The sequence below is a fragment of the Pecten maximus genome, chromosome 14 (assembly GCF_902652985.1).
Source record: "Pecten maximus chromosome 14, xPecMax1.1, whole genome shotgun sequence".
In the NCBI taxonomy this organism is placed as follows: domain Eukaryota; kingdom Metazoa; phylum Mollusca; class Bivalvia; order Pectinida; family Pectinidae; genus Pecten; species Pecten maximus.
The window spans coordinates 3485807-3557895 of NC_047028.1; the positions used below are offsets into that span (position 1 = coordinate 3485807).

At 37.0% G+C, this 72089-nt stretch overlaps 2 protein-coding genes across 2 annotated transcripts; both read right to left on the bottom strand.

Moving 5' to 3' along the window:
• Positions 1–5692: 5692 nt before the first annotated feature.
• LOC117342355 (LITAF domain-containing protein-like) lies at positions 5693–13695 on the bottom strand. Its single transcript, XM_033904498.1, has 3 exons — positions 13516–13695; positions 9600–9804; positions 5693–6231 (listed from the first exon to the last, which is right to left on the bottom strand). Exons 1-3 carry the CDS (start codon positions 13577–13579, stop codon positions 6123–6125), a joined length of 378 nt encoding a protein of 125 aa, XP_033760389.1. The 5' UTR covers positions 13580–13695; the 3' UTR covers positions 5693–6122.
• A 17128-nt stretch (positions 13696–30823) lies between these two features.
• LOC117342625 (sodium-coupled monocarboxylate transporter 2-like) lies at positions 30824–33453 on the bottom strand. Its single transcript, XM_033904823.1, has 4 exons — positions 33215–33453; positions 32775–32875; positions 32065–32183; positions 30824–30976 (listed from the first exon to the last, which is right to left on the bottom strand). The coding sequence occupies exons 1-4, from the start codon at positions 33247–33249 to the stop codon at positions 30824–30826; spliced, it is 408 nt and encodes a 135-aa protein (XP_033760714.1). The 5' UTR covers positions 33250–33453.
• Between the last annotated feature and the right edge of the window lie 38636 nt (positions 33454–72089).

Here is a 72089-nt window from a genome sequence, read left to right on the forward strand (position 1 = left end):
TTGGATCATCTACAATTCTATGGTGCTATAATAATGATTATTCTTAATACAATTGTATACTATGTACTTTACACTGTATGAAAATCTCTGAAAAAATAAAACAAATACAAAAAAAAAAAGTTTTAAATTGTCTTATGTGAATTTGAACAATAATTCATGTAAAGGAAGCTTAACCATGCATAATAAAACATGTTTTTATTTTTAAATACTGTATCTTTTTTCAACCTTTTATCAGGTAGCAGTGTACACCAGTTTGCCCAGTTTCTGAAAATTAAGTGGCAATTATCTCTTACTCTTATATATATTTGCTTTGTTAGCTTTGTTTATCACCCTTTGAATAGTCAGCTGAGTCAGTTTGAGGCAGGGTCTCCTTGTAGAAGTTAGTGACTACCTCTGAACAACATGCAGGAGACCTGTCTGTCCACAGGCCATCCAGGAAATGGTGCAATAATTTATGAAAATGAAGCTTACCAAGCAAAATAAATAATATTTTCTTTTCAAATAAATGATTTAAACTTCTTGTAAGGTAGCAGTGTAGACCAGCTTGTCCGGTTTCTGAAAAATAAGTAGCATCTTTAAGTCTGAGACTGGGTCTCCTTGTAGTAGTTGGTGATTACCTGACTGAACAACATATAAGAGGCCCATTGCATGCCATCCAGAGCAAAGACACAACCACGACAGCACATACTGGCCTGATTGTCAGCTTCCCTTTTCTTCTGCAGGATAACTGTTCAAACTTTTCTATACTTCTTCTATATATATAATACTAATAAACTTTGTGTATTTGGTTTAACGTCCTATTAACAGCCAAGTTCATTTGAGGACGTGCCAAGTTTAGAGGTGGAGGAAAGCCGGAGTACCAGGAGAAACACTACCGGCCTACAATCAGTACCAGTTAACTTCCCCACGTAGGTTTCGAACTAGCAACCCAGAGGTGGAGGGCTAGTGATAAAGTGTCATGACATATCTTAACCACTCGGCCATCGCGGCCCCTCAATAATAAATAATTAATAAACTATCTTACAGTAAAAATTGTGGAAAATTTGTTTCTTAATATCTAAATGGCTTGAAATTGAGAGAATAGTTCTACTAAATGAAATGAAAACCATATTTCATACAAAGTCTCAAAAACATTTTAATGAAGTTTTTTTTAAGTAGAACATAGAGGGTAATTGCTTGCGGTCTAAGGCTTGCAATTACAGTAACTGTTTAAAACTTTTTAATTCTTATTTGTCACAGTTGCTATTGTAAAAGATGTGATAATTAAAGAAAATGGTGTTATCCCAATATCAAAATATTTGATATTGAGAGAATAGTTCTACAATATGAAATAAAAATCAAATTTTATGTAAAGTTTCAAAATTCTGAATTTGTTTCTTCAGTAGAATATAGAGGGAAATTAAGTGCGGTCTTTGGCCAACAATTTAGAACACCCCTCCTAATGTAAATATATGCATATGATGGTGTTGCCCTAAAAAAAGAAACATTTAAACTATTTACATGTACACTAGTCCCTGTGTTACAGTATTTTACCTGTGTGGAGATGACATTATGAAGAAGACTATTTTGTAGAATGGTTATAAATTAAAATCCTGGTCATTGTTTGAATTTGTCGAATAATTTTCTATAATACCTTTATATAATTAAAGTTTAGATTCAAAAGATTTTACTAATTGCTACCTGTGTGCAGATGAAATTTGGGAGAAAAACTATTTTGTAAAATAGTGATAACAAAATATTGGTAATTCTTTAATTTTGACAAGTAGTTTTCTATAATACCTTTTGTAATAAGTTGAAACAGATTAAAAATTCAAAAGATAAAACAAAAATACAACATGGTCCCACACCCTAAATTTGTTAATTAAATTAATGTGATATAACAATTGACATAATTTTAGTAAAATTTTGTCAGAACAGGTTTCTCGCACATGGTTTTCTTTGGCACATGTACATGTAAGCAAAGAGTTGAAATATGTTGATATGGAATTGATAATAAAGCAACTTATAGATATTTGAAAATTGACTAATTCATGAAATTTCAAAGTCAACTATTTTGTAAAATTGTGATAGCTAAAACCTGGTAGCTCTTTGATTTTGTCAAATAATTTTCCATCTTATACTTTTTTTTGTAATAAGTTAAGAAATTAATTTAATTTTAAAAGATAAAAAAAAAAATGCATGACACCCAAAGCAACATAATTTTACTTAATGCAACATAATATTGACAATATTTTAGCTTATATTTGTCAGAACAGCTTTCTTGCATATTGTTTTCTTTGGTGCATAAAAGTGAAGGGTTTAAATATATTTGAAAACTTATTTCATATATTTATTAATGCAAAAGATGATATAATTTGACACTGTCCTAAGAACCATCTCAATAAAGGGCAGGTCAGAGACTTTAATTTCAAAATTTAAAGCATTAGAATATAAATATTTCATTAGAAATTTGAAAAAAAACTTCTATTACTGAAAAAGAATTGTTCAATATACCAGAGACATATATACATGTCTCTGAATATACTGCTAGTGTGTACTGAAGTACGTGTACAGTAGTTCCTTGAAAGTTCGTGTCATCGTAAGCTAATATGTATGAGATATGATTCTCGAAACGTCGTTGCTCCTCAACATAAACAAATATCAGCTGATCAAGACATCAAAGCATCAACTAACGACACAGTAATTTCATTAAACAAACAAACAATAAAAATTAAATATTACATATTTAAACGTCGCCTGTCTCTAAAACGTTAATGAACACGTAACATTTACACTAGGCCTACTGCCAGTACTGGAAGCCTACGACTCGGTAGGCTACGAGTTTAGATTTGTTATCGAAAAGAATTGAACGCTGGTCTGGGTTGACGATGAATACTGATCCTGGAAAGCAACAAATATGGTCATAGTAGAACAACTATAATCTCCAATGTCACTTTTAATATGACATAATATTAAAAAGTCCTGGTCCTGACGGGAAAATGTAATACAACTCACTTAGAATGCAGCTGAAGCCTGGGGTTAAACGAGTAAGCGGCGTGAAGTCCCCGGTGTTGTTCCATCCGGAACTCCTCGGAGAATCATTTCAGCGATAATACCCGATGAGTTCAGGATGGCGTTATCTATAGTTGTCCTTTATATATGCGGTCAAGCCGACCAAACCAAGTGTGTTAATAATTTCTATTAAATATAAACTTCATACGTCAATTTTAACGGACCTGTTGATGTTAATGCAGGCTTTAAAACACATCATCAAGATGACTCGCGCAAAACAAATATAAAACCAGTTGATTCGTAATGAATGTAATGCTGATAACTATGTATGCCGATCCGGTCCATCTGTTCTACCGTGCTAAACGGAAAGGAAACACCCGGTCTTGCGTCATCAAAACAGGCAGGAAAATACCCCAGTCGAATGGAAAAATACTGAGAAGGTCGAAAAAATAGGCCATTTTCAAAACAATCTTGTAACCGTTCTGCTAAAGATATCGAAAAACTAAACAGACTGTTTTCTTCAGGAAACATTTATCTCTTTGTATGTGCATTGTATATATCTCTGGATTTTTTTCTGAATTTTGAGGGCGATTTAAACAGAACCTCTTAGTCAAAGTGACGATTTTGGCATGTTTGACCCAAAATATCTCATAAATACGAATTTCCACAGGGATACCAGATACATCCAGACCTAGATCGAGCCGAGTTTTACAATGGTTCAACAGCCCATCAAAATTGTATGTGCCATTTTTTCCGCTCCCAAATCGCTACAATAGCCGGCAAAAATCGCGAATTAGCTCATACTATCATTACGTTCCGTAAGGAACGATAACTCTAATGAGTTATCGCCCCTCACTACACTTCATTCTTTATTAGTATGTCAACCGATTATTCTTTAAACATGAACGTCCTATCCGTGTGATATGGTTTGCTTCCGTTTTCAATCGTAAACTTTGTACCAATTTTCTTAATTTTTTTTTATTATTTCTGCAGAGAAAATAGCCTCTATTGTGACACAGAATGGAACACAGTTCATTACTGTCCAGCAGTTGGTATCTAACAAGGTGACTCGGAAATCCTTAAATATTTGGCAAATACAATTGCTTGTCCACTTTCTGAGTTCTAGATGGCAAAACGTCAGGGTACTGAGATTTGTAAACTTTGGGAAATCATTCATATAAAAACATAAATGGATATGGAATTATTTCATGTCCGAGGGACCATTCTATTTACTGTAGGCATTTACTGAATTTACTTCGGTACTGTATGACGCAGAATTGTCCAGCCGGAAGTCGGTACATTGTATCGAACAAGCTGACTTGGAAATCATTAACTGTATATGATCATATTAAATACTGTAACAGTCCATTGATCAAACATATTACGTTTTTGTTCAATACCATTATTAACTAAGTTCGAGTATATTCCAAAACCATGGAAGGATGGTACAATAATCACCCTGCATAAAGGTAATAGGAAACCAAAAGATGACCCAAACAGCTATAGGGCTATAGTTTTTCAAGATTTTTGAGACACTCTTGTCCAACCGTTTAAATCCAGTTCTTGAAACATACACATTTCCGAACAAGCATCAGTCTGCATACCGCAAAAAATATGCAGCTTATGTACATCTTTTAATCTACAGGAGGGCGTGAACTATAACCTAGACAATGGATCAGATTTGCTTGTCGCTTTTTAGATAGTAATAAAGCCTTCGATTCTGTATGGCAAGAAGGCATTTTCGATAAGCTTTAAAACATGGGAATTCAAGGAAAAATATGGAATATCATGAATTCTTCATTGTATACTGTATGTGTTTTATTTATATCAATTATCCTGTTTACGATTGTTTATGTAATCTTCTTTAAGGAGGAAATAAAGGGAATAATCAATCAATATATGAACTATATACAATTGTATTAATATTAGTAGAAAGATAGTTTCTACGTCTTTCCTGTTTGTTTGTGTTCACTACAATATTGTGACTATACCATATATAAAACGTGTAACGTGGGGATTTCATACCACTGTATTACTACAATGTATGTCGTATGATTTAATGCAATGGGTTCTACTCTATTTTGGATTTAAGTTATGTATCAGTACTACTATTTATAATGATACTGTATAATATATTGTGCGATGTGTGTAATACTGTTTATTACAATTCTGCACGATTACTTAGTAAAAAAAAAAGGATATTACTGTACATGTATATATTTTCTATGATGATATAGTATGATGAGTGCCAAGTAGTGTGATTTCTACAATGTATAACATTGCAAATATCACTATAAATAACCATTATAGTACCAATCATAACACTGTGTTGTGTAATTGTACTTTACAGTGTTCTACGCGTGCTATTTTCTATTACGTGTGTGTCTGTCCATGTGTGTGTCTGTCCATGTGTGTGTCACTATGTAATTATAAGGTGTGATCGTGAGCGTGAATACATTTTCTTTTCTTTCAATGTTATTTGTGAAGTACTTGTTGTGTTCTATATTTCTTAACTCTTCATATTTGGAGGAAATAAAGGAAATAATAAGGTATGATATTTAGTTAAAAAAATAAAAATGTCTAAACATGTAATATGATGTAGCGAAAGTACACGTCAGGAAGTGAAATCAGAGAAAGAAACATTTCCTAAGTAAGGAAATATACCGCCAATTCATTGTCACAAAAGATAACTTAACAAATGTTTAATCATATAACCGAGATACATTTATTCCAGTTGTTATATTATGCTTTAAAACAGTGTAAATCTGTAGTATATTTGTGTAAAGCGTATAAGACTAATAAATGTACAGCCTTTTTGATATGTAAATATAATTTAAAATATACTTTAAATATTAGACAGAGGAAAACTGTTTCGAAATTCAATTAAGAAACATGTAACAAAGTATCAAGATTCTGTTTGTTGTTATTTGTTTACCGGGGCATTCAGACCACAATGACGTCACAGGTTATCTGCCAGTAATTAGCAAATCCGGTTTGTTATTCTGCGAACAGTCACCGAAGAGTATTGCAAACGCCATGATGTCACCAGTAAACTTTAACGACTGTAAGTATGTTGTAAGAATAGAATATCACAGTTAGGTATCGGTAGAGGTAGCCAATGAAAGCCTTCGTTACATTTTGGTGTAGCGTCCCAGCTTTGTTCGGCAATTGGGACAATTGTGAATGACGTCCTTACAACTGTCCATGAAGAATGGGATGATGAAACAACCAAGCACGCCACTGAAAAAGTCAACAAGAAAACTATTAGATGTCAACCTCGTGCATATTCACGTCTACATTTATTAATACTAAGTCGTATGACCCTATCTGTTGGTGTCCCTCCCGGCCTCTGTCCCCATATGACCCTATCTGTTGGTGTCCCTCTCGACATTTGTCCCCATATGACCCTATATATTGGTGTCCCTCTCGACCTCTGTCCCCATATGACCATATCTATTGGTGTTCCTCTCGACCTCTGTCCCCATATGACCCTATCTATTGGTGTTCCTCTCGATCCCGACCCCAGGTGACCCTATCTATTGGTGTTCCTCTCGACCCCGACCCCAGGTGACCCTATCTATTGGTGTCCCTCTCGACCTCTGTCCCCATATGACCCTATATATTGGTGTCCCTCTCGACCTCTGTCCCCATATGACCCTATCTATGGTGTCCCTCTCGACCTCTGTCCCCATATGACCCTATCTATTGGTGTCCCTCTCGACCTCTGTCCCCATATGACCCTATATATTGGTGTCCCTCCCGGCCTCTGTCCCCATATGACCCTATCTATTGGTGTTCCTCTCGACCTCTGTCCCCATATGACCCTATCTATTGGTGTTCCTCTCGACCTCTGTCCCAATATGACCCTATCTATTGGTGTCCCTCTCGACCTCTGTCCCCATATGACCATATCTATTGGTGTCCCTGTCGACCTCTGTCCCCATATGACCCTATCTATTGGTGTCCCTCTCGACCTCTGTCCCCATATGACCCTATATATTGGTGTCCCTCTCGACCTCTGTCCCCATATGACCCTATCTATTGGTGTCCCTCCCGGCCTCTGTCCCCATATGATCATATCTATTGGTGTCCCTGTCGACCTCTGTCCCCATATGACCCTATCTATTGGTGTTCCTCTCGACCTCTGTCCCCATATGACCCTATCTATTGGTGTCCCTCTCGACCTCTGTCCCCATATGACCCTATCTATTGGTGTCCCTCTCGACCTCTGTCCCCATATGACCATATATATTGGTGTCCCTGTCGACCTCTGTCCCCAGATGACCATATCTATTGGTGTCCCTCTCGACCTCTGTCCCCATATGACCCTATATATTGGTGTCCCTCTCGACCTCTGTCCCCATATGACCCTATCTATGGTGTCCCTCTCGACCTCTGTCCCCATATGACCCTATCTATTGGTGTCCCTCTCGATCTGTCCCCATATGACCCTATATATTGGTGTCCCTCCCGGCCTCTATCCCCATATGACCCTATCTATTGGTGTCCCTCTCGACCTCTGTCCCCATATGACCCTATCTATTGGTGGTCCTCTCGACCTCTGTCCCAATATGACCCTATCTATTGGTGTCTCTCTCGACCTCTGTCCCCATATGACCCAATCTATTGGTGTCCCTCTCGACCTCTGTCCCCATATGACCCTATATATTGGTGTCCCTGTCGACCTCTGTCCCCATATGACCCTATCTATTGGTGTCCCTCCCCGCCTCTGTCCCCATATGACCCTATCTATTGGTGTCCCTCTCGACCTCTGTCCCCATATGACCCTATATATTGGTGTCCCTGTCGACCTCTGTCCCAATATGACCCTATCTATTGGTGTCCCTCCCCGCCTCTGTCCCCATATGACCATATCTATTGGTGTCCCTGTCGACCTCTGTCCTCATATGACCCTATCTATTGGTGTTCCTCTCGACCTCTGTCCCCATATGACCATATCTATTGGTGTCCCTGTCGACCTCTGTCCTCATATGACCCTATCTATTGGTGTTCCTCTCGACCTCTGTCCCCATATGACCCTATCTATCGGTGTCCCTCTCGACCTGTGTCCCCATATGACCCTATCTATTGGTGTCCCTCTCGACCTCTCTCCCCATATGACCATATCTATTGGTGTCCCTCTCGACCTCTGTCCCCATATGACCCTATCTATTGGTGTTCCTCTCGACCTTTGTCCCCATATGACCCTATCTATTGGTGTTCCTCTCGACTTCTGTCCCCATATGACCCTATCCATTGGTGTCCCTCTCGACCTTTGTCCCCATATGACCCTATCCATTGGTGTCCCTCTCGACCTCTGTCCCCATATGACCCTATCTATTGGTGTCACTCTCTCAACCTTTGTCCCCATGACCCTATATATTGGTGTCCCTCTCTACCTCTGTCCCCATATGACCCTATCTATGGTGTCCCTCTCGACCTCTGTCCCCATATGACCCTATCCATTGGTGTCCCTCTCGACCTTTGTCCCCATATGACCCTATCCATTGGTGTCCCTCTCGACCTCTGTCCCCATATGACCCTATCTATTGGTGTCACTCTCGACCTTTGTCCCCATATGACCCTATATATTGGTGTCCCTCTCTACCTCTGTTCCCATATGACCCTATCTATGGTGTCCCTCTCGACCTCTGTCCCCATATGACCCTATCTGTTGGTGTCCCTCTCGACCCCGACCCCAGGTGACCCTATCTATTGGTGTCCCTCTCGACCTCTGTCCCCATATGACTCTATCTATTGGTGTCCCTCTCGACCTTTGTCCCCATATGACCCTATCTGTTGGTGTCCCTCTCGACCCCGACCCCAGGTGACCCTATCTATTGTTGTCCCTCTCGACCTCTGTCCCCATATGACCCTATCTATTGGTGTCCCTCTCGACCTTTGTCCCCATATGACCCTATCTATTGGTGTCCCTCTCGACCTCTGTCCCCATATGACCCTATCTATTGGTGTCCCTCTCGACCTCTGTTCCCATATGACCCTATCTATTGGTGTCCCTCTCGACCTTTGTCCCCATATGACCCTATCTATTGGTGTTCCTCTCGACTTCTGTCCCCATATGACCCTATCTGTTGGTGTCCCTCTCGACCCCGACCCCCAGGAGACCCTATTTGTTGGTGTCCCTTTCGACCCCCGACCCCTGTCCCCATATGACCCTATATGTTGGTGTCCCTCTCGACACCTGTCCTAACGTGCACACGACCATATCTATTGCAATTACGTTAAACAATGATTGCCACACAATTATATGAGTAATAAAAAGAATACTGTTGGTTAATCACATGTGAATTCTCGATACGTGATTACTTTTCCTATCGTATCAATGTTTTATGGTATATATTACACTCGTTAAATAAGGCTGAAGGCTCGGTATGTATCAGATTATTGAACAGTGAACTCGCATGCTTACTCCGAGGCGTATATGTGATCAGGGACATATGATATAAATATGTGTCCCTGATGTGATTTATACGTCTCTGGCTTACTTTACATTTCATAGACATTCGTGATGTCTTCCCCGAAACTTGAAAAGATGGAAAACAAGCTTAATTAGAACTCGTTCCTGCCTCAAATGTTTTCATTCTTACCCGAGGAGAGCGATGATGAGACAGCATACGATAGTGTTTACACCGGGTACAAAGGTCATGACAGTTACGATGTCCTGACTACAGTTGGGGCACTGCATTCTCTGTGGGGTGTCGCGGAAGGATTTCACGATAGGGAGTGACTGTTGGGGCGCGTTCGTTACTACCACCATACCCGGCTGACCAATCATCTGTTGTTGCTGCATACCTAAAAAAAAATGGTCGACATTAACAAATGTTTCTTCTTTGGTTATGTATTCTGTATTATTGGACTCGCAAGTGAGCTTAGATTTAGACGATTCAGTTATCCAGGTCAAACAGAATATAAAATAATGTTTTGTATAGGTCCTACATGAGATCTCATAATGTGATGTCATTGGCGAGTATATATATGCAGTAAGTATATAGCTACCTTGTACTTTTGGGCACAAACGGTTTTTATTTTTTCTCTCTCCGCTTCTTTTTGTCTTATTTTATTTTATCTATTTATTTATTCATGTTTTAATGGGTTTTTTTCTGATATCAAATCATCATTATGTTGGTTTATCATTACGCGCATATTAGAACATTTCCCCCCTTTTCTGTTTCGATCTTTAGTAAAGTCCTATTATTTCATATATATATATATATATTTTAATATTTCAACAAATATTCTTTAATACCAGTCTGTTTTTTCTGGTAACATTCAGCTTTTAATCAGTTGGTAATGTGGACAGATTTGCTTGATATGGTATGTCGTGGTCAACTGGTAATGTCACTTAGGAGAGTTGAGATCGATACTACAGGTACATGTGTAATTAATGGTGACACTTCAGTACAACACTCAATATTCTCACATCTCGAGTCATAGACCGAATAGCTTAATTTTATGAAATATTTACGTTTTTAAATCTGATGGGTAATAGTGTGTAAACACGACAGATGTCCACACATGGTGTTAAACACTTATGGTGAGTATTACCACCCGGATTTCTGGTGTTTTCTATGGGCCACGTCACTCCAAGCAGTTATTGTGTTCTGTGAAATTGATTCCCTATTACAAGTTCGGGTCTTAACTGACCACTGACCTAATAACTGTGTGTTATTCCAACCACTTAACACCTAAGTAAGCAGATTGTTTAAAACGTAATTCCATATTGACAGTTTATAAGTATTTCAGCCAGGCCGATTCTATTTCAAATGATATGTTGTTGCCGGTGGCAACCGCCATTGTTTGACGCGGAATTCGGCTGAACTTAATCGGGATTACATTTGCTGTGGTCTAATGGGTTTGACAATCGATAATACATTCAATAATAGTACGAAATCAATGGAACACTTTCGGACCTTGACAACAGACAATCCCGAATTCTCCGAAAAGGTAAACAGGAAATTCGACCCTTCGCTTATTTCATTTCCTATAATATCTGTGATACAAGTACAAATTCGAAATGGGAAACATTTTCTGACAAAAGAAAGAATATTAATTTCGAAATTTCTAGCTATTCTTATTATCGGATAATACCGTCGGATTAACGGGTTTGCAATACATGTACATATCTATGTATATGTACATATACATTTATTTTCCGGTTAAAAGGGTTATATTTTACGGGGGTAGGGTCCACTTTAAAGCTATCCAATGTCTAGGTCGGTTAAACTGTACACTAATCTCTGAATTAAACTGAATTCGAACTAAACCGGCACACATAATATCCGAACTGGTGCTTTCCGAACTGTACACTATATTCCATATTAGCTAACTATACACACAATATCCGGATTTGTGCAATCAAACCGTACACTAACTTCCAGATTAGCTAGCTATTCACACAATATCCGGATTTGTGTTATCAAACCGAACACTCACAATATCCGGATTTGTGCAATCAAACCGTACACTTATTTCCATATTAGCTAACTATACACAAAATATCCGGATTTGTGCAATCAAACCGTACACTTACTTCCAGATTAGCTAGCTATTCACACAATATCCGGATTTGGGAAATCAAACCGTACACTTATTTCCAGATTAGCTAACTATACACAAAATATCCGGATTTGTGCAATCAAACCGTACACTTACTTCCAGATTAGCTAGCTATTCACACAATATCCGGATTTGTGCAATCAAACCGTACGCTAACTTCCAGATTAGCTAGCTATTCACACAATATCCGGATTTGTGCAATCAAACCGTACACTCACAATATCCGGATTTGTGCTATCAAACTGTACACTTATTTCCAGATTAGCTAACTATACACAAAATATCCGGATTTGTGCAATCAAACTGTACACTTATTTCCAGATTAGCTAACTATTCACACAATATCCGGATTTGTGCTATCAAACCGTACACTCACAATTTCCGGATTTGTGCTATCAAACTGTACACTTATTTCCAGATTAGGAAACTATTCACACAATATCGGGATTTGTGCAATCAAACTGTACACTTATTTCCAGATAAGGAAACTATTCCCAAAATATCTGGATTTGTTCAATCAAACCGTACACTTATTTTCAGATTAAGAAACTATTCACAAAATATCCGGATTTGTTCAATCAAACTGTACACTTATTTTCAGATTAGGAAACTATTAAAAAAGTATCCGGATTTGTGCAATCAAACCGTACACTTATTTTCAGATTAGGAAACTACATGTATACACAAAATATCCGGTTTTGTTCAATCAAACTGTACACTTATTTTCAGATTAGGAAACTATACACAAAATATCCGGATTTGTGCTATCAAACCGTACACTCACAATATCTGGATTTGTGCTATCAAACTGTACACTTATTTCCAGATTAGCTAGCTATTCACACAATATCCGGATTTGTGTTATCAAACCGAACACTCACAATATCCGGATTTGTGCTATCAAACTGTACACTTATTTCCAGATTAGCTAACTATACACAAAATATCGGGATTTGTGCTATCAAACCGTACACTCACAATATCCGGATTTGTGCTATCAAACTGTACACTTATTTCCAGATTAGCTAGCTATTCACACAATATCCGGATTTGTGCTATCAAACCGTACACTCACAATATCCGGATTTGTGCTATCAAACTGTACACTTATTTCCAGATTAGCTAGCTATTCACACAATATCCGGATTTGTGCTATCAAACCGTACACTCACAAAATCCGGATTTGTGCTATCAAACTGTACACTTGTTTCCAGATTAGCGTACTACACACACAGTATCCGGATTTGTACAATCAAACTGTACACGTTTATGTCTAGATTGGTGTTGTAAACGGTACACTCACATCTGTACGGAGTTCCGGCCACATGTAGTGGCACACACATCACAAATAGTTGTTTTCAGTAGATTGTTTATCAATTCCATTTTTTAACCAACAGTTAATTGATTTTAATTGTTTGAATACATTTACAGAGTCTGGTAGAGAGGACTTTTTATATATTATACCAATTTGTATGTATTTTTGAGTCTGGTAGAGAGGATTTTATATATTATACCAATGTGTATGTATTTTTGAGTCTGGTAGAGAGGATTAATATAAATTCTGAACAGGAAAAAAACCTAATCTAATGTTATAACAATACAAACACAGAACTTTTCAGTTTCTCAAAACGTAACACTTTAACACCATCCTTATATATACATTGTAGTGTTGGCATGGGTAGCTTAAATCAAATAGTGCTCATTTGTCCATGGATTTTTTATTTGAATGGTTTAGTTCTTCTATGACCATTGTTTGATTTGAATATTTTACATATTACGTCTGCATGGCTATGATTTAAATTTCTTATTAGGTTTTTATGTAACTTATAAGTAAACATTTATTAAGTATATACATGTACATAAATGAACAGAAATACAATATTGTGATTGTGATGTTTCAATAAAACACAGCCGATTGAATAATACTAATTAACCTGCATGAATTACCTGGATTGTAGCCAACCTGTTGCTGCATGCCAGGGTAGGGTTGTTGTTGTTGTTGTTGAGCCATGCTAATGTGTTGATGTTCCGTCACTCCGTATACGTCCGACTTCAGCTGTCCTCTCGTCTAATATGAGTCTGATTTGTAATGGAGTTTTAGTTTTATTTCAGTAATATGTCTGGACTTGACCAGCGGCCGTTACATAAGCTCCTTTAAGCTGTGGTCAGTATTGGCCGTTCGGGGGCCCGTTGACTATTGTTCGATTGCCCATTGTGTCCACTAGCAGTACAAGGTCCTGACGGACAAATATTTACAGTGTTGTTAAGCAACTGTAAACAGTATACGGTACTAGTTTTTGGCCAGGGCTGACCGAAATACGTATTTAATTACTGTTGTTAGGAACATGTTTTATATGGTCTAATATTATAAAATTCCTCACGGAGTGTCAAGTACTTAATAATATTATGTCGATACACTAAAATCCGAGACCAACACAGATAATGTTATCAATGAATTACGTAATATTTGTAATACATATAATATATACTGTATACATGAAATCTGTTATAGCAATAGCAACAGCAGTAGTCGGTCTTCTAATAAGAATATTTACTTCTTGACCACCAACTGTTTGATTATCTATCAATTCCATATCTTAATGTTTACACATATATATGCCATAATCTGTGTACACTGTATGTATAGATTATATGATGTGATTCATAATTTTGTAATATGCATAGTACTGTATACAGTCAGGGATATTATATGTACTACATACTATATATAGATAGGGATATGTAAGTACGACATACTATATATAGATAGGGATATATAAGTACTATATACTATATATATATAGAGGTGTATAAGTACTACATACTATATATAGATAAGGGTGTATAAGTACTACATACTATATATAGATATGGATATATAAGTACTATATATAGATATGGATATATAAGTACTACATACTATATATAGATAGGGATTTATAAGTACTACATACTATATATAGATATGGATATATAAGTACTACATACTATATATAGATAGGGATATATAAGTACTACATACTATATATAGATAGGGATATATAAGTACTACATACTATATATAGATAGAGGTGTATAAGTACTACATACTATATATAGATAGGGATATATAAGTACTACATACTATATATAGAGAGAGATATATAAGTACTACATACTATATATAGATAGGGATATATAAGTACTACATACTATATATAGATAGAGGTGTATAAGTACTACGTACTATATATAGATAGGGATATATAAGTACTACATAATATATATAGATAGGGATATATAAGTGCTACATACTATATATAGATAGGGATATATAAGTACTACATACTATATATAGATAGAGGTGTATAAGTACTACATACTATATATAGATAGGGATATGTAAGTACTATATATAGATAGGGATTTATAAGTACTACATAGATAGGGATATATAAGTACTATATACTATATATAGATAGGGATATATAAGTACTACATACTATATATAGATAGGGATATATAAGTACTACATACTATATATAGATAGAGGTGTATAAGTACTACATACTATATATAGATAGGGATATATAAGTACTACATACTATATATAGATAGGGGTGTATAAGTACTACATACTATATATAGATAGGGATATATAAGTACTACATACTATATATAGATAGGGATATATAAGTACTATATATAGATATGGATATATAAGTACTACATACTATATATAGATAGGGATATATAAGTACTACATACTATATATAGATAGGGATATATAAGTACTACATACTATATATAGATAGAGGTGTATAAGTACTACATACTATATATAGATAGGGATATATAAGTACTACATACTATATATAGAGAGAGATATATAAGTACTACATACTATATATAGATAGGGATATATAAGTACTACATACTATATATAGATAGAGGTGTATAAGTACTACGTACTATATATAGATAGGGATATATAAGTACTACATAATATATATAGATAGGGATATATAAGTGCTACATACTATATATAGATAGGGATATATAAGTACTACATACTATATATAGATAGAGGTGTATAAGTACTACATACTATATATAGATAGGGATATGTAAGTACTATATATAGATAGGGATTTATAAGTACTACATAGATAGGGATATATAAGTACTATATACTATATATAGATAGGGATATATAAGTACTACATACTATATATAGATAGGGATATATAAGTACTACATACTATATATAGATAGAGGTGTATAAGTACTACATACTATATATAGATAGGGATATATAAGTACTACATACTATATATAGATAGGGGTGTATAAGTACTACATACTATATATAGATAGGGATATATAAGTACTACATACTATATATAGATAGAGGTGTATAAGTACTACATACTATATATAGATAGAGGTGTATAAGTACTACATACTATATATAGATAGGGATATATAAGTACTACATACTATATATAGATATGGATATATAAGTACTACATACTATATATAGATAGAGGTGTATAAGTACTACATACTATATATAGATAGAGGTGTATAAGTACTACGTACTATATATAGATAGGGATATATAAGTACTACATACTATATATAGATATGGATATATAAGTACTACATACTATATATAGATAGAGGTGTATAAGTACTACATACTATATATAGATAGAGGTGTATAAGTACTACATACTATATATAGATAGGGATATATAAGTACTACATACTATATATAGATAGGGATATATAAGTACTACATACTATATATAGATAGGGATATATAAGTACTACATACTATATATAGATAGGGATATATAAGTACTACATACTATATATAGATAGGGATATATAAGTACTACATACTATATATAGATTGGGGTGTATAAGTACTACATACTATATATAGATAGGGATATATAAGTACTATATATAGATAGGGATATATAAGTACTACATACTTTATATAGATAGGGATATATAAGTACTACATACTATATATAGATAGAGGTGTATAAGTACTACATACTATATATAGATAGGGATATATAAGTACTATATATAGATAGGGATATATAAGTACTATATACTATATATAGATAGGGATATATAAGTACTACATACTATATATAGATAGGGATATATAAGTACTACATACTATATATAGAGGTGTATAAGTATTACATACTATATATAGATAGGGATATATAAGTACTACATACTATATATAGATAGGGGTGTATAAGTACTACATACTATATATAGATAGAGGTGTATAAGTACTACATACTATATATAGATAGGGATATGTAAGTACTATATATAGATAGGGATTTATAAGTACTACATAGATAGGGATATATAAGTACTATATACTATATATAGATAGGGATATATAAGTACTACATACTATATATAGATAGGGATATATAAGTACTACATACTATATATAGATAGAGGTGTATAAGTACTACATACTATATATAGATAGGGATATATAAGTACTACATACTATATATAGATAGGGGTGTATAAGTACTACATACTATATATAGATAGGGATATATAAGTACTACATACTATATATAGATAGAGGTGTATAAGTACTACATACCATATATAGATAGAGGTGTATAAGTACTACATACTATATATAGATAGGGATATATAAGTACTACATACTATATATAGATATGGATATATAAGTACTACATACTATATATAGATAGAGGTGTATAAGTACTACATACTATATATAGATAGAGGTGTATAAGTACTACATACTATATATAGATAGGGATATATAAGTACTACATACTATATATAGATATGGATATATAAGTACTACATACTATATATAGATAGAGGTGTATAAGTACTACATACTATATATAGATAGAGGTGTATAAGTACTACATACTATATATAGATAGGGATATATAAGTACTACATACTATATATAGATAGGGATATATAAGTACTACATACTATATATAGATAGGGATATATAAGTACTACATACTATATATAGATAGGGATATATAAGTACTACATACTATATATAGATAGGGATATATAAGTACTACATACTATATATAGATTGGGGTGTATAAGTACTACATACTATATATAGATAGGGATATATAAGTACTATATATAGATAGGGATATATAAGTACTACATACTTTATATAGATAGGGATATATAAGTACTACATACTATATACTATATATAGATAGGGATATATAAGTACTACATACTATATATAGATAGGGATATATAAGTACTACATACTATATATAGAGGTGTATAAGTATTACATACTATATATAGATAGGGATATATAAGTACTACATACTATATATAGAGGTGTATAAGTATTACATACTATATATAGATAGGGATATATAAGTACTACATACTATATATAGATAGGGGTGTATAAGTACTACATACTATATATAGATAGGGATATATAAGTACTACATGCTATATATAGATAGGGGTGTATAAGTACTACATACTATATATAGATAGAGGTGTATAAGTACTACATACTATATATAGATAGGGATATATAAGTACTACATACTATATATAGATAGGGGTGTATAAGTACTACATACTATATATAGATAGGGATATATAAGTACTACATACTATATATAGATAGAGGTGTATAAGTACTACATACTATATATAGATAGAGGTGTATAAGTACTACATACTATATATAGATAGGGATATATAAGTACTACATACTATATATAGATATGGATATATAAGTACTACATACTATATATAGATAGAGGTGTATAAGTACTACATACTATATATAGATAGAGGTGTATAAGTACTACATACTATATATAGATAGGGATATATAAGTACTACATACTATATATAGATATGGATATATAAGTACTACATACTATATATAGATAGAGGTGTATAAGTACTACATACTATATATAGATAGAGGTGTATAAGTACTACATACTATATATAGATAGGGATATATAAGTACTACATACTATATATAGATAGGGATATATAAGTACTACATACTATATATAGATAGGGATATATAAGTACTACATACTATATATAGATAGGGATATATAAGTACTACATACTATATAGATAGGGATATATAAGTACTACATACTATATATAGATTGGGGTGTATAAGTACTACATACTATATATAGATAGGGATATATAAGTACTATATATAGATAGGGATATATAAGTACTACATACTTTATATAGATAGGGATATATAAGTACTACATACTATATATAGATAGAGGTGTATAAGTACTACATACTATATATAGATAGGGATATATAAGTACTATATATAGATAGGGATATATAAGTACTATATACTATATATAGATAGGGATATATAAGTACTACATACTATATATAGATAGGGATATATAAGTACTACATACTATATATAGAGGTGTATAAGTATTACATACTATATATAGATAGGGATATATAAGTACTACATACTATATATAGATAGGGGTGTATAAGTACTACATACTATATATAGATAGAGGTGTATAAGTACTACATACTATATATAGATAGGGATATGTAAGTACTATATATAGATAGGGATTTATAAGTACTACATAGATAGGGATATATAAGTACTATATACTATATATAGATAGGGATATATAAGTACTACATACTATATATAGATAGGGATATATAAGTACTACATACTATATATAGATAGAGGTGTATAAGTACTACATACTATATATAGATAGGGATATATAAGTACTACATACTATATATAGATAGGGGTGTATAAGTACTACATACTATATATAGATAGGGATATATAAGTACTACATACTATATATAGATAGAGGTGTATAAGTACTACATACCATATATAGATAGAGGTGTATAAGTACTACATACTATATATAGATAGGGATATATAAGTACTACATACTATATATAGATATGGATATATAAGTACTACATACTATATATAGATAGAGGTGTATAAGTACTACATACTATATATAGATAGAGGTGTATAAGTACTACATACTATATATAGATAGGGATATATAAGTACTACATACTATATATAGATATGGATATATAAGTACTACATACTATATATAGATAGAGGTGTATAAGTACTACATACTATATATAGATAGAGGTGTATAAGTACTACATACTATATATAGATAGGGATATATAAGTACTACATACTATATATAGATAGGGATATATAAGTACTACATACTATATATAGATAGGGATATATAAGTACTACATACTATATATAGATAGGGATATATAAGTACTACATACTATATATAGATAGGGATATATAAGTACTACATACTATATATAGATTGGGGTGTATAAGTACTACATACTATATATAGATAGGGATATATAAGTACTATATATAGATAGGGATATATAAGTACTACATACTTTATATAGATAGGGATATATAAGTACTACATACTATATACTATATATAGATAGGGATATATAAGTACTACATACTATATATAGATAGGGATATATAAGTACTACATACTATATATAGAGGTGTATAAGTATTACATACTATATATAGATAGGGATATATAAGTACTACATACTATATATAGAGGTGTATAAGTATTACATACTATATATAGATAGGGATATATAAGTACTACATACTATATATAGATAGGGGTGTATAAGTACTACATACTATATATAGATAGGGATATATAAGTACTACATGCTATATATAGATAGGGGTGTATAAGTACTACATACTATATATAGATAGGGGTGTATAAGTACTACATACTATATATAGATAGGGATATATAAGTACTACATGCTATATATAGATAGGGGTGTATAAGTACTACATACTATATATAGATTGGGGTGTATAAGTCCTATATACTATATATAGATAGGGATATATAAGTACTACATACTATATATAGATAGGGATATATAAGTACTACATACTGTATATAGATAGGGGTGTATAAGTACTACATACTATATATAGATAGGGATATATAAGTACTACATGCTATATATAGATAGGGGTGTATACGTACTACATACTATATATAGATTGGGGTGTATAAGTCCTATATACTATATATAGATAGGGATATATAAGTACTATATACTATATAGATAGGGATATATAAGTACTACATACTATATATAGATAGGGGTGTATAAGTACTACATACTATATATAGATAGGGATATATAAGTACGACATACTATATATAGATAGGGATATATAAGTACTACATACTATATATAGATAGGGGTGTATAAGTACTACATACTATATATAGATAGGGATATATAAGTACGACATACTATATATAGATAGGGATATATAAGTACGACATACTATATATAGATAGGGGTGTATAAGTACTACATACCGTATAACGTATAGCAGCTCTCTTATTCTGAAGGGTTTTTTTTTCAAATAAATCCACTTCCTTCATTTTCTTGTAAAAAGATATTTTATAAGTTGTCAATGAAATAACGAATCTTAGGCAATATTGTGTAAACAAATTACAAATGTATTTGTCAGAATGTCTGCCATGCAGTTGAATATCACTACGTCTACTGATTGGCCACTCAATAAATCTACGGCTCAGCTGAGACAAGATTTTCTATATAATATTATATACACTGTATACATATTATATTGTACTATATATTGTAATTATGTTATCTATTACAAATGTTCATATAACAATATATATATATCAATACAAATATCGACGCATAAACCGTATAAAGTATAGTGACATCAAATTATTTGGCTACATATTAAAACGTTTAAAATTTAATTTTAACATCTGTCTAACAAGTGTCAAAGGATTCACATTGATAGAACTTGAAACCATCGAAACAAACACAAACATTTGCGATTTTGTCTCTATACAGCCACGAAGCCCGCCATGTCGAAATTGGTCCCTGGACTCCACACTTTGTGTCAAAGCGCCTGTCAAGTTTATTTTTCAATACAGTGGCCATAGTGTACCTGGACAGTTTATCCTTAAATTATAATTACAGGTACAATTACAGGTGAATTATATATAATGTCAATGGAAAATCAGTGATTTTCATTAAGATGAAAGATATATCATCCAATATTCATCATCAGTAGTATATTGATCCATTAGGACAGACGCATTAACTACCAAGGAAACGTCCTACATTACGGCAATACGACATTGTAAAGGACGTAACCACTGGGACTGTTCCAGATACTGTCTATTTCCTCGACTGGATACGTATTGGGGATTACCTCGACTGGATAAGTATCGGGGATTACCTCGACTGGATACGTATCGGGGATTACCCCGACTGGATACGTATCGGGGATTACCTCGACTGGATACGTATCGGGGATTACCTCGACTGGATACGTATCGGGGATTACCTCGACTGGATACGTATCGGGGATTACCTCGAATGGATACGTATCGGGGATTACCTCGACTGGATACGTATCGGGGATTACCTCGACTGGATACGTATCGGGGATTACCTCGACTGGATACGTATCGGGATAACCTCGACTGGATACGTATAGGGGGTAACCTCGACTGGGTACGTATAGGGGGTAACCTCGACTGGATACGTATCGGGGATTACCTCGACTGGATACGTATAGGGATTACCTCGAATGGATACGTATAGGGGATTACCTCCACTGGATACGTATCGGGGACAACCTCACTAGATACGTATCGGGGACAACCTCACTGGATACGTATTGGCGACAACCTCACTAGATACGTATTGGAGACAACCTCGACTGGATACGTATTGGAGACAACCTCGACTGGATACGTATTGGAGACAACCTCGACTGGATACGTATTGGAGACAACCTCACTGGATACGTATTGGAGACAACCTCGACTGGATACGTATTGGAGACGACCACGACTGGATACGTATTGGAGACAACCTCGACTGGATACGTATTGGGGACAACCACGACTCGATACGTATTGGAGACAACCACGACTCGATACGTAGTGGAGACAAACACGACTGGATACGTATTGGAGACAACCTCGACTGGATACGTATTGGAGACAACCTCGACTGGATACGTATTGGAGACAACCTCGACTGGATACGTATTGGAGACAACCTCACTAGATACGTATTGGAGACAACCTCACTGGATACGTATTGGAGACAACCTCGACACGATACGTATTGGAGACAACCACGACTGGATACGTATTGGAGACAACCTCGACTGGATAAGTATTGGAGACAACCTCGACTGGATACGTATTGGAGACAACCTCACTGGATACGTATTGGAGACAACCTCGACTGGGAACGTATTGGAGACAACCGCGACTCGATACGTATTGGAGACAATCTCGACTGGGTACGTATTGGAGACAACCTACTGGGTACGTATTGGAGACAACCACGACTGGATACGTATTGGAGACAACCTCACTGGATACGTATTGGGGATTACCTCGACTAGATACGTATTGGAGACAACCTCGACTGGATACGTATTGGAGACAACTTCACTAGATACGTATTGGAGACAACCTCGACACGATACGTATTGGAGACAACCTCACTGGATACGTATTGGGGACAACCTCGACACGATACGTATTGGAGACAACCTCGACTGGATAAGTATTGGAGACAACCTCACTAGATACGTAATGGAGACAACCTCGACTGGATACGTATTGGAGACAACCACGACTGGATACGTATTGGAGACAACCTACTGGGTACGTATTGGAGACAACCACGACTAGATACGTATTGGAGACAACTTCACTAGATACGTATTGGAGACAACCTCGACTAGATACGTATTGGAGACAACTTCACTAGATACGTATTGGAGACAACCTCGACTAGATACGTATTGGAGACAACCTCGACTGGATACGTATTGGAGACAACCACGACTGGATACGTAATGGAGACAACCTCGACACGATACGTAATGGGGACAACCGCGACTCGATACGTATTGGAGACAACCACGACTGGATACGTATTGGAGACAACCTCGACTGGATACGTATTGGGGACAACCACGACTGGATACGTATTGGAGACAACCTCACTGGATACGTATTGGAGACATCTTCGACCCGATATGTATTGGAGACAAAATCGACTGGATACGTATTGGAGACAACCTCGACTGGATACGTATTGGAGACAACCACGACTGGATACGTATTGGAGACAACCTCGACTGGATACGTATTGGATACAACCACGACTGGATACGTATTGGAGACAACCACGACTGGATACGTATTGGAGACAACCTCACTGGATACGTATTGGAGACAACCTCACTGGATACGTATTGGAGACAACCTCGACTGGATACGTATTGGAGACATCTTCGACCCGATATGTATTGGAGACAAAATCGACTGGATACGTATTGGAGACAACCTCGACTGGATACGTATTGGAGACAACCTCACTGGATACGTATTGGAGACAACCTCACTGGATACGTATTGGAGACAACCTCGACTGGATACGTATTGGGGATTACCTCGACTGGATACGTATTGGAGACAACCTCGACTGGATACGTATTGGAGACAACCTCGACTGGATACGTATTGGGGACAACCACGACTGGATACGTATTGGATACAACCACGACTGGATACGTATTGGAGACAACCGCGACTGGATACGTAGTGGAGACAAACACGACTGGATACGTATTGGAGACAACCGCGACTGGATACGTATTGGAGACAACCGCGACTCGATACGTATTGGAGACAAACTCTACTGGATACGTATTGGAGACAACCACGACTGGATACGTATTGGAGGCAACCTCACTGGATACGTATTGGAGACAAGATCATTGGATACGTATTGGAGACAAACACTCAAACAAAAGCTCATAGCTATTAACACACGTATGACATATATTTGGTAGTAAGGGTATTACGGCTATTCGAGACAGAACTTCATACTAATATGTACACTCTATTATATGTACTTGCTATAAACAAAAAGAGATGAACTGTATTCTTGGACAGGTTGCGGTTAAACTATATACAATGATGTAAGTGCCAATCTGTTTAAAATAATCTCTTGAATGAAGATCTGCGTAGGCGTGTTGAAGACGTGTATTTCAGTCAGATTATGAGAGTTTGGTTTATTTTGTTTAACGTCCTATTAACAGCCAGGGTCATTTAAGACGTGCCTTGGTTTTGAAGGTGAAGTAAAGCCGGAGTATCCGGAGAAAACCATTATATATATAGCTAGTCGAACTCGCAACCTAGAGGTGGCGGGCTAGTGATCAAGTATCGGGACACCTTAACCACTCGGCCACCGCGCGTTCTACAAATCTATATAATTTTCATAATGCATAATTTAGTTCCGAAAGTGTCTACGTGCTGAAATAAACTATTCTATGTTATATTTTAAGAATTGTGTTGTCTTACATATTGTACATGGAAACTGTGAAAAAGTATATCACAGTAAAACTTTTTGACCTGATTGCAAGAGGCCTCGTGTAATATTACAGGTCAACTTCCAACACCTTGCCATTCGTACATATTCCAAGCACATTGTCACCACCACTTTAGGTATTATTACTTTCATTGAACAACTATTATTCCACATATGACACTGTTTAATAAAATATGTCATTACGCCACAATAGTGACGTGCTTATCACACCTCCGTATGTAAATACATAATTTCAACCTGTTGACGTTAGGAATTAGGATGTAATTATTTTCTCTTTGTTATGAGATACGCCAATAGGTGGCGCTTCCGGTATTTGCACGTGTAAATGGGCTTAGGTATAATTTACATGTGTCATTCAGGCGACACAGGTAATCGTGAGCACGCGTAATGTTTTTCTTCTATTAATGAGATGAAAATAGGTAAGGTGAGGAATTGGTATGATGTATGTGAAATGTGTATTTTTGTGTCATTGTTTTTGATAATTATGACGTTTTCTTAATAAACTCACCAGCCAGTGCCTATGTCGCTGTGAAATACAGTTGTTTATCCTATTGTATTATGTAGAAGAGAATATACACGGTATCGCAGTGTGCGTGTGTTTTTCAAATTGTGTTGCTACTGATTTCGTTTCTAAAATTCATTCAATTCAATGTAGTCGATATGTCGGTTTTCTGCCTTTATATCTTTGACTTTACCGCAGGAAAACATGAAAAAAACCTGTCTAATCACTTTAAAAAAAAAATCTCGAACGCATACGAAAAGCCAGACCTCACAGCGTGTTTTACTAGAGACCAACCAACCAATTGTTTTCCCATAGACTTTAGTGTTAACGTTTTGGAGTATTTCATTCAAATTCTTGAATTCAATATGACAATTATGGTTTATAACAAAAGTTTAGGGTCTGATATAACACCTAATCAAAAAAAAAAGTTGGGTCCTTCAGCTCAAATTTTCTCCAGGGTAGCCATTTTGAAAATAGGTGAATTTCGCAGTAAAAATTCTCAAAAATCTTAAATGTTTACCTGTTTACTATTATTACGTGAACCTTTGGAAAACAATCAATCAGACTTACGAAATTTATATCAACATTTCTTATTGATAGTTACCTATCAGGCTACATATCTTTTTTCTCACTTCATAACATACTGGCCAATCAGTGGCTGCCAGACATTTGATCCTTGGCTCAACGTTCTATACACAGAGGCTGTTTCAAAAATGTATTTTTTCAATTGGTTGGTTGTTCCCTACTACATGGTATAATATTACTCCGCTATCGTACCTTATCTCCAGCAACAAAGAAATATTCTTCATCAACTTCATATGACAATTGCCTAGTGGAGTGTATTTACATGTAAAACAGGTCAACCAACACAACATCATGTTAATTTTTTTTCTAACTTTATCAACGAGAAACAAAATATATCTATATAGTATACATTACACGTGAACATGGTATTATCTTGCCTACATGTACCAACAGTAAACCCGATTGCACAGTATCATCACATTTATCAAAATCCACCACTCAATTCAATTAATTTATTACCAAGCTTAACCTTACGGTTTATCAGTACAAATATACAGAACATACATGACAGATAATTACAGTAAATACACCCAGTAGTTAAGGAACGAGAAAAATGATGGTTTTTACGCCTGTAATGGGTTTGTGTGGTCAGTTGGCACAGTTGTAACACACTAGCTTATCACCTACAGACGGCCGGGGCTCGATTCCCTGATCAGACGTGAAAAGGTATGGGGTCACTGCCCGACCGCGAACGTGGGTTTTCCCAGGGTTCTTCATTTTCTTTCCACAGTAAGACCCTCGCGCGCTTCATCCAGCAAACAAGGGCGATTAATATCACTTTATGTTGATATAACTTTTTCGCAATCGTAGAATGGAAAGTTTAATGTAAGTGGATTGTAACAGCTTGCGCCATTGCATGATTTGCCCTACTTTTGGTACTTTGGATTCTGTCCCCTTACCGAGACATATCAGAGTCTATGAAAATGTTAGATGCTTCACCTGCTTAGCGCAAAAAAAAAACCACAACAATTGGGAATGGAACAACTGGTTCGTCAGTGTGACCAGTAGGGTGTCCTGTTAGCGGCCTACGTCAGTACGTCTGCGATTAAACACGATACCACAGTCCTCCGAAACACACGCACTAAAGACAATAAAACCATACAAATAAAAGTAACGTTTTCTACAGATATGCACTTAAAACAACTACGGAATTCTGGCATTCTATTCTACTCAAAGTTCAAAATAAATATTGATAACGACATCATCGACATGTTCAATTTTGAAACATATTTATTGAACAAATGAGAATAATATTCTCAAAACATTCTGGATAAGTTCTAGAGACTTTTTATGGTCAAAGTATTGGCGACTGTATGGATCACCATTTCATTTATCGATATTCATATGGCCGCAACAACATAACAGGGGTACATACTGGTTAATAATCGAAAATGTGAAAACAAAACCAAAGCAATCTTTCAACAGATTCCGGGTGTATAAAGCCTTCTGAGAAATGCAGGTAAATGTAAAAAAAAAAAAAAAAAACAAAGAAAAAAAGAAAAGAAAAAAAGAACATAGCGTTTTAATAAATGTCTTCAGTAATAACAGAACTACTTCATTAATTTGGTATCTGATGTCGTGAAAGAGTCTTAATAATCGCCACACTTGTGAAATATGTTCACGCTATTCAACTCTCCCTGTACTAATTATGGCTAATTTAAATAACAACACAATCATAACATATAAGGCTTACATTCCTGAATAACTGAAACAATGTTACATATGTACAAATATATCCTCTGAAACATTTCAATTACTTTATCAACAGAGTATATCGGATTCGTTGTCAATAATTTACTATTAGGATGAGGATATAAACATATACCGATATAACAAGTTAAAAAGAAATAAAACAGATTCATAGAGACTGGAATCGTTATACATGAGTTTATCCTGCAACTGCCACCGCATTGCCGGAATACACCCACCATATATATTTTTGCTGTATACGGCAGTGACGGAAAACAGTGTTATTTTGGAATCTTAGCACGTGCGTTAATTCGACTAGCCTACTTCCAAGTGAAACAACGTTAAAAGACGAACATATTTGGATTATTGTTGATACCGTTTCACTTCAAAAGATTATTTTGATGACTGTTGCAGGATAAATAGAATACATGGTCAGTGTCTTAAAATATACCGCTTATACTTTAAGACACTGACCATGTATTCTCTATACAATGTACAACTTTCCTAGATACCGTAACCTTCCTCACAGAAACACGCATAGAGACTGGAATCGTTATACATGAGTGTATCAACCTTTCCTAGGTATCAAAACCTTTCTCACTGAAACACACAGAGACTGGAATCGCTAAAAACGATTGTATATTTATCTTTCCTAGGTATCAAAACCTTCCTCATAGGAGTCTTCCCTGTGGGTAGTGCGCAAGAATTGTACCTGCTGCCCCCATTGCATGATCGTAAGAGGCGACTAAATTTGAGATATAATATGCTCTCTTTCTGAACAACTTTCTTCTTCCTAATGTCTCCCTTGACAATGCCTCACTTTTGGCCTTTAGTTGAGCGTTCGCCCGTGTGAGGAAGGCTTTGGGTTCTGTCCGCTAGCCGAGACATACCAGAGTCTTTAAAAATGGTAGTTGCTACTCCTGCTTAGCGCTCAGCATACAAGGAGTGGGACGACTGGTTCGCCCGTTCTCAGTATAATGTGACCGATTGAGGTGTCCTGCTGGGTGCCCTCGGCAGTATGCTTCAGTGAGGTAGCACAATAAATCGGCAAAAGTTTCGGCCTTTCACAAGGAGACATAACACAAACATACCGCAGCCTCCCAAACATATATACGCACTCACCACACGCATGCATGTCGCACGCACGGGAGGCCGTCCTTAAATGACCTTAGCTGTTGATAGGACGTTAAACAAATAAAACCAACCAACCAACCAATCATCACAGGAGTCGTGTAGTGTCAAAGGGAGATATTACAAATTATATGAGATCACAAATTTAGCCGCCTCCTACAATCACACAACTGCCATCTTGCGTCTTCATGTAGGGACATTTAGGATCGAACAAGATGATCAGTGAGTCGTACGATATACATTTTGTAAAAAATGAAGAATTATTCAAATGCACAAATGAAACAACAGTGAGGGCGCTGCTGACTGCGTGTGCTTTCACGGTGGTTGACCGGACTCTATATCAAACGTGCACAAGAAATAAAAATAAAAAAACCTTCAGGTCGTTATCAACTATGTTGCATTTCATTAGAAGCTACATGTTTTTGCCGCAAAAATTAATTTAAATAGGTCACCTATTTTAAAATGACAATTTAAAATGAAAATCAAGTCAAAAAGAGCAAGCAGGATCCGGTCAACGTCATATATATATATTATATCCGTTTATATAATGATACGATTTATAATGTATTACTACACAAATTGAAAATTCTTATTAGGCACATTTCCTGATCATCAAGAAAAGGTTTTAGGAATGTAACATAAGTCAATTAAAGAAAAATCTAAATAGATATCATAATATATATATATAAGTATATAATTATAAACAGATATTGTGTACAGGTTCATAGCATATGGGAACACATGATTACTCATAGGACCTTACAGTTACAGCAGACGAGGGGAAACCCCCATCTGGGGAATTCCCGCCTTTTTCCCCACTTGTAGTCCTACGCCATCCTATTTTTAGTAGGGATGTATATGTTTGTTCTTCAAACCTTATACCACTTATCTCTATTCTCGCTTATAGGAAGTACCCACTCCGTGTTTATTAATCAGACCAACCCCTACAGACCACATAAACACACTTTCCTTGGGGACTTAGTTCACATAAAACAGCAGTCGTCCTGATACATGCCACCCGGTTATCGTTACCCTAATAGGATCTGTCGACAACCATTCTGTTTGATTTTTAATGCTTAAATTATGCATTTCTACACAAATACATTTATATGATTTAAATATTTATTCAATTTCGTTAAAACGAACTAATTTTAGTCGGTAATATGGGATTTGCCACCCGATATTTTCACTGCTACCCGCTGTTTGGGCCGAGATTTGCGGGACGAAATGAACATACCGCGTAGAAAAACAAAAACATTCACTACATAGCACGCGCTGCCATCACATCGATTCAACTCGCGATGTTATTTTGTTAAACCTTTTAGTTATATTATATATTTACTTCTTCATTTACCATCTGCACACCACCTCAGATGTTTTTTAATTAATCATAATAGGCCCTCGGTGAATTAATTATCGGCCGAGGGGGATCGTTTTCACAACATAACGATATTTATTTTTCTTTATACCCACTATATTTGTGTAACTGTTCCATGTTCTATGTCTATATGTGATCTTATGTAATTTACCCGTGTCTTGATAAAGGGGCAGATTGCCTCGAAAATTCGACAATTTACTTGTCTGTACTGTCGTTATCACTACTTGACGATTATATATTATATAATTATATACTTCTGTAATGCCAATCAAATATCCATGTTTATTAATAAAATAATTCTATTGTATTGTTACAAGTTATTTCGTTTTTTTTTTATTTTGGTATGGCACATGTAGGATTCCTTGGTTTGTGTCATCGTTCACTGTTCGTCAGGTAGATACTGCTAACAGTGTATCCGATTTATCTGCGGTATTCTTTGAGTCGGTTGGTTCGGTTTCTTCGGAATGTAGTTGGGTACTGGTTATTTCTTCATTCAAGCGTTTTCCTTCCTCATCTAAATTTTCTCTGTCTGCGGTGATGTCCTGTCAAAATTAAGAATAGTCATTTCTTAAATCTGGCAGTATCCACATAGTAATAAAGGGGCTCGTTACGGCGTTCCAGCAGCAATGCCAACTATATCAATCGATACCTATGTTATTTCACACATTCAGCCTCTTGCATGACAGAATAGTCGTATATATATTACTTGCAACGTACTTCACCAATTATTCAATGTATACACTACTGTATATTCAAGAGATAATTAAATGCATTCAGATGTCATTTTCAATACTTCAAGTGTTTGAACAACCACTTTAAGTTCATAAGTACAAGATGCTTAAACTTGAATTTCGAAACTGGTAATTACTGCAGGTAGGGCGTAAGAATTGTACCTGCTGTCCCCATTGCATGATCGTAAGAGGCGACTAAATTTGGGATCTTATCTTTTCTCCTTTTTTTTCTGAACAACTTTCTTCTTCCTAATGTCTCCCTTGACGATGCCTCACTTTTGGTCTTTAGTTGAGCGTTCGCCCCTGTGAGGAAGGCTTTGGATTCTGTTCCCTAGCCGAGACATACCAGAGTCATTAAAAATGGTAGTTGCTACTCCTGCTAAGCGCTCAGCATTTTGGGAGTGGATGACTGGTTCGCCCGTTGTTAGTATAATATGACCGGGTGGAGTGTCCTGCTGGGTGTCTTCGGCAGTATGCTTCAGTGAGGTAGCACTATAAATCGGCAAAAAATCCGGCATATCACAAGGAGACTTAGCACGTACATACCGCAGCCTCCCAAAACACACATACCCACTCACTACACGCATGCATGTCGTAAACACGGGAGGCCGTCCTTAAATGACCTTAGCTGTGAATAGGACGCTGAAAAAATAAAACCAGACCAAACCACTGTCCTCTGCTGGACGTTCATTTCTAAAGGTATCCGTTCCGATGGCTTAAATCGTGGTCAATATAAAGGAAATGAAAGAGGTGGTATGTTGCCGTGTCTAGTTATGTCATTTCAGTGTGATGATATACTTTACAAAGTTTATCAGTGGCCCCCGTCAGTCCTCATAGAAAGGACTTAAGATATACAATAACATAATGTGCAATACAGTATCGGCTTCGGATATACTTACATAATTCCTGTTTTGACTTTCGATGCCACATCTGAACATGGATCTGACTTTTTCGGGTAAACAACAGCACAGCAAGTCACACAGAGGTATCACTAAGCTTGGATCCACGGGAACTGGAGCTGTACAACAGTGACGATGTGTTATATAACGTGAACATCGTAACATTTACATTTTTGTATGTCATTTTATGTCACTGTTTGGTACATGACACATCGCTGTCGAAGTTCTAGTAACGAGTAGCGAGTGTTTCAGATTCATAAGATCACTTTCTTAATTTGAATAAGCCAAATACCTGTAATAATATATATATAGATAAGTCGAACATTTATTAATCTATGACTGGTTGGTTGTTAGTATAGGCAAACCTCTTGTTTTCTGTTATTGATGGTGCCGCTTACAAACCCAGCACTTACAAAATTAAAAGAATTTCCCAAATCTTTCTGAGATTAGCTAAAACTCGGACCAGGAGAACATAACCTTAACTTGTTAATGGTATTTCACATATAATGTCTACAAAGGAGTTTCATTATTGCTACTTTTTATGGTTAATGGTATATTACATTTGTCTACCAAGGAATGTCAGTATTACTAAAAAGTTTTTTCTTGTTAATGGTGTATAAACATAAAATGTCTACCAAGGAAAGTCAATAATATTACTATCGTTTCTTGCAAATTTTATATTATATATAACATCTTAATAGCAGACTTACCACTGAGACGGCTGACGATGGAGCCCGTGATAATGACTATGAGGATACCGGTTGCTCCCAGCCATTTGTAGGACAAGGAATACAGGACATCAATACCTTGTCTGCAATAAACCATCTTATGTAGCAATCCTTAAGATTCTTACACTTCTTTATATCTGACAATTACGACTGATTACTTGATAAATATATTCAGGGTCATCACCGAATAACTCGAATTTCGCCGGAACTAACACGATACTGATCACAGATGTTTTAGAGCTTCATCGTATAGCGCGAAACAATAGACACGAGAGGAAGGAAGAGATCAGAAAGAAGGGATGGGATAAAAGGTCTAAATTGCTACATCGAGATAGACGGTCTAATATTGTCTCTACACTGTTACCAAGGTGATAGGATTTACCGTTTATAAAAAGGTTACATATATATTAGTAATTACTTACGGTCCAACCATATCCAAAGGCGTCACTGTCGTCATGGAGATGTTCGGATCAAACTGTACGGACGAGTTATAATAAGGTAAGGTCGTGTATAAGGTGGTATTTTCGGAAAATGTGGCGTTGCTTAGGAAACATCTGTCCGTGGCTGCTGGAGGTAGCTTGGTACTGACCCTCACACCAGAGGAAGCATACTTACCAAACGATATCCACCCAATAATGAGAACGCAAAGAGACCCGCCAGTCAAAGCTCCCTGTAGGAGGGGTGGAAGCAGCATGTGATTAGCCGCCCGATTTGTGACGATATTACATAAAAATTGTTTTTTGGCATACCACCACTCATTTGGCGAGTGATATATCAACTTATCTAATGTTTTATTCCATTATATTAACCTGATAAATTCCACAATACATTTGTACATTGACACGAGTGTAATAATCATAATAAATAACGTTTGTATATGAGAGATATATTTTCCTATCTTGTTGTATATGTAATTGCACTAAAGTTTTACCACACGTTCATGCTATAACTGACCAGCTATGTCGTCTAAACATGTAGGTTTTGTTCGTCTCTTGATTTAGGCGAGCTATACCTGAAAAAAATGTGGGGGTTGTGCGTCGTTTAATCTCGGCCTGTTATCTCTAAAAATGTGGGGTTTTTGCGTCGTTTAATCTCGGCCTGTTATCTCTCAAAAAATGTGTGCGTTTTGCGTCGTTTAATCTCGGCCTGCTATCTCTAAAAAATGCGGGATTGTGCGTCTTTTAATCACTTTTTATATAGTTTTGTTTTAGCTCAATTTTGTTCTGAACTTTCTTCAGGAGTTTTCAAACGTAAGAACCCTAGTACCAGTCGAATTCTGAGTTGACTAACATGTCTAGGTTTCACTGTAGAGTTTTGTACAGGTTGTTCGGCATATACTGTTTCTGATACTAAATTCACTTTTTAAGGTACGATTTACTTTAATTTAGAAATTCTTAAAATTTGTTTACCATTTTGTTCGCCCGAGGACAACACCAACCAAGTAAAAATATTCCAGTCACTGCTCCATTCAGACAAGAACCTGTCGTCGCAAGAATCTGTAAAAAGTACCACACGAAATAAGTTCAATAACATCTAGCTAAATTTATTTCTTATGCAAATATACAAATAGGTATCAAACTAGGATAAAAGTCATTTTAAGCATCAATGGCCAATAAAGATCAAAATATATTTCAGTTAAATTACACTTGTTGGACGTTTAAACAAATGTTACTGCAAATCGCGTCTATAGGTTTGGTTTGGTTTGGTTTATTTTGTTTAACGTCCTATTAACAGCTAAGGTCATTTAAGGACGGCCTCCCGTGCGTGCGACATGCATGCGTGTGGTGAGTGCGCATGTGTTTTGGGAGGCTGCGGTATGTTCGTGCTAAGTCTCCTTGTGGTAGGCCGGAACTTTTGCCGATTTAAAGTGCTACCTCACTGAAGCATATTGCCGAAGACACCCAGCAGGACACCCCTAGGAGTCCAAGGAAGGGCCACAGACTAAACACAAATCCGTATCTTAATACGTTGAGAAAAAACTTTTAGCTTAGTCAAAAAGAAGCATTCTGGACCCCACCCCCTGTAAAGCTATCGGTATTCCGAAAAAGTAAAACACAGGGTAGTAACGGATATATCAGAATGCAGTAAATGATGCCAAGGGACAAACATATTTTTCGCTTTGGTGTCTGGACACAAAGTGAGAATATATCCACAGTTCTGCATGGAATTTCTACTTAGTTACTATAACGTTTCGCCCTCTTTAGTCTCATTCCCTGATATTGTGGTATTTAAGAGTACATGTTACTTAGTATTATATATTTATATAACACATAGAAGGTAGGCTTACCTGAGATATAGGACCTGTCAAACCGGACACCACGAACGCTACAAATATACCGATAGTTCCGAACACCAGTACTGAAAGGAACCACATAACATCATTATTATAGTCAACTGCAAGATAAAGATGTGCTTTTTCCGCCAATACAACACGCTTTATCCCTCGGTATGGCTGCCCTGCAGGTAGGGCGTAAGAATTGTACCTGCTGCCCCCATTGCATGATCGTAAGAGGCGACTAAATTTGGGATCTTATCTTTTCTCTTCTTTCTGAACAACTTTCTTCTTCCTAATGTCTCCCTTGACAATGCCTCACTTTTGGCCTTTAGTTGAGCGTTCGCCGCTGTGAGGAAGGCTTTGGGTTCTGTCCCCTAGCCGAGGCATACCAGAGTCTTTAAAAATGGTAGTTGCTACTCCTGCTTAGCGCTCAGCATGTTTGGAGTGGGACAACTGGTTCGCCCGTTGTCAGTATAATGTGACCGGGTGGAGTGTGCTGCTGGGTGTCTTCGGCAGTATTCTTCAGTGAGATAGCACTTTAAATCGGCAAAAGTTCCGGCCTATCACAAGGAGACTTAACACGAACATACCGTAGCTTCCCAAAACATACATACGCACTCACCACACGCATGCATGTCGCAGGCACGAGAGGCCGTCCTTAAATGACCTTAGTTGTTAATAGGACGTTAAACAAAATAAACCAAACCAAACCCTCGGTATGGTCTCAAACGGATCCACTTTTATTTTGAACTGAACACTCATTTAGTCATGTAAATATTAACAAAACAATGTAACGCATTTGTAGTGTGTGTTTGCTTTTAGTCTTTATCGTTACATTACCAACCGCGCCAAATCTGGGAACATCCATTGATTGTTACGGTCATCTCGATAAAGGCCCAAAACTGAGCCAACGCCAACCTGTCAATCTTACCCTATTGACCAGCCGTCCTTAAATGACCATAGCTGTTGATATGACATTAAAAAACGAAATTGACAGATTGAAATTGCATTAAATTACGACATTTTGTTCGCATGATATAATTGAAATCGATACTAACATAACACAATACCGAACTCTTATCATCTATACTTGTTTTCATTAATTTAGTCGCAAGTCCCACACTTGAACTGCGACAGAAAACCATGTCTATGATCTAGTCCTGTTCCTTATGAACTTTGGTTTGGTTTATTTTGTTTAAGGTCCTATTAACAACTAAGGTCATTTACGGACGGCCTCCCGTGGGTGCGACATGCATGCGTGTGGTGAATGCGTATGTGTGTTTTGGGAAGCTGCTGTATGTTCATGTTAAGTCTCCTTGTGATAGGCCGGAACGTTTGCCGATTTATAGTGCTACCTCACTGAAGCATACAGCCGGAGACACCCAGCAGCACACCCCACCCGGTCACATTATACTGACAACGGGCGAACCAGTCGTCCCAATCCTTGTATGCTGAGCGCTAAGCAGGAGCAGCAACTAACATTTTTTAAGACTGCTATGCCTCGGCCAGGGGACAGAACCCAAAGCCTTCCTCACAGGGGCGAACGTTCAACTAAAGGTCAAAAATGAGGCAGAGTCAAGGGAGACGTTAGGCAGAAGAAAGTTGTCAAGAAAGAGAAAAGATAAGATCCCGAATTTAGTCGCCTCTTACGATCATGCAATGGAACAGCGTTTCCTATGGCACTTATAAGAAATAATGGCCGAGAAATCCTTCTTGCGTAATTAGCACAGAAGCCATATTGAAATAAATGGTTGAAATTGAATGTTTGCGAAATGGCAAGGGGCACTACAGTATCATAATGAAAGAATCATTACTCTGACAAACACATAGCTAGCATTCTGAAACAAGGACTACACGATCCAAATTCATGTACATGCATACATAAAACTAGTACAGATTATATAATATACATTTGTACCTGAACACCTCGTGATTATTGTTGCCCGGAAATCGGACATTGGCTTCGTGTGAGGTTTGATGATATCTTCCCAAAATATAGCGGAGGAGCTGTTAAGGATTGAAGACATCGTACTGGGGAAATGAGAACAAAAACATCTGCAAAACATCTGCATATTTCTAGTAGTCTCTTGAATGATTTGCGTATTAAAATAGCATTATGCATTTAATCAGACATTTGTAATATTATAAATTGTCGGCTATGGAAGCAGGATAGTGCCACGTGAAACAATCATTTGTTTAGGGAGAATTCACTTTTCTTAACGTTTGTGGATACACAGCTGTTCCCATTACTAATGTTTTACAGAAGGACAAAACAGCTACATTCTTTATTCATTGTTTTGTACATATTTAAGTACAGTATATTTTTATCACTCGTCTATTGTTACCTGAGCGATGCGCTGAATAGCGCGGCTAGAAATAATCCCGGGAGACAGGGGACTTTGTCGAATATATCCGTCACCATTTTGGCAATCAGCTGGAATTCAACGAATGTAATAGCGATAACAAAACGCTAAATAATTATTTACACACATTGCGTCATAGAAATCAATGTATATCCTGTACTTCTAAAATAGCTTCAGTTTAATGATTGTTGTTCAGTGGATTTGTGGTAGTTTTATTTTTCAAACGTCTCACTGAACTATATACTTGAGTACATGTTTTATTCTGTACTTAAAATACAGCAAAGCAGTTGTATACCAACAGGTGGTTGTTCATAATTATTAAATCGTTTACAATTAAAATGACTATACTTGATTTTGATTGGTCACTTGGTTCGAGACAAAAGGATCGCAGCCTTTAGCGTTGAAGTAGGCAAACATTACAGCACCTTCCAAGGCAGCAAGCAATGTGATGAATACGAACAAACAATTTGTCACAAGGTACATTCTAAAGGAGAACAAAATAATTTGTCAAAGGATACATTCTTAAATTGAATAAAACGATTTGTCAGAAGGTACATTCTGAAATCCAACAAGTTATCACAAGGTACATTCTAAAATAAAGTAAAACATTTCCATTTGATTACATCAATCACTAAGGGAAACAAAGTAAAGTATCTCACAGGACATGCCACATAAAATTTGCATTTTTGCTGTCTGAATGGTAGGAGTCACCTTGACACTTACCTCTGCGCCGTCTGTATGGTAGGCGTTGCCTTGATCCTCTGAAATGTCGTCTGTGCGAAAGGCAAGCCGAACTCTACCATCGCACTTCCAAATATCAAACTCCAAAATGACTGACGTAATGTAGGATCGGGGATCAAAACTACAAAGGAAAATAGGTGCTTTAGTTAAGTCCGTTGATGGTAATTTTACGGTTTAAATACCTTTTAAGTTAAGTAGAAAAAGATGGGTATGAATTGATAAAATTATCTTAGTTAATTTATTAATAAATATTCATAATAATACAAATTTTGCATGTGTCTACAGCCTTTTGTAGTAAATGATAGATTTTAAAGTGATCGCTATTTTCAATATGCACTTACTCAAACAGGTTAACTCGACCGTTCTGGTAAACCGAGTTCCATGTTTTTACGAAGCCCCCGGCATCTATTGTTCCCTGTAAAGGAGACACACGCCAAAGACAGAACGATAATACTGATTTTTGTCCCGTAAAATTGAATTGAATCTTTTTGAAACATTTTTTAAGATAGATTTTTAAAAATGTCGACATTTTTCTGTTTAAAAAAGACGCATTTTCTATGGGATACGCATTTGGGAATCGTACACTACCTTGACGACAACAGTTAACATTCCGCCAATCATAAGGCCTGCCTGGACAACATCTGTCCAAACCACAGCTTTAAAACCACCCTGAAATAGTATAAACATTTACATCACCTGCTATTTGTATCATATTGTATTTTGTGACGATATATTTGATTTAAACTAAACTGTTTTTTATTTGGGTTGGACGCCATATATCCAGAAGTGATATGAACATATCAAATATATTACGTTGCTACTCTATCTCGTCGTCGTTTTGATACTTCAGTGAGATAACATTAAAAACTGACGCCTGAGTGACTGTCATAAGGTGACACTGGGTATAAGCTAATGCAAATATCTTCCCAACGAAAGTGAACAAAAACCATTATTGGCGATACTACACGCCGTTATCGGGTATTAAACATTCATCCAAGGCAGATAGTTAAGGAATTCGTCAAATGACCAAAATAATTAACTTATATCTATGAGAGGAAGGACTAATTATACCTTATTAAAGTATACATAGAACTGACATATACTTTAATACTTACCAGTAATGTATAGATCATAACGATAACCATGAGTCCGACAATAGACATCCACATCGGTATACTGGTAACTGAGAAGAGAGATCATCGCCGAATGTTTACATTAACTATCGATATCCACATCGGTATACTGGTAACTGCTTATATTGTTTAACGTCTTTTCAACAGCTTATGCCATTTAATGAACTTCCTTTCAACAGCTTATGTCATTTAAGGACGGCCTGCCGAGCGTGCGACATGTATGCGCGAGGTGAGCGAGTATGTGTGTTTTGGGAGGCTGCGGTTATGTTCAAGAGTGAGGTGGGGCCCTGCAGGTAGGGCGTAAGAATTGTACCTGCTGCCCCCATTGTATGATCGTAAGAGGCGACTAAAATTAGGGATCTTATCTTTTCACTTCTTAAACACCTTTCTTCTTCCTTATGTCTCCCTTGATAATGCCCCACTTTTTGCCATTAGTTGAGCGTTCGCCCCTGTGAAGAAGGCTTTGGGTTCTGTTCCCTGGCCGAGACATAACGAAGTCTTTAAAAATGGTAGTTGCTACTCCTGCTTAGCGCTCAGCATATCAGGAGTGGGACGACTGGTTCGCCCGTTGTCAGTATAATGTGACCGGTTGGAGTGTTCTGCTAGGTGTCTTCGGCAAAAGTTCCGGCCTATCACAAGGAGACTTAACACAAACAAACCGCAGCCTCCCAAAACACGCATACATTGTACGCACTCACCATACGCATGCATATCGCACGCACGGGAGCCCGTCCTTAAATGACCTTAGCTGTTGATAGGACGTTAAACAAATAAAACAAAACAAGACCAAACCAAAAGTGTGAGGTCGCCTTGTGATAGTCCGGAACTTTTACAGTGGTACCTCACTGAATCACACTGCCGAAGACACCAAACACGGTCACGTTATACTGACAACGAGCAGTCGTCTTACTCCCAAAATGGTGCTGGCAGGAGTAGCAACTACCATTTCATAGACTCCGGTATGTCTTGTCCTTCGCCTTATTTTTATGTAAACTATCTGTAATGTTATTGTATCTATTCTGAAACAGACTATAGTTACTGTATACTTGTGTGTACACATATTTGTATGACGTCGACCACATGGTCACGAGAGCGTTCTGAATACAGAGATGGCGGAACACAGTGCAGTGTGTGTGTTGTTATTTACTACTAATAGGGCACACAACTAATATAACACTATCGACATCAACATCGGAATATTGGTGTTTAAGATCAGAAATCTTTATCAAATAGCTTTAGTATTAAACATGTAAATTTACGATACCGATAATGTTAATTTTACCTTCATGATAGAATAAGAAATAGTCGAGATTAACATATCATAATTATATAATTTTAGCAATCAAATTAAAAGAACGGTTCCAACGCATTAGTTGCTTGCTAATTGTGTATACGTATTCGAACGATCTTTAACCGGTGGATATATATATATATATATACATACGCAGAGATTAATGACAACTTACCGGCCTTTAGTGTCACTGCTGGTACAAATAACACACTTCCCATATAGTTTAGCTGTTAAATAAAACAGTGTTGTTATCAGCAGTATTTTCCGCAATTAAAATAACATTGAAACGTTAATTAAACTGCAATATGATCAAAATAAGGTTATCATATACCCAAAAGATGAAGTGATTATTAAGTAAAGCACAGACAAGATACATCTCGTACATCAATAGTCAAGGAACATTTGTATATACATGTATAAACGATGTACTGTTTTGTTTTGATTAACAGGCCAAACAAAACCGGACTATATAGACGTTAACAGAAAAAACACACGAAACTCGGACTCAAACGTTAAAAGGTATAAATCTAAAAAAAAACCCAAACAAACAGATTCCAACTGAGGACATACTATTTTAGGAAATAGTTCTGTTGCACGCAAATAATCAAGTATAAGTGATGCTGAAATCGTATAAAACATTTCATAGAAACAGGTTGATCGCAGCCATGACAAAGTCCGCCAAACAATTACAGTATTCATTCTGAAAAGACGAGTGTCAATTTGGGACTTTCTGCGACCAATCAGTGATAAGGCTAATATATTGAAGGAAGATAAGACCCTTTCGAGGCCCTAAACTAAAGGCCCACAAGGACAACGTGGGATCAGTAAATTTTTAAAATATAGATTATGATCTCCATTTTTCATTTCAACATATTCTATTGTATTACATTTATACAAATGGGTTAGACAGCAGGCTAGGCCTATATTAGTCTTCCACAATATAAATAGAGCAATAGAGGAATTATACTATAACGATTGATCTCCATGTAGTCGTGATCATTATTGTCATATTTTGGGACTTGTTAATGGAAGTTTTTTGGGTTAGGGTTACTAGGGCTAGCCCTAACCCTATTAATATAGAACATCCAGACATTATGTAATCTTTGACCTACTTTATCATTTATTTACTTTTTTTCAACTGCATTCTTAAAACCTGCTAGTTGTTTAACAGAAACTACCAAACTGATCATCTTTACTACACTGTTTAGTTTGTTAAAATGTTCATTTTACATCCTCCTACCTATGACCCCCCCCCCCCCTTTTTTTTCTATTAGCCCAAAATAAATCGGACATTTTGAACATTTTACAATATGCAGCTCACATTCCTGCATAAATATTAGCCTTCCCACTTTTGGTCGCATCAAGGCCAAAATTTCCACCCCTTTTGGCATTTAATGAGTTGACAAAGATATGCATAAAATGTTGACTTCAATCATGGTTACAAATGTATGGTAATATATTTATCTGTGATTTAATTAGGGGAAAGTCGGGTAACTTCGATCACTTCAGTTTCTCTCGGGATTTGAGAGGTCACATGATCGATTCTAGGCTCTGCGTCGCTTACGTAAATGAAAATAGGGTCGAATGCTCCCAAAATACAAAAACTACATTGTCTTCCTCTATAATTGGAGTTTAGAAGGGAAGAAATGTGTCAAAACTACGAGTCGGGTAAATTCGATCATGCGTCGGGTAAATTCGATAAGGACTTCGGGCAACTTCGATCACTTCCGGGTTCACATATTTGGGAAGTTGTACATATCGATTTTGACTGAAAGCTTCACTCGCAGGCTCGAATAAAGTTTATATCAAATAATTTCACCTTCAATAATCATCCATTCAATTGGGACGACTATACATTATTGGTAGAAAGTTCAGATACAACGACAGCACTTTGGGCGGTGTCAAGTTTGTTTTTTCCTTTCTTCATATACGTCTCTGATGTTATTGTTTGTTATAATGTAAGCATGTAGTCCGAATTTTTCTGACGATCTTGCGATAACGTATACCTTATATCTCCAGTATAACATCAGAACCCGTCGGATTGATAACAAAGATAAATTGTATTCCACGTCTGTGTGGTGTATGCGATTATGTACATTCTTCTGTATTGTCTTTACATATACATTTCTACTAGTATACTATTTTGCCTTAACTTCAGACGACTTCAAATGTACAATACAACGAACAATGATTTGAATTAAATTTAATATGCACCTAATTATCAACATTTAAATACTAGTACGTACAGTGATCGTTAAGATATCTTTAACAACCCGATAATGAATAATATAATGACTTATATTGGTTGTACTCGTAGTATGGAGTCTAAGTTTTAACTCTTAGATACTATCCATTTGTCCTAGTCAATTACATTTGTATCATAGATAAATTCTCTATATTTGTTGTTGTCAATTACGCCACCCATTGTTAATAACGTAGACTTTTTACGAAAGTGTTCTATTATATTGTCGAGCCTTTTTAACCTGCGATAACGCCTCTTTTGTTAACTAATCTTTATTGTATCCGTGTCAACCTTTTACCATGGACATGTCATTCTTGAAAACGAAACCATCCAGAACAAAACTGTTCAATACACAACCACCGAGAACACAAAGCATCAGTATCATATTTGTCATACGTTATCACTTTGATTGTTTCTTCAATTCTTTTATTTGCATGTCTAACGACTTCCTTGCAGAATTCAGTTCCTTTATCTTTATTCGGTTTTCCTTTTTTATTTCTCTTTGCTTTTTGTTTTCATCAGCCCTTTTCTTTTCTTCTAAAACTTCTTTTGATGTTAGGAGTCGATGTCCGGTATGTTTGATTTTTCCTTTGGACTTTTTAGTTGGCGGTGGAGCAATACTGAACATATCTGTTACAGCTTCATTCCATGGTGTGGGGTCGGGAGAACTAACATCTAAGGAGATAAGAGTCTCAACCGCAACTCTTGTTTCGTCATCAACTGCTGGTAATAACAAAAACGGAGCAGTATCATTCAAGAAGACTGAGTCGTCAAACTCTGCATCCAGATTTCCAAACGACAACGAGGCAGGCGTTGGTGCAACACCAGACGAGGGTGCAATAGCTACGGATACAGGCGTTGGTGCAGCATTTATACAAATGGGTTAGACAGCAGGCTTGGCCTATATAAGTCTTCCCCAATACAAACAGAACAATAGTAGAATTAAACTAAAACAATTGAAAGTGAAAAAGTATAAGAAATATGTATATAAATTAAGTCAATGGAGATGAAATATCTATGGAGATGAAATTGTTTTTTTGAATATATTGATTTTTATATATGGTCAAAGGGAGGTAATTATAAAAAGAACTAACAATTAGTGGAAAAGGGAGGTAATAAGGTTCTAGTATACACTTTGTCAGATTATGATCATGTTACAGAGTTAAAAAAAGATTTTGTTCTCAGTTAATAGCTATTGCTTAGATACAGGATTGGCACCCAGCCTTAAATCCAGCAGCACTATAGATGTTCAGGCATAAAATGTCTTACTCCTTCTTCTGTAGCCATCCATCTTAGTGTGCTAGATTCAGACTGAATGCCCCTGCATCCAAGCAAAGCTTTCATATGTTAGATATAACAAACTGTGTAATTATACTCTGGAATAAAACGATTCTAGTTGAATATACTAGTTTTGAATTAAGTAAATCAATCAGAGATATTCAGGGATCAGCTGACTTTTGAAGCAGGTCGCAGGTTCACCACATTTTTATATCAAGAATATGAACAATATAGAATATATGTAAATACAGGTAAAATAATAATCAAAAACTAATTGAGCGAGTCTGGGTCTAGAAAATAACATTTGAATAAGTTTTGAGTTTAATCAAATCTCTTTCTATCTTTAATGTATTTTTGAACGGCATTCAGAATGTTGATATTAATTTCATCAGACAACAAGTAATTTCCATGTGTTAATATTATAGTGGTTAGATGATGCTGGTTATTGATATTTTGTTTCAACTCTTGCCTTTGCTGTTCATATAAGCAGCATTCAAAAAAGTAATGGTATGAAGTTTCATCCCCTTGATTACATCTGCACAATGGTGAATCTATGAGATGATCATTAAAACGGTCAAAATTTAAATTACTTGCATTGTTTCTAAGTTGACATAATATAATATTTTCTTTTCTATTACCTTTATTTTTTTAAATGTCCGTTGTACGGATTAGACCCTGGTCTAAATTGACGGGAGTGATAAGTTTGTTAAAAACACCTAGGGATGGTGAATTTAGAATTTTAGTGTCAATGGAATTAAATTCACGTAGCATAGTTGGGAAAAAGCTGTTATAATAATTTTCTGATCTACATAGTGGCTGATTGAATAATCGTTGCCTACGGAGATGATGTACTGTGTCTTCATTGTCATTTAAGTATTGAGTGACTATATCAATTAGGTATTGGGGTGCATTATTATGTAAGATATGGTACATTAGTATAAGTTTATGTTTTTTTCGACGACTTTCTAAAGTTTCCAGTCCAAGTTCTCTGTATAATATATTATGTGGAGTTCCTTTCCTAAGTCCAGTGATAATACGTGTAGCTTCTAACTGTATTGATTCGATCAATTGTTTACATGTATTATTGCAATTATCCCAAACTACAGATGCATATTCTAGTATTGATCTTATAAATGCTACGTACATAGTTATTAATGTTTCTCTATTTAATTTGTATTTTAAACTTTTTAGAATGTTCAATCGTTTGTAGGATTTTTCAAAGATATTTTGTATATGCTCAGACCAAGAACCATCTGAATTAAATGTTAGACCTAATTGCTTATGAGTATGTGAGTTATCTATTGGTGTGTCCAGGAAAAATAACTGGGGAATAAATTGTGTTTTTTTCCTGGAGAAAAGAACAGACTTTGTTTTATTGGGGTTGAATTTGACATCCCATTTATTGGCCCCAAAACTAATATTTTCTAGATCTGTGTTCAGGGTACCAGCTATCTCTGCTTGGTTATCATCAATTACAGCATATAGCGAAAAGTTTTACTTGATTTGTTAAGGCATCTGGTTGGTCTTTAATGTATAGAAGAAAAAGAAAAGGCCCCAGTACAGACCCTTGGGGAACCCCAGCATCGACATTTTTGAATGAAGAAAAGTGACCTTCTGTTATAACTCTTTGTTTTCTATTAGTTAGATAGCTATTAAACCAATTAAGAAGATTTCCAGTTATGCCATAACATTCTAATTTATGAAGTAGCCCCTTATGCCAGACACGGTCGAAAGCTTTGCTTATATCACATAATATGAATCTAACTTCTTTTCTAGAGTCCAAATTACTAGTTATTGTATGATAAATAGATAAAAGTTGATTAGTAGTCGAATCACCAGACATAAATCCAGATTGATGTTTAGCCTTTTCCATTATTTTGCTAAAACAGGACGTTACTGATATAGGTCGATAATTAGATGTGTCATTTTGTTTCCCAGATCCTTTATATATAGCACTCACATTAGCCATTTTCCATTTATTTGGTATACTGCCCGTCTCAACTGTTTTATTTATGAGGAGATATAGGGGTTTTACTAGACTTTTAATTGCTTTTAATAACTTTCGGGAGTATTTCATCTGGTCCTGATGGCTTATTTTCATTTAAGAGAGTAATTTGGTCTTCAATGTCCTGTTCAATTATGTGTATTGAATGCAGGTGATAGGGTGGTGCATTAAGAATATTTGGTGGATCTTCGAAAGTGTCTGATGAAGTTGCTATTGAGGTAAAATAGTCATTAAGTGCTTCTGCTTTTTCTATGGGATGGTGAAGTAGTGTATTGTTATGTTCAAGGGGTGGTATACATGTGTCTTTGTTATTAAAATTACTGATGAATTTAGCTAATTTCCACCATTTGTTTGGGGGAACAGAATTATTTGCCAGTTTTGTTTGTAGTTTTTCTACATATTTCATTTTTTCTTCCCTAATTAGGTCAATTACAGTATTGCGGATCTGCCTATATTCTGCCCAGTGTTGTTCTAAGTTTGTTGTTATTGCAGTTTTGTGCTTTCTTTTCCTTTGACGCATTTTAAGTCTAATTGTGTTGGTCATCCACGGTTTATCAAAAGGCCTTACAGCTATAGTTTTAGATGGTACAAATTTTTCAACTAATCCAGTATTTGTTAGAATTTCATTAAATTCGTTAACATCCATATTTTCATATATATAATGCCAATCAATAGCATTAATAGCATTGTTTATACTATCATAATCAGAAAACTGATGTAGATATATATATTTTTTTATAACAAGTTTGCTTATGAATAGAGTATGACATTTCTGTATGAATAGAAGAATGGTCACTGCAAAAGGGTGGTTCAACATAAGTTTTTTTTAATAATATTACAATTGTTTACAAACACTACATATATTGCAGTTGCTGTTGTTGATGTAATTCTAGTAGGTTCATTGATTAGACTATTAAGATTATATTTTATGAGTAGCTGGTTAAGTTGACAGTTAGGTTGTATATTAAGCATATTTATATTAATATCACCCTTAAGTACAAAGTCTAGATGTGTTTCAGAATCTTTCTCAAGAATACTATCAAGTTTATCCCAATAATCTATCGTTGTTTCAGGTCTATAAATGCATCCTAAGAGGAATGTATGATTCTTTACTTTAACTTCTATCCAAATAAGTTCAACATCATCCACTGCTAAGTCAGTGCGTCGTTTTGTAATAACTGTGTTCTTATAGTAAATTATAACCCCCCCTCCTGGACCAGTTGTTCTGTCTCTACGGTGTGGTATGTTTGTGTATGATTTGAGAGTAATGTCTTTGTCAGCTATACTTTGGTTAAGGTGTGTCTTTGTAATGCAGGGTATATCATTTGAGTTAAGTTCTGCATCAAGTATATCCAGTTTGTTTCTTAATGACCTTACATTTAGGTGAACTATGCTAACTGTTTCTTGTGGACCGGGGTTTGGGTGAACATCCATACAGATTAACAGAATTAATAAATGAAGTTTCAGGTAAAACATCAAATTAATGCTGAGCCTATTTAAAAAGGAGTACGTGTGGTATAGTATGGTAAAATAAAAATATTGAAAATGTAAGCATTCTTGATGAAATAAATCTACTCTACAAAAAGATAAAGTGACAGCAATATCTAGACCTTTGTCGTATAAAAAGTTATTACTATAATTGTTGATGGGTCCAAGTGTTCTAGAATATTTATAAGCAATATCAACCATTGTCAAATACTAAATGTCTTATGACAAGTGTACATATGTGTTCGGAACACTCAGACCTCGACAGTTTCACCCATAATACTGGTATAGAAAGCTCAGTGATTCTGGGACCCGCTTCATGATCAGCTAGCTCAAGACATCTAATGATTGATAGAATATACATACAGATTAATATTATATAGTACAACATAGCAAAGATGGGGTTCATACTTAACAGTTGGTCCGAACACGCTTATTAACATCCACCATCATGATCAGACAATTATAAAATAACATATATACAAAATGTCCTAACATTCAAGCGCTTTACTGACTAGGAATGTGGGACGCCTTCCTTTCCGGCGGTAAGAGCGGTCTATAATTTTGTACACAAAGGCTTTTGAAGTATGAGAACGGATGGGATAGTTTGAACCAGATTGATCGATACAACCATTAAAAGACAAGTTTTCAAAACAAAAGCACGTGCTTGAAGATCAGACTTCATCGCATAGATTTGAAGAAACAAGAGATCCCAGAGGGATCTTGGCGCCCACCATTAAATGATCTTCATAGGTTCCATGTCAGATTGATCTTTTCTCTACGTTTCCCTTCATTTTACTAATCTGTGCAAATTGAGACATCCCTCCAGTACTTTTCAAACAAGGGAATCCTAGCTATATAAGAAATTTGAGATTTAACGATAATGGCTGTTTGTTTGCCAGGTTGTTTTCAGGACAGACTGGTCCAAAAATGCAATACAAGGGACCAAGGGGAACCTACTTATGAAATTTGAGAAAGATCCATTCAGTACTTTGACAAATAGAGATAACAAACTTCAATTGTCAAAATCCAAGACGGCGGTCTGTCGGCCATATTGTTTTCCAATTGATCTCAAAATGCAAAAAGCATAACGAGGCACCAAGGGGAACCTCCATATGAAATTTGAGAAAGATCCCTTCAGTACTTTCTCAGAAATAGCGATAACAAACTTCAATTGTCAAAATCCAAGATGGCTGCCTGTCGGCCATGTTATTTTCAGATTGGTCTCAAAATGCAATAAGCATAACGAGGCACCAAGGGGAACCTCCATATGAAATTTCAGAAAGATCCTTAAATACTTTCTCAGTAATAGTGATAACAAACTTCAATTGTCAAAATCCAAGATGGCTGCCTATCGGCCATGTTGTTTTCAGATTGGTCTCAAAACGCAATATGCATAACTAGGCACCAAGGGAAACTTACATATGAAATTTCAGAAAGATCCCTTAAATACTTTCTCAGAAATAGTGATAACAAACTTCAATTGTCAAAATCCAAGATGGCTGCCTGTCGGACATGTTGTTTTCATATTGGTCTCAAAACGCAATATGCATAACTAGGCACCAAGGGAAACCTACATATGAAATTTCAGAAGGATCCCTTCAGTACTTTCTCAGAAATAGTGATAACAAACTTCAATTGTCAAAATCCAAGATGGCTGCCTGTCGGCCATGTTGTTATCCGATTAGTCTCAAAACGCAATATGCATAACTAGGCACCAATGGGAACCTTCATATGAAATTTCAGAAAGATCCCTTCAGTACTTTCTGAGAAATAGCGATAACAAACTTCAATTGTCAAAATCCAAGATGGCTGCCTGTCGGCCATGTTGTTTTCCGATTGGTCTCAAAACGCAATATGCATAACTAGGTACCAAGGGGAACCTACATATGAAATTTGAGAACGATCCCTTCAGTACTTTCTGAGAAATAGCGATAACAAGAATTGTTTACGGACGGAGGGACGGAGGGACGGACCACGGACCACGGACCACGGACCACGGACGCAGGGCGATTTGAATAGCCCACCATCTGATGATGGTGGGCTAAAAATGTAAGTAGATATATTCGTACAAATTTTGAGCTCTTTTGAGCTCGTTTTATGAATTATATCGTTGTAACACTCACGTGAAAGTAGATTGACCAAGGAAAAAGTATTTACAATATTCAGTCAATTTCCATTTACATTATAAAACACCAGGTACATATACGCTTGTATAAATATAGGTTTCCAAATTTCGTCTGCCATATCTTACTCCACGTTTCACATAGCCTGGAGTTGACTATTTCCTTTATAGATATCTTGGGGTACTTATAGTTACTATTTTTAGAATTAGATCTAATACAAATAATAAGTCGTGGCTATCTGGTCAAAACACTACAAAATATCATCAGCAATTCAACATTATACAGTAGTTCGATTACCACACGCTTTCTGTAGTTGACATTGATCATACTAGCGTGTCCAACTACGTTGCTGCATATACATTTACGTGGTATTTTCAGGTTATGACAATACAGCAAGTTAACACTTTGTAAGATTGGGTTATTAATGCAGAACGTAACATACTGAATAATTATAAATAAATATATCATGATTACACTCTACAAGGTATATGGTCCTGAATGGTTTTAGATATATATTACGCAGGGTGATTGGATTTTTAGTTAATACATATCAAAATACAATTACTTGTTGCGTCCATAGACACCATAGTATTATCAGTAGATAGTGTATACTATGTATATAATGTACATGTATGTATTCATATACTAGGACACATATATGTGTTACTTATAGTTATTATGATTTCCAATAATACACTTGTATGGCAATCACACGGCTGCAGTAGTGATATTCTCATGATGTGTACAATTTGTACGTTCAGTTCATTTTGGAGTGATTTCGTCGTTACTGGTGTTGTCGGATTCCGATTTTTTTTTTTTTGTCATATGGACACTGGTCATTCTTGAGTGCCGAAAATTTATTTGCATGTGTTGGGATTTGGTTGGGTTTTCCTTGGCCTTGGGATTTCGGTTTGCGTGGGGTCAGTATTTTACGGAAGGGGACAGCGACGTGCTTATTGTAGGCTGTGTTCTTCTGTTGGGGGACGGTGTTATTGTCGGACCTGGGCGGTGGGTCAGGATATGATGCTAGCTCTTCAAGTGTTGTGACTTGGGCATAAAAACCACTATTGTTGCGTAAAACAATCCTCCCATCACGGGTCCAAGTACCTTGGATAAGGTTTTGTTTTTTCAGGTATCTCGCCTTGGCAAACACTATAGCTCGCTGTTTAGTGAGGGCTTCATTGATGTAAATGTGAGTGGGTGCATGGTTATCACTTTTCACTACGTGCTCAGCTAAACTAGATCGTGCGTCGTACACTGCAGCTCTCGTACGGTAAGACAGAAAACGTACAATAATGTCTCTGGGGTAATCGGGATGTACCGGTCCGGTTCTGTGGGTTCTACCAATGTCTCGTAAATCAACTTTGATACCTAGTTTTTTGTTGATAACATCTAGAATAAGACTGTCAGTATCATCATCTTCATTTTGTGGAATTCCACGAAACTTTAGGCAGTTACGTCGAGAATATTGGTTCATATCGTCGAAACGATTTTCTAAGACCCTCAGCAGGCGTTGGCGCAAAGGTAACAGGTGGTGCTAAAGATGCAGGCGTTGGCGCAAAGGTAACAGGTGGTGCTAAATATGCAGACGTTGGCGAAAGGGTAACAGGTGGTGCTAAAGATGCAGGCGTTGGCGCGAAGGTAACGGGGTGATAAAGATGCAGGCGCGTGTGTAACAGTAGCAGTGGGTGCAGCAGCAAACGTCGATGTCACTGTCGAAGTGCGCCGTGGTGAAATTGTAGGTGATGAGCTAGAGTTCAATGCCCATTCTAATGGGTGATTGTCACTTTTATGGGTGGTACCTCGTTCGCTGTCAAAGGCATCGGACCGACTGAAAGCATCCTTGTGGATAGCAACGGGGTTCCATAGAACGATTCTACATGACCGGAATCCCGATCTTATGTTTTCGTTGGTAAAGGATGATGAATAGGCACGCGAAAATAGACCTGGCCATGTTACTTTGTTAACAACATTACAGGGATTTTGTAAGAAATCTGAGCAAATGGAATTGTATTTTGCACTAAAAGGACCAAAAACACTCCTGTCTAGATGACAAAGGTAATGCGTTGTGTGCGCAGGTAGAACGAGGATGTGAATCTGGTTCTTTATGGCTTTTTCTATCAATCCCAATACATCATGGGAATGGTGTCCGTCCATGAGTAGAAGTTGTGGTCTGTGGGGACCACAATTTTCAAGAAACACGTTACAGAACCATTCTACACCCAGAATGTCTTCAGTCCAGGCGTTTTGCTAGTAAGTCCTCTTGGCACCCAACGGACCATCTGCCGTATTGAACCCCATCGCAGACTTCTCTGTCTTGCCCTTAACAATTACCATGGGTGGCATTGACTCACCATTTGCATTGATACATTCTATGATGGTGTTGCTTTGTCTCGAGTTCGAACATCTGCCTGGTGCAGCGTGAGGTCTTCGCCGCCACAACCTTCACCGGTTTGTGTTCCATCGATACTCTGCCCTGCAGGTAGGGCGTAAGAATTGTACCTGCTGCCCCCATTGCATGATCGTAAGAGGCGACTAAATTTGGGATCTTATCTTTTCTCTTCTTTCTTAACAAACTTTCTTCTTCCTAACGTCTTCCTTGACACTGCCTCACTTTTGGCCTTTAGTTGAGCGTTCGCCCCTGTGAGGAAGGCTTTTGGTTCTGTCCCCTAGCCGAGACATACCAGAGTCTTAAAAAATGGTAGTTGCTACTCCTGCTTAACGCTCAGCATAGTTGGAGTGGAACGACTGGTTCGCCCGTTGTCAGTATAATGTGACCGGGTGAGTGTGCTGCTGGTTGTCTTCGGCAGTATGCTTCAGTGAGATAGCACTATAAATCTGCAAAAGTTCCGGCCTATCACAAGGAGACTTAACTAGAACATACCGCAGCCTCCCAAAACACACATACGCACTCACCACACGCATACATGTCGCACGCACGGGAGGCCGTCCTTAAATGACCTTAGCTGTTAATAGGACGTTAAACAAAATAAACCAAACCAAACCAATACCTCGATACTCCCTTTTCGTCCATGTTCCAAATACCTTCCGGATGTGTTTTGAGGTTCAGACTCATGATTATCTCGTTGAGCTCTTTCATATATTTTCCCACCTGGACAGCATTCAGACCACGGGTACGCACGGAGGCTAGTTTCTCTGGGACACGGATAATGATTTCCGAATGGCGGTTTTTAAACCCGCTCCACCAGTCTTTCCCTGGGACATTTCTTTTAAAGGGGTTTTTTATTTTCATTTTCTTTACTATTTTACCAACTTTTTCCAAAACTTGGAGACGGGACATGCCCAGACCCATGGTGGCAGCCTGTGAACATTTCCGGGCTATATCATCTTCTACCTTTAACGGAAGCACTGGTGTTCGTCCAGGCTTTGCCCCTGGCGCTGTCCTGCCTCTAAGGTGATCAGATAGTGTTGCCTGAGGAATTCCATAGTGTTTGGAAGCCTTCCTCTGTGAGAGTGTATCCGTTCTCACAGCTTGTATTGCATTATCCAAATTATCGTTTGAATATGTTTGGTAGATTTTCCCTTTCTTTAGGGGCATCTCTGTAAGAAAATAAACACTCTTTTATCTTGATATTTCTTTTCCAATTGTACAGTCACATATTTGTAGTGTGGTTTCCGTCCTAACTAGATACCCTGTCAAAAACGTCAACACCTATGAAGATGCAGTAGCTGAGTCGTTAGAGCGTTCAACCGCTCCTAACTGATGCAGACTATTTTGCTCTCTCTCAATTACTGTTAATTTTTCTGATGCTATTGATATTGACGAAATATCAAATACACTATATTGTTATGATGAGACGTCCGTAGGTCCGTATTATGACAAAATGTTGCCATATTTCAACCTGATCTAAATGAGATAACTACTCTCCTGTATTCTCTAAAATGTTTGCTTCAATAATAAAAATGTATGTCAGTACAAAAGTGAATCAAAATGATTATATGATAATATTATAGTGGCTCTATGATGTCGAAGAAATAAATGACCATATATTTGTTCGTAACTTGTAAGAATGGCGTTATTGTGTATGTGCTGGTATCAAGTAATAAATTATAGTACATGATTGTCTTGTGTTATCGGAATAATGTATGATTGTGTGTATGGTATACAATTTATCAAGTAACAAACGGCTCGGCATCGATACAAGTTCTATTATACGTCGCCGTTATCGTATTGGGAAAGTAGACCTGTAGTACGTACATGTACTTTTTTGCTGAATACTGATCTTCAATATTTAAAAAAAAAATAGTTCAAGCTTGAGAAAGAAAATTGAGCTTACATGCATGTGTACACGTTTAGCATAGTGATAAAACTGTGAAGAAAATTAAATAAACAACAAATCACAGCAACACATCAGATTGGCGTTCATGCTATATCTATAAAACATTTTTTTCTAGTTCGATTTTACTTCATACTGGAATCCAAAAGAAGACAGAATGTCGATTGCCCCTTGAAGTTTGCTCTCGTCGTGTACCTTACATCCGACACTACACTTTTGTTGTGGACCTACACGTTTATACTTCACTTCAGCCTCTTCTTTGGGTTTTAACCGCCATGTGTGGGATATACCGAGTTTAAAAAGTTTAGTAATGACAAAGACATGATTCCTCGTTATGTACGCCCTCTTTCCATCTTTGGAGGCAACAGCAATCGCGTTAATATCTTTAGGGTTTTCCGGTTCCCTTTGGAGCAAATATCCCTATAACTTCTAGATGCCGGTAGCCCCAGTGATGCGTACCAACAACTGATATCCCGGGGATAATAATATACTTCATCCTGTAAATTTAAACGATATATAGATCTTATCCTATGTACCGGTAGCCTACAGTTGACCACGCCCCTTTTTAACAACCACGCCCCTTTTTTAACATACAAGTTTGATGCCTGGAACCACATATTCATTTGTGACTGAAGGATCTAGTTTGGTACGGAGAACCACTTCTGAAATAGTATCTTCTTTTCAAAATAGTTTTCAAAGAAGCAAACAACCCATTTTACAAATAATCATAAAATGATCGTGCATATTGGCTTCGATTACGTGTGATCGAAGTTACCCGCATCTAGAATATTGCCGTGGAGGATAACTTCGATCATTTATAATAGCTTATTTAAAATACATGTATTTACACATAAATCAAAAACTTATAATTCGTTAGTTTTAAGTTAGATTATTCCAATTGTGATACAAGCATTTTTTAAAACAATTACTTACTCTCTCAGCGAATAAAAATCTCTTGAGTGTATAGTTGAGTTTCGTAATCGAAATAGCCGCCTTTTGGAGGTGTGTTCGTCATCGGAAAGAAACAACCAATCATATCGCTTCACGTATATTTCGTCACGTCAAGGGGTTTTTCCAGTTTTTCCAGGAACGATGTTTGAAAACTGTGTTGTGGAGTAATCGTAATGTATGTGAGAATATGTAAAGTGATCGAAGTTACCCGACTTTCATAATGGGATGATCCTTTCATAAAACAATGTTTTGTTTTGTACTTACCATAGAGCATATTCCCAGAACTGTTGCAAACATTCGAATGCCATGAGATTGGTACCGTAGCTCCAGATACTAAAAAGGAATTTTAAACATTTATCTGTTTGTCAATTCAGATTGGGTCACAATAACTATTGCTTTAGGAAGATAAAGTTGTTAAAAGATAGATCCCAAATTTAGGCACCTCTTACGATCATGCAATCTGGGCAACAGGTACAATTCTTGCAGGGCAGTGATTTTTGTTTTGTTTGTGTTTTTGTATTTTTTTTATGATCTAATTCAACACATTAATTTTTATTGTGTAACTTTGAAGAAAGTTCATAATATGGTGATTAGATCAAAGCTTTTTAAGAATTATAATTTCTTACAAAAAAATCAGGATATGAGTATATTCAATTTGGTTTGGTTTGATTTGTTTAACGTCCTATCAACAGCTAAGGTCATTTAAGGACGGCCTCCCGTGCGTGCGACATGCATGCGTGTGTGTGTTTTGGCAGGCAGCGGTATGATTGTGTTAAGTCTCCTTGTGATAGGCCGGAACTTTTGCCGAATTATATTGCTACCGCACTGAGGTATACTGCCAAAGACACCCGGCAGGACACCCCACCCGGTCACATTATACTGATAACGGGCGAACCAGTCGTCCCACTCCTCATATGCTGAGCGCTAAGCAGGAGTAGAAATTACCATTTTTAAAGACTCTGGTAAGTCTCGGCTAGAGACAGAATCCAAAGCCTTCCTCACAGGGGCCTCTTACGATCATGCAATGGGGGTAGCAGGTACAATTCTAACGCCCTACCTGCAGGGCAACAATATATTCAAACAGACATTTAACACCGCTAAGAGAAGTTTGAAGTCATCAGTCATTAACCTCAACCTTTATTTATAATGTAACATGCAGGGACAGTTTACAACTCTGGAATACTGTATATACAATTATGATGATTTAAACTTAAGTATCATTTAATTTCTATTATTCAAAGACGTTCTACTTAACACCGTTTCCATGCCGACAGCAACCCAAAGATCTATTTGCCATAGATTTCCATCGGGCCTGTAGGAAGATCAGTCTTCTCTCTCTAATCTCTGGGATCTTGTGACCAGAGACATGCTTTGTATGGCCAGAAGTACTCAACCAAGTCAAACTTCATGGGCCAGGAGAACATTCCTCAATTTCAGGGCTTTCTAACCTGGTGAACAGCAGCTGCTGCATGTGCTCATTGGCTAGAGTACAAGGTAAACATTTCCTTCAAGAGCTTCATATATATATATATATAAGCATCTTTGAACGTAGTATCCCTCATGACCATAGAGTACACATCATTCAAGCTGTTTGTACGAAAAGCCCCGACATGGAGCTTCGGAACAATCCAGTCGTTGGTGACGATGGACTCTTTCTCATTTAATAAAAACAAAACTGATGCTTTTGATGTGTACATCCGCTCCTGCATTTCCTCGTTTCCAAAAGTGATCAGCTTTTCACAGCCCTGCAGGTAGGGCGTAAGAATTGTACCTGCTGCCCCCATTGCATGATCGGAAGAGGCGACTAAATTTGGGATCTTATCTTTTCTCTTCTTTCTGAACAACTTTCTTCTTCCTAATGTCTTCCTTGACAATGCCTCACTTTTGGCCTTTAGTTGAGCGTGCGCCCCTGTGAGGAAGGCTTTGGGTTCTGTCCCCTAGCCGAGACATACCAAAGTCTTTAAAAATGGTAGTTGCTACTCCTGCTTAGCGCTCAGCATATTTGGAGTGGGACGACTGGTTCGCCCGTTGTCAGTATAATGTGACCGGGTGGGGTGTGCTGCTGGTGTCTTCGGCAGTATGCTTCAGTGAGGTAGCACTATAAACCGGCAAAAGTTCCGGCCTATCAGAAGGAGACTTAACACGCAGCCTCCCAAAACACACATACGCACTCACCACACGCATACATGTCGCACGCACGGGAGGCCGTCCTTAAATGACCTTAGCTGTTAATAGGACGTTAAACAAAATAAACCAAACCAAACCAAATTTTCACTTCAAAGTGGCCACTTATGAAAGTTTAGAACATGCATCAGACTGATTGGTGTTTTTTCCAGATCTGCAAAGTGATGTCTAACATACTTGATTGCATGGTCAATAAGCACAGCAAAGTCAGCGCACCTTTGTAGACAAATGGTGTACAATTTGGGTCTTTAGTCTGATGTCACTGAATGTACATTTCTACAATGGTACAGGTTTTCAAAAGCCCTGATGTTTTTGCCAAAAGGTCTTCAATCTGGAAAGACTTGGACAGCTGATATGATGTTCAGGTTGTCAAACAGGAAATGAAGCAAACAAATAAACGAGACATTTGATGTGGTTTATTTGCTCAATTCCCTGCTGTGACATCATGTTCCAAGTAAGCAACATTGGTGACTAGGTTCTTTTCCACAGTTCCCTGCAGGTAGGGCGTAAGAATTGTACCTGCTGCCCTCATTGCATGATCGTAGGAGGCGACTACATTTGGGATCTTATCTTTTCTCTTCTTTCTGAACAACATTCTTCTTCCTAATGTTTCCCTTGATACTGCCTTACTTTTGGCCTTTGGTTGAGCCCCTGTGAGGAAGGCTTTGTCCCCTGGCCGAGACATACCAAAGTCTTTAAAAATGGTAGTTGCTACTCCTGCTTAGCGCTCAGCATATTAGGAGTGGTTTAGTTTGGTTTGGCGTATTTTGTTTAACGTCCTATTAACAGCTAAGGTCAATTAAGGACGGCCCGTTGTCAGTATAATGTGACCGGGTGGGGTGTGCTGCTGGAGTGTCTTCGGCAGTATGCTTCAGCTATAAATCGGCAAAAGTTCCGGCCTATCACAAGGAGACTTAACACACACATGTCGCACGCACGGGAGGCCGTCCTTAGCTGTTAATATCGTTTAATTAATTAACACATTTATTTTGGATTTTCGTTCAATCTGTGGGAGTAATGGGATTGGCGATAATGAGTTAATTAATTGTTTCTGTTACGTCATGTCTGAGGTCATCTGTGACGTCATCTGCTGACGTCACGGTGAATGCAGTAGCTAGCGTTCTTGCAGCAATAGTCATCGGCAAGTTCAGCCGTCTTGAAAATTTTGTGAATTTTGGAAATAATTATTCATGTCTTCGGAAGATTATGCCAGTTTACAACAAAGTGTTACCGGGGAAGAGGAGGAAACCGAGCAGATTGGCTGATTCATGTGATGCGGCTACGCCTGAGTCGGGGGATACTAGGCCTACTACTTCGTCCGATGTTACGGAGGTCGACCAAGTGGACGCTGGGGGAGATCAGACACAGGAACGACATGCCCAGGCCCAGGATCAGCAAACGCCCGTTGATAATGGTAATGTTAATTTATCTGATGTCTGGGGAATGGCTATCAATCAGAACGTTAGCGGGGAGGGGGGTCTCGCAGTCTGGCCTTACTGTTATGGCTAACGTAACACTTGGTGTGGGAGTGACGGATAGTCTGTTAGGTCAGAATTCCTCTGCACCTGATTTGATCAGTTGCGTAGACGATGATGTTGCTGCTCATGTGCCCATTCAGCTTCGACAAAAAATATGGGCTAATCAGTACATTAATTTGGCATTGTTACTCAAGGGTAGCACAGAGCTTCATGATTTTGATGCTGGGAGTAATTTGTTTGTCAATGATCATGGGGTTATAAAATCAAGACCAAGAGTGCTGAAGGATAGAATTCCCAATATTGAAAAATGGTCTGACGCGTTTTTAATATATATGCACATTTACTTGCGGAAATACCCCGAAAAGACTCTAGAGCTGATAAAGTGCATGACTGTTATTAGGGACGCAGCCAGTAGATGCCAGGGGGCAGGCTGGCGTATCTATGACGAGCAGTTTAGACTACGTCAAGCAATCTGTCCACAATCATGGGCCAAACTAAATTCAGACCTGTGGCTGAGGTTGATGTCGGTACCACGTAATACAAATGGTCCAAATGCTAGTTTCGCTACGGGTTCCAATACACAGACAGTTTACAAACAAGGCGTGTGTAATGCGTACAACGACAATAGATGTAAATTCACCCCTTGCCGTTTCAAACATGTTTGTAAAAAATGTAACGGGCCTCATTCACAAATGAATTGTAGTTCTTTTCGTGCCAAACAAGACGCCTCAGCCTCACAACAGTTGGGAAGCCAAGGAAATAACGGAAAGGGAAAAACCAGCTTAGGCTCAACACCAATAAAAACTGATGTTTTAGAAGTCTTACTGAAAGATCATCCAAATAGAGTTTTAGTCACCGAGTTGGTTAATGGTTTTAAACGCGGTTTCCCGCTACATTATACAGGTCCCCGAAAAACAACTCAAGCAAATCACCTCAAGTCTGTACGCGAGAATGACCATATTGCTAGGGAAAAAATTCGGAAGGAGATTGAGCTAGGTAGAATAGCAGGTCCATTCAAAACGCAGCCTTTGCCTAACTTGATAATTTCACCCCTGGGCTTAGTACCCAAGAAGAATACTGGACAATTTAGGCTTATTCATCACTTGTCCTACCCTACAAATACATCCGTTAATGACTTTATTGATCCTAAACTATGTTCAGTGTCGTACGCAAAATTCGATAAAGCAGTTCAAACGGTAGTCGGTACAAAGACTTGGAAAGGGGGCTTTATTGGCAAAGGCAGATATCAAATCCGCATTCCGGTTAATTCCGGTATGGCCAGGTGATTTCGATCTAATAGGTTTTAGCCTCGATGACATGTATTTTTTTGACAAATGTTTACCCATGGGTTGCTCTATCTCCTGTTCTATTTTTGAGAAGTTTTCCACAGTTTTAGAACAAACCGTACGTAATCGCCTATATAACGGTGAGTTATTTTACTATTTGGATGATTTTTTGTTTTGAGGTGTAAAAAATTCAAAACATTGCGCCCTTGCCTTAGAAAAATTTGTGTAGCGAGGTAGGTGTTCCTATCGCGCCAGAGAAAACAGAAGGTCCTTGTACTGTTTTGTGTTTTCTTGGTTTAGAGATTGATACAATAAATATGTGCATCCGTGTTCCTATGAAAAAAGTGCAAGATACTGTATAACACAGAAACTCAATTTATTGCTAAGTAAAGGAAGCACTACTTTAAAACAGATGCAATCCCTTTTAGGAGCATTAAATTTTGCTTGTAGGGCTATCCTACCTGCACGGACGTTTTGTAGACGCCTAATCAATGCCACCATGGGCACAACCAAACCATATCACCATATAAGAATAACGCCAACATTACGTGAAGACCTGAAATTACTAGTTAATTTTTTTCATTCCTTTAACGGCGTGTCTGAATTTAGTGATCAATTTTGGGTCAGCAATTCAGATTTACAGTTATTTACGGATAGCTCGGCCAGGAAAGGTAATGGTTTTGGATTTTGAAGGGCGATGGGCATTCGGCATATGGCCCGAATCCTGGTTCCAAGCAGGATATACTGATGATATAACAGTACTGGAGTTCTTTCCAATTTTAGTGGCAGTCTACATCTGGGGCGATAGACTAACAAACAAAAAAGTCCTATTCCGATGTGATAATCAATCTGTTGTGGCCATTCTTAACTCCATGACAACCAAATCTGTTACTGTCTTGGCTTTGCTCAGAGCATTTTGTACTTCGTTGTTTGAAGATGAACATTTTGTTTAAGGCAGAGCATATACACATGTACCAGGTAGTGTCAATGTTTTAACGGACAGTTTATCCCGTCTACATTTGAGCAAATTCAGAGACTTGGCTCCACAGGCCCATCCGGGGCCACAGGAGATCCCAGAATGGCTTTGGTCGATTTTCAGCCTCAGCTTGGACAACTTTTAGCAGCCAGTATGTCCGAGAATACAAAGTCGCTTTATTCATGCGCATTGAATAGTTTTCATAGGATAAGAAACACTCTCAAACTGTATGATTTATGGCCTGCCCCTATTGAACATGTTTTGTTGTTTATCTGTCACCATTCCCAGAATGGCTCTGCCCCCTCTACGGTAAGCTCATATTTGTCGGCAATTAGTTATGTACATAAGCTCCATAACTGGCAAGATCCAACATCATGTTTTATTGTACGGAAAGCCGTCGAATGTCTTAGAAGATTGAAAGTTTCGGTAGGCACTAGGGCCCCCATCACGTACGATATACTCTCACTGATTCATGGTAAACTAGCACACATTTGTTACAATGAATATGAATTACTCTTATTTAGAGCAGTATTTTGCTTAGCATTTTTCGGTTTATTCGAGTCGGGGAGCTAGTTTATACATCTGAGAAAATGGCGACATTCAAATAAACAAAAGTGGTACAGAGATAGTTGTTGTATTAAGACTGTTTGGTTTGGTTTATTTTGTTTAACGTCCTATTAACAGCTAAGGTCATTTAAGGACGGCCTCCCGTGCGTGCGATATGCATGTTTGTGGTGAGTGCGTATGTGTGTTTTGGGAGGCTGCGGTATGTTCGTGTTAAGTCTCCTTGTGATAGGCCGGAACTTTTGCCGATTTATAGTGCTACCTCACTGAAGCATACTGCCGAAGACATCCAGCAGCACACCCCACCCGGTCACATTATACTGACAACGGGCGAACCAGTCGTCCTACTCCGTGTATGCTGAGCGCTAAGCAGGAGCAGCAACTACCATTTTTAAAGACTTTGGTATGTCTCGGCCAGGGGACAGAACCTAAAGCCTTCCTCACGGGGGCGAACGCTCAACTAAAGACCAAAAGTGAGGCATTGTCAAGGGAGACGTTAGGAAGAAGAAAGTTGTTAAGAAAGAAAGAAGAGAAAAGATAAGATCCCAAATTTAGTTGGCTAAATCGTTTACTGTGGTAATTCCACGTATCCATGGCAATGTCGTTTGTCCAGTAAATAACATGCATGCATTTCTTCAAGCGCGAAATTCCTGTCCCGGATAATTATTTTTACATCCGAACGATATACCGTTAAATAGATATCAATTTTGTTCTGTTTTGAAAAAATGTGATGTCTCCTTAGACTTACCACAAGCAAACTTTAAGTCACACTCGTTTAGAATCGGTGCTGCGACAACACTAGCAATGAAAGGCGTACCCAGTGAAACAATAAGACAATTAGGTCGGTGGCAGTCATCTACATATAAAACATATATTCGTTTTTAATTATATTTTGTATACGTTTTTCTTAGAGTTGTCTCCCTTAGTCCATGTCGGGCTAATAATTTCAGATGTATGGATAGTTGGCTCTTCCATAATATACTGGGCTCAACGAATGTCTGTCAAGCTGCTGGACAACGATTTGAAATTGAGGTAAAAGGGAGTTTTGGTACGTTGGTCGGGACACGGGGAATGTCTTGGTTTCAGTTAATGGCTGATGTTTTGAATTTGCTGTCATTAAAGCCTCCACCAGATTTTCTCATACTACACGCTGGGGGTAATGACCTGGTGACAGTTCCCAGTGGGGAATTGTGTTCACGTATTAGGCATGATGTTAACCGGTTGCATGAAATGTTGCCGGGATGTTCCATCATATGGTCTGATATCTTGCCTAGAATCTCCTATCGTGGATGTGACAATGTTCAGGCTATTGAACGGAAAAGAAAACGGGTGAACAGGTGTGGCCGATTAGCGGCGTTTGATGTCGGGGGTAGAGTAATAAAACACCCAGATATCGTATATACATGTACAATGTAAGGGGTTATTTAGACAGGACAATGTTCACTTAGATACCATTGACAACGCCATTTTTCTTAATACATTGCAGGGAGCTATTGAATGTTTCATAGCGTCCAGTGATCAATGTATATATTGATCAATGATCACAATATAGTATATATGTTTACAACCTCAGGTGTATTTCTGTGGGGTTGCGGAACTGTATAGACAGTCCCGAGTGGCAGGATATGGCGGGCAGGCTTTTACTTTTGTTTTTTGGTGTCATATGTATTTAATTTTGGCACTATTATAGTAGACTGTGCTCTGTTCTGCCAATAGTCTTGCTATGGTTTACCCTGGAGGACTAAAAACTTGCTATGGAGGTATCCTAGGAGTTTCTGGCAGGGCAGGGCTAAGTCTAAACAATCCTGATTCCTCTAATGCTTGCCACGTGATATCCTGGGAGCTGTAGGCAGGATTATGGTTTTCTCCAGGTTGGAGTTGTTGGTTCCTCTTGCGAGAGGTGGTTTCGGTTTGTACAAGTGCATGCAAACTCTGCTAGGTCAGAGGGCAAGGGGCTTTATGTCCGGATACCTGCGGGTAGACATTCAGCATGGGTTCTTGCTTTTGCATGTACTTGTCATACTAAATTTATATTAAATGATCCAGAATTCGTTGTCCAGGAATTTCTGTTACATCTCCAAAATTCCTGGTTTTCTCTCTATTTGAAGTCTGTGCTTTAATTTGCTTTCTTCTTTAGAGAGAACATTGAAATGTTGAAAGATATCAGGCTTAAAATATATTTTATTCATCAAAAGTACTTATTTACGATCTTTGAATAGCTTAAAATTGGACATTTTTTATATAAAAAAATACAGGCAAAATGTAAACATGAATTTTAAATGAAAGGATGTTGTATCTGCCGCTGAAACGATATTGAATCATTGCATGAATATTAACCTTGACGGATTTACTGAAGATTACACACATTTGCAAGCGAAAATCACAAATATTAAACTCAAAAAAAAAGTAGTGACGTAACTGTTCGTGTCCAATTTATTACGTCTCTAAATGCACATACTTTCGATATAAAGATTGTGTTGTGGAAGTTTATTTACATTTAATTTTGAAGACATGAAAGGTTACTTTATTCTTATCATACCAAAAAATAGGCAGTTCATAAAGAACTCGAATTTAAATATGAAGCCTCACCAGGACCTTTATTCGTGTCCCATATCGTTACGTCTCGAAGATTAGAAAATGCTCAACAAAATATTGGACAGAGTCGAAAGCTAGCTTTGTAAACACGGGCACCGTATACACACTTGTCTACATGAACTGATCATGTAGTACACACACACAATTGGTCGTCTTCTGCTGGAAAAAAAGCATGGCTGACACGAGGAGGTAAGTGTCACTTGGTACTTGTTACGTCTCAATGGCATACATTGTGGATTAAGTCACACTTTTTTCATCGATACGAAAGACAATGTAGCCACTACGGCAGATTTTGTAAGGTTTACGACATGCTGTTTCGTGATCGGTAAGAAATCCGCCGTGAAATGCCTGTGTGTTTGCATATCGAAATAATTTTATACACGCAGTCTGTCCCGGGTCGGTATCGTTCTTCAGACTTGCCGAAATGTTCGGTTTTAGTTGTCATTTGGTTCTTTTTAAAACTTATATTAAAACAATATTGCATAATTCATAATAGTTAGTGGCGGTTGGGCGATTATGCATTTGAAAGTCGTAAATTATGTACAACTACATCAAAGACGTAACATAGACACCGACAGACTACCAAATATGTGAAAAATCAGTTGCGTCCAAGTTACGTCTTGAACACATTTATTATGTATTTGCATGTTGATGTTAAGAAAGATCATTATCAAGGTTCGTTGCAATAGATTTTGATTGAACTTGTCGAATTCAGTAACTTTTAACGACATAAACATTGCAAGCGGTGTTCTACAAAAATTTACTTCATGACGTAATTTGGATACCAAATCTAATGTCTTCGTTACCTACTGGTAAAATATATTGGCGTCAATGTTACATCTAACCTGTACAAAGTTGTGTTCATTGTTTTAAAAGATTTTGGACAACATAAGTGTTGTTGACATTGTGTTTTAAGATTACTGTTTCATCCTGGCAATACTCAAATAGTGTCTTATGTACACAATGTTTGTTTTTTGTTTATTTCTTCTAACACAGACGTAACTTGACACCACAAAAGGTGTCCTGGTTACTCTTAAATTGAAAGATTTGTTGTCCCTGTTACATCTTAATAGCAGATATAATTGGTTCCCACATTTTACGCTATATTTTAACTTGTAAACTGCTTAAAAATAACGTATTATCATAAACATTTTGCGGGTAACAATCTGCAAATTATTACAACCTTTCGTTTTCAATGTACTCGCTGTCATTATTTTAGATGTAACATTGACACGATTCTTTGTGTCTCCGTTACCAACAGGGAACAGTTTTTGAGTCTACGTTACATCTCATACCAGTAATTGAAATTTATTAGAACAAGATATGATCTTCTACTGTTTACTTATTCGTTAAAAGTTTTGAATGCAATGCTGCTTAAAATTAGTTTATGTGTCTGAATAAATAGATAGTGTTTTGCTTTTATGAATATCGATTTCTCTCTGAAAGATGTAACATTGACACTAAAAGTTGTGTCCTTGTTACTTATAGAAAAAAGTACTAGTGTCTATGTTACATCTTAAAACAAAACATAGTTGTATCTTATTTTTAATTTGAAAACTATTCTAAGGATAAAAATAAACTGCAATTGGAACCAAGTTTATATGTAGATAGCAAAAGGATATGCTTGCAGGAATACAAGCGCTGAAATTTGGTAGAAAATTTAGATGTAACTTGGACACAAAAAAGTTGTCTGCATAGCTACTCATCAATTAAAAGATCAATTACTTGTCTTAGAACACCTCACTGAACAGACAAGACATAAAAGGTGATCAATGGATGAGGGGAGACGGACCTCTAGGTAAGATGTGCAAAAATATAACAAGTATCTTTCGACGTGACATTCTTAGCTTATTTTGTATTTATTTGTAATTATTTCAATTGTTATTTCCCTGTTATGAAGTGGTCTGTGGCATATAGCGTTCATTCTATCTGTCCATCTTTCTCTGTCCATTCGTCATACCTTGGTTAGACTAGTACTATTTAGTACTACAATTACACTACACGTGAATATGAATTAACAAAATGTTTTCATAGCTTAAAAAATACCATCAAAATGCTGGACCAGGGAACTTTTGTGGGGACCATTAAAGTTTGAGACAAACTGGCTCCCCTGGCCAGTGCTAATTTAAACCATTTTCCCCTACTTGGTGATTGTTCTGCTTTCCTCATGTTACTTCCTCTGTTTATTGCAGGTATTCCTTCCGTGTGAAGTTGAGGTCGTCGGACTCGTCACCAAAAAGAACAACCTCTCTTACGCCTAAAGACTATTACCAGAGGTCCCGTGAAAAACTGAAGCAAAACCCAGCCAAGTATGAACAACACAAAAAATGGATTGTTTGAAACAAAAAAAGGTTACCGGAAGTCACTGAAAGACGAAAAGAGGAAGAAGTACAATGAAAAGGCAAAACATAGAATGAAAGCATACAGGCAGAGACTGAAAGAAAAGGGTTCAATCGAAAAGCCATCAACCCGACAGAAAATGACCAAAATTCGAGAATACTGGAGAAAGAAAAAACAAGATCAAAGGAGCAAGTTGAGCCTAGAAGAGTTGCGTGCCAATAACACAAAGAGAAGAGAAAAATACAGACTGAAAGCTAAGAAGAAACTTTGCTTTGATGGCGTAAACTCAGACAGTCAGACTCCACAGAAGCAATGAAGGCGGTACCTACCAAAAAATGCAGAGAACACTATAAGTGAGGCAGTGCAAAATGTAACACCCAGGCGGAAGAAGGCTTTGATTAGAAGAGGGTTGATTATTTCCATAGAAGAAAAACTGAAGAATGAAACAGACTCAAAGATAGTCGCAAGAGTGAAAACAGTATTAAAAGAGTTAAAAAATCAACGGACAAAGGAAGGAAGACATAGATATAATCTATTCACACAAGAGTCTTGTTGGCAAGTTTGCAGTGGAACACAAAGTCAGACAAGCCTTGGGGACGAAATGGGAGTATTGGTTGCGCATGTCAGACATAGAAAGTAATGGTAATGGAAAAGAGAAACGATTCAACGCTTTTTCTGATCAAACAGTTCAAAGTATTGAGACGTTTTATGAATATGAATCGGTTACACTTCCGACAAAGAAAACGGTAAGCAGCAAGACCTTAAAACAGAAGAAGGTCCTCACCGATACCATTCAGCAGGTACATAAACGGTTCCTTCAAGATCACCCTGACTTGAAAATATCACTCAGCCATTTTAGGAAACTGCGACCAAAGGTTGATACCTTAAATCAAGCATTCAAAAAACATAAACTTGACTGCAAAGTTGAAAGCAAGTATCATGCTGTTGAACTGAAACTTTGCAGAAAAGCTGATAGAGAGTTCCACTTACGAACATGTGTAGAAAGGCAGTGTGGAGAATGTGGCACAAAGAACTTGAAAACCTTTCTGAAACCTCTAGTAGATGCTGACAGTGATGCAATGTATACATGGAAGAGATAGGAACTGGGAACAGTTGGAGCAGCTGGTGGCAAAGAAGTGAAGCGACAGATCTTGGTGGAACATAGTGGCACATAGGCCAATCTGACCAGTGAATTCATGGAAGCTGTTGATTTTCTAGCCATTCACCTTTTCATCGCGAAGTGGCAGTACAAACAATTTAATGAACTGTCTAAGTCAGTTCCGGAAACGATGGTTGTAACAATTGTAGACCTTTCGGAAAACTACAGATGTGTCCACCAGGATGAGGTACAGGCAGCATATTACAACTACACACAGGCGACCTTGTTCCCGATGATGGCCTACTATCAATGTCCTGATTGTAAGGACTCTGTTGTTCAAGAGTCCGCAGTATTTATATCTGCAGACTTGAATCACGATGCAGCGGCAGTGGACCAGTTTTCAAAGACAATGACAACATATCCAAGGTCATGTACCCGTATTGAAGGAAATACAGTTCTCTGACGGTTGTGCAGCACAATTCAAGTCAAAGATTCCTTTTCTACACGTTTCTGAGACAAAAACACATGTGATGGAAAGAGCATACTTTGGTTCTAGGCACGGATAATCCCCATGCGATGCACTGGGTGGATTAGTGAAGAAGCAGGCTGAACTACACGTAAAGAGTAGAAAAGGAATGATACAGAATGCAAAAGAATTGTTTTATTTCTGCGACTCAAATCTCACTATGCATGCAGGCGGTAAATATGGACACAAACGGAGAGTGTTCTTCTATCAAGAGAAAATAAAGAGAGATAAAAGTACAATTGACCTTCAAACATTGAAAGGAACCCGAAAGCTACACTCCGTCCGAGGAATCCAGCCAGGGGAAGTAAAATTTCGACACCTGAGTTGCTTTTATCGTGTTTGTTTGTCAGCTGATGAAGGAGTCTGTTTATATCAAGACTGTGTTGGTGAATGGGAAACACATAGCCTTATGAAAGACAAGAACAGGAGCAAACGGAAGCAGAAAAAGAGCAAAACTAACAACAGTGATGGCCAGATGAAGGGCAACAAGAAAGGTCGAAAACCTAATCAGAAAAAGAGCAAAACTAACAACAGTGATCATGGCCAGAGGAAAGGCAACAAGGAAGGTCGAAAACGGAAGCAGAGAAAGAGTAAAAGCAACAACAGTGATGATCAGAAACGGAGAAAAGCAGAGCCAAAGGGTATATTAACATTGTCAGATTGTTCGTCTGTTACACAATTAAAGAACATTGCAAAGGAAAAGGAAATTTGATCTACTTCCACAAGTTACGGAGAAAACCTTCTGTAATACCGGTAAAGTCGTGGATAAAATGAGCATTGATTTATTCTATTCCACTACATGTACAAAATGATCAGCTACACCCAGCTATGATATGTGGAGATGGTAACTGCTTGCCTTGTTCTGCCAGTCTACTTGTGCACAGCCATGAAAATATACACCAGGAAATAAGAGAAAGAATTGTTTGTGAGTTGGTGAAGAACTCGGAGGTTTACTTGGATAACCAGTACTTGAGAAAAGGACTGAATCCACAAGGATATCAAGATGTCATACTCCAGCTTGTTTATGGGACACACCACTGAATAAAGAAAGTATCAGACAATTGTTTGAGGAAGAAGTTTTGTCAGTATGCAAAAATGGAACATACATGGGACTGTGGCAACAGGCTGGTCTTTCCAATATCTTATCATGCCCTGTTGTATCTGTATACCCCATGTGTGGAGGCCATACGGTGCACAAGGATATGCACAGAATATTTTACCCCGTTCAAGAAAAAGACTGGAACAAGAAGCCTGTTTTCATCATGTGGACCAATGCACGTGGAAAAACTATAGAGGAGAAGAATTTCACAGTGAATCATTGTGTGGTACTAATGCCATTTTCCAGCACAACTGAAGTAGTCATTGACACATCTTTTGATGAAGATGAAGATTATTCCTTGCCCGATAGCATTTGGAATATCCTCAATGAAATGGACATATCAGATGATTCAGACCCCGAGCCATTCTCGCCAGAGATGGTTTGGTTTGGTTTATTTTGTTTAACGTCCTATTAACAGCTAAGGTCATTTAAGGACGGCCTCCCGGGCGTGCGACATGCATGCGTATGTGTGTTTTGGGAGGCTGCGGTGCCAGAGAAGCCAGACCCTGAGTCGTTAGCTCCAGAGAAGCCAGACCCTGAGTCGTCAGCTCCAGAGAGGCCAGACCCTGAGTCGTTAGCTCCAGAGAGGCCAGACCCTGAGTCGTTAGCTCCAGAGAAGCCAGACCCTGAGTCGTTAGCTCCAGAGAAGCCAGACCCCGATTCGTTAGCTCCAGAGAGGCCAGATACAGAGACGTTAGCTCCAGAGAAGCCAGGATGTGATGTAGCCAGTTCAGCTAGGTAGGTTAATAGTTATTTTGATCTAAAAAACTTTTACAATGATATTTAACTAATTAGCATCATGTTCTCAAACAGAACAGATAAAGCAGCTGCAAAGGTAAAGTATAAAAAGTTGAAGTTGAACGTTTTTATGTTGAAAGTGTTAAAAAGTTTGTTTAATCGTTTTAACTGTACATTTTAATTTTATTGTTGAACATATTACCGTTTACAATTTACATTCTAAGATACAGTGCGGAAGCAGTATTTTGGTTTTGTATTGCTTAACTATAATTGCCATATTTACAGTTAAGAATATTCGTTTTGTAATTAATGTTAAGTAGCCCTGACCGAGGGAGGGTATGCTGATTTACCCACCTTCTTACATGACTTTGGAGAAAGTAACAAAGCCGAGTTTCTAGATTGGTTTAATTAAGTGTTGTCATCATGAACAATCAGGATTCAGTTGAAAATAATACAAAATATATATTGAATTTTTTAAAGTTTGAACATAAGCTTTTGATTTGCCAGCATACTCTGAAATGATATAATTAATATTTAACTTTACTGAAGTGTAAAATAAATGTGATGCATCTTTTGCAGATGGAAATGGACACAGGGATGATGGCGAGACCACGAGGGCTCTAATTGCTATTGGGCCTGGCGACTACATTCTATGCCGATTTCAGACGAAGAAGAAAACATTGCTGTACATTGGAGAGGTAGAAATCATTAACAAATCAATGTAAAAAATATTTCAATATTAGGACCACCCCTATAAAAAGTTTTCTAATTGCATTTAAACTTCTCGCTTTTTAAGGAAGCTTAGCTATTGAACCACATCATAAATAGGAACAAGTTTTAAAGGAAAATTCAATTGCTTTTTGTATAAAAATATAAATTGCAATACTTTTTTCAGTCGTTAACAGGTATATTTTTCAATTTCTGCCTTTCATGTACTACCTATATTTCAAAACATATTTCCCAAATCAATAGAAGTGTTTGATGTTTTTTTTTATTAATCCTTGGATAGTGAAATTACATGTTAATTTATTCTTTTCAGGTATTAGATGTTTCTGAAGGGTCGACAACCTATGTGGAGTTCCTGGAAAACACCAAGAGTCCTTCCTTAAAAAAAAGAAAAGTTTCGCCGGAACGGGCTTTAGTGGACAATGAAAACATAGTTAAAAAGATGGAAAAACCAGACACTGTCTTTAGGCGCAGAGAAGTTTTACTTCAATATTTGGGTACGAACTCGTGTTGTTGAATTGTTATATTAACCCGGGGCATTGATTTTGGGATTGATATAATGTTTGAGGACAGTGAGTATTTAGAATTGGCAAATCAGGAAAGGGGGAAAATCACAGTCAAATATTTATTAATGTTGGGAACGTGTCATATAATAAAGCAGTTATCAACCTATTTTGCAATGAATACGATGATTTATCAACCCTCGAAAATGATACTTCCCTCAGCCTTTGGCCTCGGGAAATAGCACTTTCTCAGGTTGATAAATCATCGTATTCACCTGAAAATAGGTCGATAACTGTATAATAACAAAATTATTTCAGACAATTAAAAGGCATGTTTCATACAAAATTGATTTATTCAGGTTTATGGCCATCCATGGTTCTGGTACTGATTTCACTGCAATACATCTAGTGTTGAGATATATCTTCACATGTATCTACATCACACAGGGATGATTGATTATTTTCCTCCCTCCCTTTCTTAGCACAAAAACCCTACTTGGTTGAAATAGTGAAGAAAGTTCATTGCGTCTTTATCAATGTCGATGAAATTTGTGTAGAAATTATCCTTGTTGTGACAATTAATAAATTGGACATTTCTAGATTTATAAAGTGTTGTTTTTCATTATTAGACAATTGATTTGACTATTGATATCATTTATATCTTCACAACCTTCCATTTTGATATTTTTATGCTTTTTGACATGATAATCAATAAATAATCAAGTTTAATAAATGCTCCAAAGGATAAGAGACAATAAACATTATTGTACATGTAAAATTTATTTCAAAGCCATGTGTTGCAACACCAACAAAAGTTTGGTGTTCAGTTACATCTATATTGTTGATATACGATCTTTAATTTAATGTTACAGTAGCTTTCTCAGTATTTAAAATATTCCTAGTGATATTTTGTTTGATATAAAGCAAAATATTGGTAAAATGTATTATATCGAGTTTGGTATATTTTTTGGCTGTTTAAAAATTTGCTTTGGTGT

Bases quoted from the DNA above. Each gene is read 5' to 3' on its own strand.
- LOC117342355 (XM_033904498.1), bottom strand. From the start codon at position 13,579: ATGGCTCAACAACAACAACAACAACCCTACCCTGGCATGCAGCAACAG. The intron at 9,805-13,515 runs GTAATTCATGCA...ATTTTTTTTTAG, and splicing joins ACAGGTTGGCTACAATCCAG to GTATGCAGCAACAACAGATG. The intron at 6,232-9,599 runs GTAAGAATGAAA...TGACTTTTTCAG, and splicing joins CTCATCATCGCTCTCCTCGG to TGGCGTGCTTGGTTGTTTCA.
- LOC117342625 (XM_033904823.1), bottom strand. From the start codon at position 33,249: ATGACGACAGTGACGCCTTTGGATATGGTTGGACC. The intron at 32,876-33,214 runs GTAAGTAATTAC...GGTTTATTGCAG, and splicing joins CCTTTGGATATGGTTGGACC to ACAAGGTATTGATGTCCTGT. The intron at 30,977-32,064 runs GTAAGTATATCC...TAATTTTGACAG, and splicing joins AAAGTCAAAACAGGAATTAT to GACATCACCGCAGACAGAGA.